The sequence below is a fragment of the Chionomys nivalis genome, chromosome X, assembly GCF_950005125.1.
Source record: "Chionomys nivalis chromosome X, mChiNiv1.1, whole genome shotgun sequence".
Taxonomy (NCBI): domain Eukaryota; kingdom Metazoa; phylum Chordata; class Mammalia; order Rodentia; family Cricetidae; genus Chionomys; species Chionomys nivalis.
The window spans coordinates 29,856,295-29,921,256 of NC_080112.1; the positions used below are offsets into that span (position 1 = coordinate 29,856,295).

At 42.7% G+C, this 64,962-nt stretch overlaps 1 protein-coding gene across 1 annotated transcript; it reads left to right on the top strand.

Moving 5' to 3' along the window:
• The first annotated feature begins 22,655 nt into the window (after window positions 1–22,655).
• Window positions 22,656–46,594, top strand: Atp6ap2 (ATPase H+ transporting accessory protein 2). The gene is made up of 9 exons (XM_057759606.1): window positions 22,656–22,812; window positions 29,817–29,947; window positions 31,357–31,488; window positions 39,903–39,998; window positions 40,527–40,664; window positions 41,836–41,889; window positions 42,845–42,994; window positions 44,761–44,880; window positions 45,512–46,594. Exons 1-9 carry the CDS (start codon window positions 22,770–22,772, stop codon window positions 45,701–45,703), a joined length of 1,056 nt encoding a protein of 351 aa, XP_057615589.1. The 5' UTR covers window positions 22,656–22,769; the 3' UTR covers window positions 45,704–46,594.
• The last annotated feature ends 18,368 nt before the right edge of the window (window positions 46,595–64,962 follow it).

Below are 64,962 nucleotides of genomic sequence, written 5' to 3' on the forward strand. Positions count from 1 at the left end.
TGATAATACACACCTTTAATCCCAACACTTTGGAGACAAAGGGAGATTGACCTCTGTAACTTCAAGGTATGGTAGCACACGCCTTTAATCCCAATGCCTGGGAGGCAAAGACAAAAGGATCTCTGAGAGTTCAAGGACAGCCTGGTCTAAAGAGTTATTCCAGGACAAAGATATACAAAAAATATAAAAGTAAACATAAACAAAATAAAGGTTAAAATAAAGCCACACAAAGATAAAAAATACAATAAAAATCTTGATACTGTATGCTATTATGCTCTGTTTAAATTGTTTAAATGCTGAGGAAGGAGCAACAGCTGCTAAAAGATATTTGTTTATAAATGCTGCTGAACTAATCCAAGATAGATATTTTCAAAATACCTTGACTTCAAAATTTGGATCTAAGGATATGATACTTTAAAAAAGAGATTCTTCTTTTGTTTTCACAGAGAATAAGACTCTATGGATTGCTTCTTTGATCCCAATATGGTATGATAGACCACGCCCTCCTAAAAAGTTGCTGTAAACAACTTCAAAAAATTACTTCACTCGACTGCTGACTGAGTTAAATCTAACACACAGGTTATCCCATAAAAGACCTAAATAACAGCGCCCCCATTCAGCAGAAAACAGTTTAGAGAAAAATAACTGCGCCCATATTCCCATATATTGTTTATAAATGTTCTTTTACATTTAAAGAGGGAGATGATATAGATGTAAATAATTTACATTGATATGAATCTTGGTTTAATAATATTAATTTAAGGTCAATTTTATTATATGTATATGTATTTCTGATATTGATTAAGGTATTGTGATTGTGTAGTTCACTTAAAAATGTAATGTATATAGGTTGTTAATGGATAATTATTAATAATAGTCAAGCTTGTAGTCACGTTAGTTAGATTTTCTAGATGTACATAGATATATTTTAGATAGACATTCTTCATATCTTTCAAAGATTATAAAATATGACATTTTAAATGTTTTAATAACTTAGGGTTTTTCATGACAATGAGACACGTCTGCTCCTGGCAGCACCAATCTACTTAAAAAAAAAAGAAGATGGGCATCAAAGAGGCACCTTATGGAGTTTGATAGCCATTTGGGCAAGAAACTGCTCTTGCCTGGACTGTTGCATAAACTGGACACAGAGAACCCACAGAGAGAGGACTATTAAACTTGCCTAAGGTGAGATGATCTTTCGGGGTTCCTGATTCATAAAAGAGTCTACAAGACATTCTGCAGGATACAGCAGATAATGACTAAATTGCCTTTAAAATTTCCTGCTTCATAAAAATGTCTGCTGGACACTATGGACCTGTAAGCCAAAGATAAATGCCCCAACAATACAGAGAAACTTTGGATGGCTGTCCAGGCAACAAGATGTCTCTGTCATTTCTAGAATTTAAAAGTTGCTTATTTCTTGTTTGCTTAGGTAATATTATATCCTTCTAAAGTCTTTGAGAGAGTTAAAAAATATATAGATAGTTATAGTTTTCCTTAGTTATGATAAAGATGAAATAGATATAAATATTATAATTTTTACTTGATAACTGTTTTGTTATATGTAATTTTGCTATGTTAAAGTTAAAGCCTTCCTTTTTCTTTTGTTTAAACAGAAAAAGGGGAAATGATGGAGGAAGGTCATTGGTTAAAAATAAAGAAACTGCTTGACCCATTTGATAGGCCAGCCTTTAGGTGGGTGGAGTAAACAGAACAAAATGCTCGGAGAAAGAGAAAGTGAGCTCAGACGCCATGCTCCCCTCTCCCGGACAGATACAGGGCAGCTCCTCTGAAAAACAGATGCCATGCTCCCCTCTCCCTGGCAGACGCGATAAAGCTCCGACCCAGGATGGATGTAAGCGCTCCTTGGGGTGCTATACACATGAATAAAAATGGGTCAAACAGTTTATTTTTAACCAATGACCTTCCTCCATCAACCAACTCTTCGTTAGCTTCTTTTCCCTGCACAACACAATAGAGAGCTATGTAGCATTTATATTATCTTAGAGATTATAAATGATGTACAGGTAATTTCAGGCTTACAAGAGGATACGTGTAGGTTCTCTGCAGACAGTACACCACTTTATATAAGGGGCTTGAACACCCACACACCTTTGGTTATTCAAGAGGGTCCTGAAAGCAAACTCCCACAAACACCAGGAGTGCTGCCACTAAGTTGTTTAGCCCGAAGTCTTTATCAGTGCACTTTCAGAGATGTGCAGTTCAGCTACCAATGATGCTGTACTGTGTAAACTGTACTGTGTAAACAGAACCCATTCAACTCTGAATGAGCAACTGCTCTTGCTCAGAAACCCCCAGAAGTTCCAAACAGAGGGCAGACTCTGCTGTCTAAGGTAAGGAACAATAAAGCAGTAGTGTACGTCCAAAATCCCAGCATTTGGGAGGCTGAGGCAGAAGAATGGAGGGTGTGTGTGTGCGTGCATGTATATATGCATGTGTATGTGTGTGTGCATGCATGTGTGCGTGTGTGTGTGCGTGTGTGTGTGTACAAGCACGTGCACTGTGAAAGCCAGAGGTCAACCTCAGGTGGCATTCCTTGGGTGCCATCTACTTTATTTTTTGAGACAGGTTATTTCATTGGCTTGGAGCTCATTGATTCACCTTAGCTGGTTCCAGTGATCCATTTGTCTACCCACTGTGGGACTTACAAGTACACAACACCACATCTGGCTCTTTCAATGGGCTCTGGGGGATCATGTTTGTGTAGCAAACAGTTTACCAACGGAAACATCTCCCCAGCCCAAGAGCATGGAAAGTTCAAAACCATCCTGAGCTACATGGTGAGAGCCGGTATAAATAAATTTAAAGATAAAGTATTCTGAAGGACCAGGAAAGAGAGAATTCACTTTCAGTTGGCTGGGGAAATGGAGGAAAAGGCGTGTTAAGTGTATGAAATAGTATCTGTAGGAGGGAAAATCACGGAAGGATTCATTTAGGAAAAATTAAGTTACATTTTGGACTTGGATATAGCTCAGCAGGAAAACATTTGCCTAGATTGTGCCAGGCCCTGGGTTGGATTCTCAGCACAGAAAAGAAAGTTAAGTCACACAAAACTGTGTATCCAATGTATGGTACAGGGAGGTGAGCTATTGCTTCAATTAAATGTCCTTTGGCTTAAAGATTCAGGCATTAAAATTACATTATATACACTGCTTAACTAATAATGTAAGTATCAGGCACTTCAAAATAAATTAGCCATATTGCAAAACCTGACCCAGTTCTTAGAAACACAGGCTGTAAAACACTGTGTAATGTAGACAAAGAAAAAAAGAGAGAGAAAAAGAGAGAAAGAGAGAGAGAGAGAGAGAGAGAGAGAGAGAGAGAGAGAGAGAGAGAAGAAAGAAAGAAAGAAAGAAAGAAATCCACATCAAATCTCTCGCCTCTGAAGATTGGATTTAAAGACATTCTTTTCTATTCAGTGGGCCTATCTCTGGTAAATTAGAATAATGCCATTCCTAGCCTTTGCCATTAAGATGAGCTTGCCATTTCTTGGGGACTATTGCTAGTTCCCTTCTTATTTGGTAGATAAATGTAGATAGAATGCAGCTAAGAGAACAAATTTCCCCACGAACAGGAAATGTGGACCTGACATCCTTCCAGATTATACTAGATGCCCTGCATTATGAAGTGGGGCATTGGATATATTTCTCAGGGTGAGAGATTATAGTTAGCTCCCTGTACTGACAATTTGAGCTTTGGACATTCCCAGGTTAAAAATTAATTTGTAATGATAGGATTTTTTTCTGTATTTGTTTGGGGGAAAACCATACCTATAACAAAGATGGCAAATCATTTTAAAACTGACCCAGAGAGCTTAAAAGGCAATTAGATCTGGAAATAGGGCTACAAATAAGAACTGGTAAAAACATCTATTACTAACTTCTGGCACTTTCATTTCCAGGTTCAGTCTTCCAGAAACTTAGTTTGACATGCACTGGAAAAGACTTGGGCTGTAGCATCAGCCAGAACTAGGTTCAAGACTAGATTTAGGCAAACTATTATAAGATGCAAAAATATTTGCAGTTATTAAAAATTTATGCATATTTTAAAAATAGATGGTGCTGCAGCATTTCATGTAAATAAATGAAAAATGTTAGAAGCATTTTAGATGTCTGTGGAAATAGGTTTGGAAAAAAACCAAATCATTAGACATTATATTGTGAACCAACTGGAGCCATTGCTGTCTGGCATACATGAACCACCGTTGAGGAAGGTAGTGTCTACTTATTCCTTACCTTGCCTCACAATTCTAATGAAAGCAGGTACCTGGCCCAATCTGTCCACACATATATAAACAAGCAGATACAGCTACAGCTATACAAGCTCTTCCTAGACTCAGAGAACCCTGAGGCAGAGGCAGCCGAGTTCTATGTGGAACAATGGGCTCAATGTTAGAACTGATAATCAAGGCAGTGGCTTCAGATGTCTAAGTGGAGCAGTGGCTACAGTGTTATAATTGGGGCAGTATCTTACAGTGTCATAATTGGGGCAGTGGCTACAGTGTTATAATTGGGGCAGTGGCTACAGTGTTATAATTGGGGCAGTGGCTACAGTGTTATAATTGGGGCAGTATCTTACAGTGTCATAATTGGGGCAGTAGCTACAGTGTTATAATTGGGGCAGTGGCTACAGTGTCATAATTGGGGCAGTGGCTACAGTGTTATAATTGGGGCAGTATCTTACAGTGTCATAATTGGGGCAGTGGCTACAGTGTTATAATTGGGGCAGTATCTTACAGTGTCATAATTGGGGCAGTAGCTACAGTGTTATAATTGGGGCAGTGGCTACAGTGTCATAATTGGGGCAGTGGCTACAGTGTTATAATTGGGGCAGTGGCTACAGTGTTATAATTGGGGCAGTGGCTACAGTGTTATAATTGAGGCAGTATCTTACAGTGTTGTACAAACAGGACACTTTTAGCCTTTTAAGTTACATCGGAAAACCAGAATGTCTAAATTCATGGCTGAACATTCGATATTTTGTTTTTTATTCGGCTTGTCCTGAAACAAAGCCTCATGAGACACACCACCCTTCTGGCAAGAGCTACCAAACCTAGAACTTAGGGTCACTTAGCACACACTACTTGCTGGTCCAGATTTGACTATGTTGTCTGTGGGAAAGTGTCTAAGAGAGTGCAGCTTGTTCCTTGTTTTACCAATAAATTGTTAGTTTGCTTGCTGGTGTTGTTGAAGATAGAGCCCAGGGCAACGCACAGCGAGGAAAGCACTCTACCGCCGAGGTGCACTCCCAGCCTCAGAAGTGCTCATTTCTAGTAGGCATTGTGCAGATTGTCAAAACATCTAATGTGGTCGGGAGACAACCTGTGGTATTAGGAGGGGCTGGGGAGATGGCTCAGTGAGGATGCTTGCTGCAGAAGTAAGAGAAGGAGTGGGTTTGGATGCTCAGCAATCATGTAACAAGCCAGATGGAGTGGCCTGTACTTACAACACCAGTGTTGGGGATACAGTGACGGGGGGATCCCTGAAGCTTGCTGGCCAGCCAGCCTAGCCAAAACCCAGAAAGTTCCAGGTTCAGTGTGAGAACCTATCTCGAAATAAAGGGGACATTTGGGATCTCAATAATTGACAGAGTGACAGAGGATATGTGGGGATCTCGATAAATCAAAACAACATGTAATTAGCTAAAAAGACCTTTCCCAAACCCTAAAGAAATTCTCAAGAAAGAAATAAAGAACAATGGAAGCACAACAAAACTCTCGGGAAGCTTACGACCGAGATCGTTCTCACCACAGGCTAACTGACTGGGACTGGAATTACAGATGCTAGCCGCTGCATCTAGCTTTTTAACTTGGGTTCCTGGGATAGAACTCAGATCATCAGAGTTGCCTAAGCAAGCGCTTTTACCCCACTGAGTCTTCTCACTAGCAGATGAAGAAGTATTTGGAGAAGCAGGAATGGGGGTTATTGCATGTCCCAGTGTTCTCCAACACACACATATACATATATATACACATATATACCCATGAAGGGTAACAAACTGGGCTGAAAAGGTGCAGGGATTTTGTTTTGTTTTGTTTTTATTTTTTATGTCGTGTGTTCCCAGCGGTTCTGAGGTTGAACCCCCATCCTGTTTTGGCAATCACTCTGCCACTGAGCCATACCCCAAGTCCTTGAGAAGGTGCCATAAACTAAATAACATTCACCATATTGCCTGTGCTTAAATCGCACTTCCCAGGGTTGTCAGGAACGTTGGCTGTTGGCTGGAAAAACTTAGGACACACAGCACCACAGGAAGCTCCCAAGACAACACTTCCAAGGGGCCAGGAAGCTTCTATGGGGCACCAAGCCTCTGGTGGGGGGGAGCTTCTTTGGAGTGTGGGGACCGGGAGCTTCCGGGTTGTGAAACTGGAAAAGCTTCTGAGGGGCTTGAAGTCCCCAAGGGCAGGAAGTTCCTGAGATTGGAGGCCACAAAGCTTTTGAGAGTCACAAAGCGTCTGAGGGGCTCAGAGTTCACGAGGTGAAGATGGTTGCTGTGCTCTGCTGTAGCACGCCTGTCCTTCGGGTAACAGAAGGGCCAAAGGGGAAATGTCTGAATGAGCTTATTAAGACATCCCCATCCTCCCCTCCACCCTCACCCTACCCAGCGGCTAGGCAGTTGTTCCTCATTCCTTCCACCAGCCAAAGCTCGTAAAAGAAGACTTCAGGAAACTTCTGAAAACTCAAGTCACTACCGTCTAAGTCTCCTCAGCGTGACATGTCAAGGAGGCACACTAAAAAGGAAGACCCATCCAAGCAAAAGTGGAAAAAGAAAAGTTATTATGTCAAGCTTTATCAACAAAAACTTGGAAATGGAAAAGAGATACTGAAAAGCAGGAAATATCATGACCCGGCCAAGGAACCGAGAGAGGGCCTAAGCAAGAATGACCAGGAAGCCGATCTGTTTGGAGCTATCTATCTGGCTGCCAAAGCCAAATAAAAATTCTTGTGGAGCAAAGAAACCAATTAAAATTAGCCCCTGAGTCCCAATTGGATGGTAAGATCCAACACAGTCAAAAGGTGAAAGGCTTAGATTTTGCTGTCCTTCAGAAGGCCCGAGAAGAAGCTGTCATCAAAGAATGAGAAGAGGAGCTAATGAAAAGAGCCCACATGGAAACTCAAAAAGATGAGATTTCTGAAAATAAGAATAAATTTAAACCATGTCTAGACCGTAACATTTACCAAGTACTTTCTGAGAACAAAACATGTAAGCTGAATGTCCTGTTCCTTCCTGGCTGTATGGTCCATGTGATAAACTTTGATGAGGATGCCAACACTGTTATTCCCATCAGTACTATCCACAGCAAGAGTGAATGTCTGACCACGAAGGTCCATACCACACTAACTCAAGAGGACACTGTCATTGGCAAGCTCATACAGATCCTGGCATACCTAAGACAGTGACCTAATCAAGAAAGATAAAGAGAAACTGGGAGAGGAGAAATCTCCAAAAGCCAACATGGACCTTCTTGAAAACGGAAAAATATCCTTCTACCACCAAGATACCTCAGCACAGGGAGCAAGAGAGATACCAGGGAGCAGGACATCCCAGGAAGACATACCGATGCTGGGCACAAGAGTGGGAACCAGACTTCCAGACGATGGAGGAAAGAGGGCACAGCTGCTCTGAGGAATCAAAAGCGGCTGGTAAGCCCCTGGTTGTTGATCTGCTGCTTCCTGGGAGCTCAAGTGCATCAATAAGAATTTGCTTTTTCGGCTGACTGGAAAGGCAAAGAATTGCCAAAGAAGCCAGAAGACACCACTTTTCCAGGGTGCTGTGCAGCTACAGGGGTCAATGGAACTGGGGATAGCAAGGAGGAGAGGAATGGGCCAGGGCAGAAAGAAGGACTCCTTATTCCATTGGGACTTAGATAAACAGAAAGAAAGCAGCAGATAGGTGGAAAACAAGGTTTTGTCCACGTCTGCATCCCACTGTGGTGTCCAGATGCCTAAAGGATGGAAAACCAGGTACTCCAAGGAAAGTAGTGACTCAAACAAGCTTTCTGCTCGGTGGAAGATTCATGCTGTCACTGGGGAAAAAAAGGTGAAAGTCACAAAACAAAGCCTAACCTCCAGTTCAAGCTGGAGAAGCTCTGCAGAAGGGTCTGCTCTCAGTTGCCTGATTTCTATAATTTCCAGCAAGGTCTCAAGGAATGTGTGTTCATGCATGCATGCATGTGTAATTTTACTATATGATCATTTTGGTTCTGCTAAAACCGGCTAGCTTGAAAATGATAACTTACAGGAAGCATGACCCAGACAATGAAATCCCATGTAATTACTTACAAAAGAATAAAATACAAGGAGCTGGAGAGATGGCTCAGAGGTTAAGAGTACTTATTGCTCTTGCAGAGAACCCAGGTTCAGGTCCCAGCAGCCACATGGTGGCCTACGACTATCTGCAACTCCAGTTCCAGGGGATCCAGCACCCACCTTCTTCTGACCTTCTTGGGCACCAGCTATGCACATCCACATACTCGTACATGCAAAATAAGAAATCTAAAATCATTTTTTACAACAGTGGGAAAATAAGATATAACTTTACACCTTGTAAAAGCTGACAGTTTTTAAAGTAACATAAACAGAGTCATATAATGTTACAAGGAGGGCCCCTTTGTTCTTCCCAGCCACCCAGCTAGCTTAGCCCCCAAAATAACCACACAGAAACTGTATTCATTAAAACACTGCTTGACCCATTAGCTCTAGTTTCTTATTGGCTAATTCTTACATCTTAATTTAACCCATTTCCATTCATCTGTGTATCGCCACGTGCCAGTGGCTTACCAGGAAAGATTCAGCATGTCTGACTCTGGCGGCTCTATGGCTGCTCTCTGCCTTCTTCCTCCTAGCATTCTGTTTAATTTTCCCTGCCTACCTATGTTCTGCCCTATCAAGGCCAAGGCAGTTTCTTTATTCATTAACCAATACAAACAACATATAAAAAGAAGGACCTCCTACACCAATAAAATGTTTTAATTTTACTAAAAGTAGAATATATATGGTTGAACAAGTATAGGAAGAAGTCTAGAGAGATATGGATCTTAATGTTACTTCTAGAGAGCATTATTCTGGGGAAGACAAGTGACCATGTTTTTATAAACACTTTAAGGTCTGGGAGTAGTCCATTAGTAGAGTACTTACTAAACAAGCATAAGGCCCTGTGTTGCATACCCAGTATTGAAAAAGAAGAAAGAGAGGGAAGCATAAAAAGGAAAGGAAAAAATAGCACTTAAGTGATGTATAAGGATTTTTACCAGTTATGTGAAGGTGAAGGCATAAGTCACAAACAATCCCACACTAGTTTGGAATTATGATTAATATAATGGCTATTTATTTAAAGGGGAAAAAACTTACAGATCACCGTCCCAGACAACAGCCCTCTGCGCAATCAAGAAGGGAGTCTAGTCGCGGGAAGTGGAGCAGGAAGTAAGAGAGCGCTAGGAGGGAAGTGGCCGCTTTTTTAAAGGGAGAGAGACCACGCCCCAATGGGCTGGTATCTCAGCAGCTATTGGCTGGTGGAGCGGAAGGACCTCCCGCAACAGTTATGTTGTTGGGTAGAAGAGTATTTGTGTTAAGTATTACATTAACTATTAAAAATCATTATCTTCTTAACTATTCACATGTGAAAATCCTCCTCCTAGTGGCAAATTGAATTTTCCCAAAGCTGCTATGTTAATGATATTGCACAAGAATGTAGTGGGATGTTTAGAGACCTATTGTTGGAAAAATAACATTACATTGGGTGTGGCTATATAAGCTATAGGAACCATTCACTCCTTATCTATATGCAATCACCGTGTGGTGATTGTATTTTCCAAAAATAGCCATGTTGATTGGAAATATAGTTCAGTGGTAGAGCACTTATCCAGGATGCATGAGGCCCTGAGTTCTATTCACAGCACTACAAAAAAGAAGAAAAAAGGTTTAGTCCTTACTTAAATGAAGTCTCAGAAGAATGCCATGAAATGTTTATAGCTATATTGTTGAGTAAAATAGTATTAACTATTATTATATTTTATATTACTATATTATATTACATAGATTATGAAAAATTTAAAGGAAATAAATTACATATTATATTATGAATCATTATCTACTCACAGTGTGCAATCCCCCTGTGGAAGATTATTTTTCCCCAGCAGTCATATTAGCTGAAATATAGATCAGTGGTAGTAATAACCTAGTATATGTGACTCTGAGTGTGACCCCCCCCCAGCACCATTTAAAAAAACATAACAGTATAAGTGGAAGTCAGCCACACTGACATGATATGGGATTTCTGTCTGTATGCTGTGAATACCATTGGTTAATAAAGAAACTGCCTTGGTCTGATAGGGTAGAACAGAGCTACGTGGGGAAAACTAAATTGAATGCTGGGAGAAAGAAGGCAGAGTCAAGAGAAGTCATGGAGCCACCACCAGAGACAGGCACACCAAAACTTTGCCGGTAAACCACAGCCACATGGCAATACACAGATTAATGGAGATGGGTTCGTTTAGGATATAAGAGTTAGCCAGAAATATGCTTAAGCTATTGGCCAAACAGTATTGCAAGTAATATAGTTTCTGCGTGGTTATTTCGGGAGTCTGGGTGGCCAGGAACACACAAGCAGCCTCCTACAACACTGATATATATGCCTGTTGTAGGTGGGTCTTCTTTCTATGTGTTGCTTTCATTGGTTAATTAATAAAGAAACTGCTTGGCCTGATAGGTCAGAACATAGGTGGGTAGAGTAGACAGAACAGAATGCTGGGAGGAAGAAGGGAAGTGAGTCAGATGCCATGCTTCTCCTACCCAAGATGGACAGTGGTTAGAATCTTTCCGGTAAGCCACCACTTTGTGGTAGTACACAGATTATTAGAAATGGGTCAATCAAGATGTGAGAGTTAGCCAATAAGAGGCTACAGATAATGGGCCCAGGTAGTGTTTAAAAGAATACAGTTTCCGTTTAAATTATTCCAGGGCTAAGCTAGCCATGCAGGAGCTGGGCGGGAATGCAGCCCGCCATTCCTTCTACAGAGGAACAGAGTTCAGTTCCCAGCATTCAGGTCAAGCTACTCAGAATTGCCTTCCACTCTAGAGGATCTGGTGCCCTTTTCTAGCCCTTGTGAATACTCACATGCATATTGCACAAGCGCAGACATGTGTGTGTGTTTGTCACATACATACATACACACACACACACACACACACACACCTCCCCAGTAAGTCCCCTCTCCTGGCACCTTGTCTAGTTTTCACTGCCACCTATGGTCTGTGCAGAGGGAATGTGAACTGAGACAAGACGTGACAAGCTCGAAGTTTCCCCTCCCCGCTTCCTAATGTCTGAGAGTAGTTATTGTAAGGTATTCCCACAAGCTGAGGTACAGGGTTCCTGATATGGCCCCCCTGAGAGGATGAGGGAGAGTGTCTGGAGATCAGAGAGTGCCCTCCATATGTTATCATGATCACAGAGGTGATGGGCAGGTGCTCATAGAGATGATGGTTTCCTGATGTTGCTGAGGATGGATTGGTAATGAACGATTCACACTCCTTAGTGAGTCCCTCAAGTGTGTCCAGCCTAACATGGAGAGGTGAGATTGTCACCTGCACATGTCATGCTCCAAAGCCACACAATGAAGTTAGAGAAAAAGAAATTATCCCCACAATCTCATTTTAGGTGAGTTTACAATTTTGTGTTGGATTGCATTCATAGTTGTCCTGGGGCATAAGGGGCTCATGGGTCACAGGGTGAACATGTCTGGCTGGCAGAGGCTTTCTCCTTTTGGCCAACAGCAGCTAGCTGTAGCTAGGATTCTGTTCTACCAAGACAAGAAGACTGGGCCTGGTGGCTCCTGCCAGTTAGCAATCAGGAAGTTGAGACAAGAGGATCGCTTACAAATTCAAGGCCAGCCTGGGCTGTTAGAGCAGGTACAGAGTGAGACCCTGTGTCAATATTTAATTAGTTAATTAACTAGAGAAGGAAAACTAGGAGCTGAAAGACATTTTCTGGAAGCTTTAAATAACTGCAAAAATTGGGGAGAAAGCAAGGAAGTTGTGAGCAGGGTGATGGGCAGAATGCAGCTAAGAGCCAATGCTAGGGGCAACGGTATTTCCACACTGCTAATCAGCAGCCCATTGTAGGAAGGCTGGCAGACAGCCAGATGCTTCTGAGAGACGACCTGAAAGGAAGGGAAATCAGGCTGCCCAAGGGGGAGAGAAACGGGAAGTCAAAGTAGTTAGGGGCTACCTAATGAGCGCCTGAAAACAACAGGTGTGCCTCTTGGGGACTCTGGTGAGCTCCTGCAGGAGCAAGCCTGGCCCCTGAGCTAGGGGGATAGCTCAGTGGTAGCACCCTTGCCTAGGATGGAGGAGGCCTTGGGTTTTATAGCTAGGTACTGTGGCACACATCTGTAATCTTGGCACTTTGGAGGTGAAGGCGAGATGATCGAGACCATTCTGCCCTGAACCTCAAATTAAGGCACCAGCCTGGGCCACTTTATAGCCTGTATCAAACAAATCAAAAACAAACAAGCAAACAGCGTGGCCTGGGAATCTCTCTGGTTTTCCTTCACTCATGTGACTTCTTTTGCACGTTCTCTCACCCCTTTGACGCCATCTTTGGAAAGCTTTCCGCAGAGGCTGAACTGATGGGGCTTCAAGGCTGGACTTCTAGCCGCTAAAACTGCATACTATAGAAACCTCTTTCTTCAGACTCAGCCTCAAGCATCTTGTTACAGGAACAAAAAGCAAGGGTACTTGACTATCAGACTATGTCTTTCCTGCTTTACAGACTTAGAAACACCCATTCATCAGCTCTGTTACCCTTTCCGATAGAACATAGATTTTAGCTTATTTTCCAAAGATTCTGCTCTGAGAGATCAGAACCAGGCTTCAGTGTGCATTGCAACTACACAATGTGGTCTGAGTGGACACACTTTCTAACCATGTGAATTTAAGTAAGCTCATCCACTATGTAATAAACACAACATCCATCTTTTTTTTTTTTTAAGAGAACTGTAGGGGCTAAGAACTGAGGTGTATGTAGCTCAGCACCAGAGTATATGTTAGTTGTGCAAAGCCCTGGGTTCAACCCACGGCAATAAAGGAAAAACTCATAGGTGTGATTTACACGTGGTAAAATGCATGAATCTTCTTTTTTTCTTCTTGTGCAGGGGATGGAATCCAGGGCTTTGAGTATGCTAGGTGAGTTTTTCCATGAGTTCCATCCTCGGCCACAATACACACAAATCTTAGGCGAACAACTGGTGCCTCTGCCGTGTGTATTCCCCACGTGACCACCATTCATATGAAAATACAGAACATCTCCAGAACCCCAGCAAGTTCCCTTGTGCCCTTTCCAGGTCTGCCTCACTTTCCCCCCAAAGCAGAGGACATTCTATTGTCATGATTGGGTGTGTGTGTGTGTGTGTGTGTGTGTGTAGAACGATTCAAAATTATGAGAATCAATATCCAGGGGCTCGATTAGATGAAACACCCATGAAACCCTGTGTGAGATTACCCTCTGCCTTAGTTGGGCTATAATCAGGAAACAAAATAGTTCAAGCAGAAAGATAGCAGGCCAAGAATTGAGTTGCTGAAGAAATCACTGCAAGGGCTGGAGGAGCAGAAGTTAAGGGACAACTGTCTCTGGCGTCAAAATCACAGGGCTTCAGCTGCAGTCCAGAGAGTAGGAAGCTGCCTTTTTGCTTCCATAAAGCCTGGGATGTGGTTGAATGAGTGACAGCTCCTAGGTGTTGTGAAACTGTGCAAGAGAGACCTAGGCGGCCACGGGGGTGGGGGGAGGGGTGGGTGAGACGGGATGGGGGTTGTTGGGAGCCAGAGGCCTCGTGGTGGGCAGGAGACAAATATGCCTACACCACGCAGGCAGAGCTTAAGTGAGTTTATTGAAAGAAGGGTAAATGGGAGGGGGGAGAAATTCAGAGAGAAAGAGGAAGAGGAAGAGGCAAGGGCCAGCCTGCCTCTTCAGAAGGGCAGTGGGAAAGACAGAGCGGAAATGGGCGGAGCTTGTCTCTGACAGACTACTAGTGATGTAGCTGTCATAGGACCCTGGGCTGGCTAGGGTACTGTCTGGGTTCATCCTGTCAGGTGACAGGGACCAGCAAAAAGCCTGAATCCTAACATGGGCTGAAGGAAAAGGGTTTGTTGTAGACACTGGGGAAGAGTACTGCCAGAGGCATCCGAAACAGCTGGGCCATGATAGGAGAGAGAGGAAGAGAAGAGAGAAAAAAAGAGAGCCAAAAGGACCAAGAGAGCACATGGAAACCAAGAGACCAAGATGGCTGGTTTATATAGGAAAGAGAAACTGGGGGAAGGGAGCTGAAGCCCATCCCCTGGGTTGGAGATGTTTAGGCTGGCGGCCAAGTGAGAAGTTCTGGGAAGACCTACAGGTACTGAGTGAGACTTGTCCCTGGTTTCTTTGGGATCTGACAATAGTGTCTTTAGCCTTTGCCTCATCCTGTTAGCCAGTACCACAACAGCAGAAGCATGGCTTCTGTCTTGCTTTTGCTTTCCAAAATATCACACACAAAAAAAAATGCATACCAACTGTTTGGAATCTCCAGTTGGGGAGGGGGCATTCCAGACCCTGCCCTCAGCACGCTAAGCAACAGCTCCCTGGAGCTGCCTTTCCAGACCAGACCTCTGAGAAAGACTGCCATCAGCTCCTCCCCCCTCCCACCCCCCATACCCGGGACCACACCTGCCTGGTGTTTAAGACACGGCCCATAGGTCTACAGCGTGTGCTTTCATGTTCTCTTTTCCTGCCTTCCTGAGAGTCACCCGGGGGTGCTCTGCTTTGCATTGCTCTGTTTATTAAATCTGGATTTATTAATTCCGTTTGATTTGGATTATTGCATCGGCAGCAGAGGAACCCAGTAACTGGGGATCCAAACCATACCTGGAAATCTCCAAATCTCCAGTGTTCCGTTGGAACCTCTAGCTCGCTCCTGCCTGATCCAGAAAGCCTCATTCCTCCCTCTCCCTCCCTCCCTCCCTCCCTCCTCCTCCTCCTCCTCCTCCTCCTCCTCCTCTCTCTCTCTCTCTCTCTCTCTCTCTCTCTCTCTCTCTCTCTCTCTCTCTCTCTCTCTCTCCAAAACCTGCCCATTCAGATCTCCAACAAAGGGACGGTACCAAAAATCTCAGTTCACATTCTTGGTGGCTACGGCAGTTCCTCCCCTGAAGTTCCCAGCTGCCTGAGTCCCCGCCTAAAGCGGCAAGCTTTTGACCTTGCTTTGGCATAAACCTAGCTTGTGGAGGACACGTCATCACCCCTTGCCTACAACCTATGTAGTCTCCCTGCTTTAGTTTGGACGTATGGCTTCTCCTACCTCAATCCCTGGGGCTGGAAAACTAACCTGGGAGTTGCTTTGCTTAAATAAGCTTGCTGTTATGCTTTTCCAATTCTGCTTGGTCTGGCTTATTGTGTCAGCAGAAAAATCTAATATTGGGGTGCAGAAAAGCTATTAAAAAGCAGTCTAGGTAGTGTAGCTTTTAACTTTTCAGACTGAGATATGAGAAGAAAACTAGGTGAGGGGGGTGGCAATGGATACCGAGTTTCTGGCACGCCTTGTAAGTGCTGATTTATGTGCGTGGCCTGTCTTAGATAAGTCAGCAGCCACATATGCATCTCCGAGACATCAAGTGGGTTTTGCACCATCCTAATTTTGCTGATGTTAGATATAAGTATTGACAGGGAGATGGCTCAGTGGAGTAAAACTCTTGCACAAAGTCCTGATTACATCCCCGGCACCCACACAAAAGCTGGGCATAACAGTGTGTACTGTGATCCCAGCACTGAGAAAACAGGGACAAGAGGTCCACCTGACAACCAGGCTAGTCAATATGACCAACTCCAGGTTAGGCAAGATTCTGGGTCAAAAAATAAGGTGAGCAACTAAAGAAGACACTGAACATAAACCTCCATACACGCTTGCATGAGTCAGCACGCGCGCACTCACACACACATACTGACAGACCTAACAAAATGAGTGAGTGAGAAGGCGGAGATTTATCAGTGGAAGCATGTTATAAAGAACCCAATCAGGCTAGTTGTGATGACACTTGCCTTTGATCCTAGCAATTGGGAGACAGAAGCAGATGAATCTCTGAGTTGGAGGCCAGTCTGGTTTACATCCTGAGTTCCAGAGCTACAGGGTCACATAGTGAATAAATAAACAACTTTCTATTGACTCACAATTTTTGCCTACATGTGATATGGTTAGAACCACTAATTTTGCCGATCTGGTAAGATGTTGTGGCATCTCCGAGTTTGAAAGAGGTTTCAAACTCACTTTTCCCTAACTAATACCAAGGTTGAGCAATCTATAATTACATTTAACTTGCCTTTGGATTTCCCCTTTTGTAAGGTGCTTCTGTAAGTCTGCGGCCCATGTTTCTAATAGCTTTGCGGACTGAGTTCTACATGTTCTCCATGCATTCTGGAAACAGCTTGTCTTTCCCATCCCCCTTTTTTTTGGGGGGGGGGTGTTGCAGGAGAATTGTTCACACTGCCCGGCTGCTGTAATAATAAAGTTATACCTTGAGGGTGGAGTCAGCAACTGACTGACTGAAATTAGCAATAGATACATTGGAGGACTAAGGAAGTTGGATAAGAGGGACAGGAAGACAGAAGGAAGGGCTTGGGAGATTTCAAGTGCTTTTGGATCAGGAAGAATACGGAGAGTAGGGACAGCTGAGCATCCCTCTGCTGTTCCTTGGCTTTATCTTTGGATTTATCCGTCTGCTGTTCCTTGCATGTGTTTCATTTTTTTTTAATTTGAAAAATTAAAGTATGTACACAATACTATAAAATAAATATTCAGAATTTCAATGGCTAACTACTTTGAGTTCTGAAAAGTCTGATTCTGTAATTACACATTAGAAGTTATGGCCATTATCAGAATACCTGTACAAATTAAGACTGACAGTGTTCCAGCATATGTCTCTAGTAAAATAAAACAGTTTTTCTGCATATTACAGCATAAAGCTATGCTTAATAAACAGAAAGGAGTAACAAAGACTCCCGGAGATAGATTACACAATGCTTTATTAACTTTAAAAATGCTAATGAGAAAGAAATGACGGCAGCAGAGAAACACTGAATAATAGAAAAACCTGCTGAATTATCAGCCTGTATACTTTAAGGATGTGTAGACCTCAGAATGGAAACCAGGATATGTATTATGTTGAGGAAGAGATTTTGCCTTTGTTTCCACAGAAGAAAAAAAACTATGGATACCATTAAAATTGATAAAGATTAAATTTGAACAGAAGAAACTTCTTGATTAGAAAAGGTGATAGTTCATCAAACAGTGTGGCCATTCAATATAAACTAACTGATAAGACTTCCAAATGCTTTTCATTTAATCAGATATAACGTGTCACAAAGGGACACTCACCAGAGTTAGGGTTGGGGCAGGGTTTTGTTTTTTTCTTTCCAGGAGAATGAAAGAATCCAGTTAAGGAATCTGAAGGTCACTGGACAATGAGATATCTGAAGAAGAATCAAAAAAAATCATCCAGAAAAAATGTCCGAAGAAAAAGTAAATTGCTGTGATGGTATAGCATAGCGATAGGATAAAATCTCACAAATCTGCCCAAATCTCTGTTTCTATTGTTCATTACAGACATATGAGGCAAAATGGTCGTTTTGTAGTCCCAATTTAATTAAAAACTAAAACTGATTTTAGAGTTGAAACATGGCTCTCTCCTTCTCTAAACCCAAGCATGCTTGTTAAAGGAAAATCAAAAATCTCTGTCTCATGTCAGAAGAGCCACCTCATATGGGACAGAAGAAAAACCAAAATTAATATTTCTATTAATATTATAGTCCTTTGGCTTTATTTTGATTCCTTAAAACTTATCTTAAGGTATAAATATCCAAAAATTTATAAGATTAATATATATGTATATATACACATATATGTATGTATAAACTTTCTATCATGATATTAATGATCATATAGAGCACTAATTTTAGAAATAGGCTTCATCTAGCTTCCTATATGAGATTTCAGGTTTGAATCTGAAGCAGGTAACTAGGAACTAAGTTTGTGTACCCCCGATATATTTAACAGAGTGTGGTCCTTTAACCTTTCTGAGATCTGCTGCATATGATATTTAAAATGTTTGAGTTTTCTGTAGTGAACCATGACCATTCCGAACAGTGACCTTTGAAGTCTCCAAAAGGATGATGGGACCCCACAACAACAATTCCACCTGGACTGTGTAATGCCAAGCTTACAAACACTATCCAAGTATCAGCTTTGGACTACAGACTGCTCAGGACAATTTCAAGGTGGTTAGTTAAGATGGTCCAGCCTCGTATACTATCCAGCCAGGACTTCAGAGAAGCCCTGCACTTTCCCATCACACCGAGACTGTATAACAGCTAGGTTTCCCAGGACTTGACCTTAATCTCAATTTTCTCAGTGTCCCCCCAAAATGCTGTCACCCCCAAACAACAGGAAGTAATTTTGAAAACACAACACCCAAATTCCCAAAAGGTGGGGAAAGTGGTTCGTGATCATTTGGTGGATTACGGATGTTTTGCATTGTTGAGGGAGATTGGTTACAATTTGAGATAAAAAGCCTGATAAATCCAAGGAACCGTGGAGGAACAATCAGCTGATACCACGTTCCATGTTTTCCAGATCCAAAAGCCAGTGAAATCTCTTTTAAAATTTTTTTGTTTCTTTTTTTTTTTTGGGGGGGGGGGGTTCTTGTAAGATACTATTTTGATCATCACTGCACATATTGTCCTGCCACATTTCCACCTCTAAATATTTCCATGCACATGACCAGTTCTTTATTAAAGATTACTAAAGAGCACTAAAGATTGAACCAGAGTGTTGCATTCAGAAAGCAGAACTGCTGGTGAGTCATTATGTGACCTTGGCGACATTTACTCTCCTCTAGGTTTTAGCACCTCCATCTATGCCACAGACAGAAGGCTTTCTAATACAGTGTTTACCTTGCTGAATTCTAATGCCTCTTTAATGCCTCTGCTGAAAAGAGGCCTTTGATGTAAAAGACTTACAAGTTTAAAACAAAAATAAAAGGAGGCCAGGTGGTGGTGGCCAGGCCTTAAGTCCCAGCACTCAGGGAGGCAGAGGCAGACATATCTCTGTGAGTTTGAGGCCAGCCTGGTCTACAGAGTGAGTTCCAGGACAGCCAGAGCCACACAGAGAAATCCTGTCTCAAAAAAAAAAGGTATTTCTCAAGACAGAGAATGAAAGAGTGAAATTGACTCGTGCCTGCTATTTTATATTCTAATCTGCTTAATAGAATTTTTGCTATTTTCCAATCAAAATAAATCAGAATGACCTACAATTCTTTTTTGTTTGTTTTGTTTTTCAAGGCATGGTTTCTCTGTAGCTTTGGAGCCTGTCTTGGAACGTAGACCAGGCTGGTCTCGAACTCACAGAGGTCCACCTTCCACCGGCCTCTGCCTTCCAAGTACTGGGATTAAAGGTGTCAGCCACCACTAGAATTCTTCTAAGAACAGAAAAGGTTGTATATTTCTTTAAGTTGAAATCCTGGAAGCTCTGTTATATTTTACCTTATTATTTTCCTAAAAAGATTCATTTAGATACATTCTTTTTTTTAAAATGATTTATTTAACTTTATGTTCATTGGTGTGAAGGTGTCAGATCTCATGGAACTGCATTTTCAGACAGTTGTGAGCTGCCATGTGGGTGCTGGGAATTGAACCCAGGCCCTCTGGAAGAGCAGTCAGTGCTCTTAACTGCTGAGCCATCTCTCCAGCCCATTTAGATACATTCTTGTAGGGCCACCTGCTCAAACCTTTTCTCCAACATGCCATGAGGCAGACAAAGAATGGAACTTTAGTTGCCACACACAGAAGTGATTTTATGTTAAATTGTGTTTTATTTTGATGTGGGATTCCCCTCAATATGCTGTGATAACCATTAATGAATAAAAAAACTGGCTTGGCCTGTTGATAGGGCAGAACTTAGGTAGGCAGGAATGGGGGAGACTAAACTGAATGCTGGGAGAAAGGGGCAGAGTTAGAGAGAAGCCACGTAGCCCTACCGGAGACCAGATGCCAGAACTTTAGCTGGTAAGCCACAGCCACGTGGTGATACACAGATTAATAGAAATGGCTTAAATTAATATGTAAGAGTTAGCCAATAAGAAGCTAGAGCTAATGGGCCAAGCAGTGATTTAAATAATATGGTTTCTGTGTGATTACTTTGGGTCTGGGCCGACTGGGAACAAGCAAGTGGCCTCTCTTTATACTATATTATTTATCTATTTATTTTGTGTTGTGTGTGTGTAGAAGACAACCTTCAGGTGTTGGTTCTAGCCTCCACCTTGTTGGGGCACGGTCTCTCTTGTTTCTGATGCTATGCTGTGTACTCCAGTCTAGCTGGCCCTGGAACTTCTGGATAAGTCTCCCATCTCTGCTTCCTGTTTTTATATAGGAGTGCTGGCATGCACACCACCACATCCAGATTGGTTCGGGCCCGAACTTAACATTTTCGGGCTTGCACAGCCAGTGCCTTCACCAGTTAAGCCATCTCCCTGGCCCTTGAAAAAAAATTGGTTTTTGGTCTTTTGGGGGCGGGTTTGAGACAAGGTTTCTCTGTGTAGCCCTGACCATCCTGGAACTCACTCTGTAGACAAGACTGCCTTGAACTCATATATTGGCCTGCCTCTGCCTCCCGAGTGCTGGGATTAAAGGCATGTGCCACCACTGTCTGGCTGAAAAATGATTTTTAAATAATTAAAAAATATTCAGGGTGGTCATGACACAGTTTACGTTGGCAAAATTAGCTGTTTTAGACATTTTGGTTCCAATATAATAATTTTACATTCCTAATAGAAAAACACCCCCTCACCCCTCAGATTTCCTTAAAGTCACATTTGCGCAAATTCTCTCTCGGACAAAAACACAAAATTGAGAGTTAAGAGTTTCCTGAGGTTAAGTGAGAAAATCCAGACCGCATTAGAAATTGACAGTGGCTTTGGTAAACATAGTGCTTTCTAGAAACTGCATTCTGAGGATTTGCGGAGTGTACTTTTGATTCCAGTTCCTAGGTTGGCTAAGCTGTACCTGGAAAACTCCTGGAAGTGCTGCAGCTCTTCTTGTTCTCCTTAAGTCAAGTCCAGGAAGAAAATCATTCTGTAACTGAGAATCAGCGAGCCTTTCCCTCTACCACATCTACTTTAGAGGTGTGCTCCACATGTGTACTGAATGAACTGGAGCTTTTTCGAGCTGAGGTATAGCTCAGTGGTAGAACACTTGCCTAGATTGTGCAAAGCTCTGGGCTTCCATCCCCAGAACTGAAAGGAAAAAAAAGAAACTAAATTTTTTAACCTAAATTTTTAGCTATGTCCTACCCATCTCGTTTGCCAAACTAAACAGTTAAAAGTTCAACTAGATGCCGGGCAGTGGTGGCGCCACCTTTAATCCCAGCACTCGGGAGGCAGAGGCAGGTGGATCTCAGTGAGTTCGAGGCCAGCCTGGTCTACAAAGCAAAGCAAGTTCCAGGACAGCCAGGGCTGTTACACAGAGTAACCCTGACTCAAAAAAACCAAAAACAAACAAACAAAAAAAAAGAGTTCAACCAAAGAAGGCGTTCTCCCTTCCATATATACTACATGAATCTTCTCACACCCTGCACTTACATATTAAAATCATATTTATCTTTCAAGGTCGTCTTCTGGGCATTGTTTTCTAACCACAGATGGTGGACAATGTCACTTCTTGCCTTACATCATAGGTAAGAGCCTATGAGGTGTGGGAAGGGATGATCCTGTCTAATTAGTATGTCTAGCCCTCATATAGCTTTCTTGAGCACCTTGTTCAGATTAGAAATCAGGGGAGGAAAGCATGAAGTAATTGATATTCTGTCGAATCACTCCTTGTAGATGGCAGTTTGGAGGCAAGGTTGTTTGACACAGCACGCCTGGTCTACGGAGAGAATTCCAGGACAGCCATGGCAACATAGAGAAACCCTGTCTCAAAAGAATCAACAACAAAAAATCGAAACGGAATACCCAGTTAGTTGACTTTCAGACAATGGATACTTATTTTAGTATATATAAAGCAAATATTCCAGATACACTAAAAAAATTATTTTTTTATGTACAACTCAAATTCCAGAGGGAGTCCTATATTTTGAGCAGCACCTTTATTAGGCGGGCTGGGCTTCCCCTAGGCGCCAGGCTTCCTGCCATCAGGTGCTCAAGGTCTGTGGACTCGGCGGAGCAAAGCCTAAGCTGGCCCAGGGCTTCCCACAGCTGTCATTCGCAGCGGGAGGAGGCACAAGACCGGGAAAGACAGACACCCGAGTTGAAGATCGTCACTCGAGGCTGGGCAAAGGGTCTGCACCTGGGGGTAGCTTCACAGTGGCTTCTTGAGACCCTGCAACCCACGGGGCCACCTGCTCTCACCGCGGGCCCTACCCTTCATCTCGTGACCGGTCATTGTGTGCCGGCGGGCGGGACCTCCCTGCTATTAAATTTCTTGACTCCTATTGGCAGAGAATTCCATCCATCACATTCGGTCCTGCCCCAATCGCTGACGTTTCCCCGGCTACGTCTCTCCCGTATAGCAGCGTATTTGGCGATTGGCCGAGACCTAGTCCTGGGGCGGCTAAAGGGGTGGGGCGTAGGACTCGCAACCTTCGGGAGCGCGTCACTCGGTGGGGCTGCGGTGCTCCCTGGAGTCCTAACGTCCCTTTTCGTGTAGCCCATCTCCGCTGCAGCCGCGGTGGCATCATGGCTGTGTTCATCGTCGCTCTCCTGTCCTTGCTGGTGACGGGTGAGCAGCCAGGGTGCACTGCGGGAGGCCGCGGAGCGCGGGGACCCTGGGCGGGCGCGACTGCGGGCGGGGGCCGCAGTGGGGGCGGCCTGGGCTAGGCTGCCCTCCTCGGGGCTCCGGTCTGTGATCTAGCCTGGGAGACGCGGCCTGGTGGTCTCCGGTGCCGGGCAAGGCCACCCGGGGGTCTCCGGAACCAGCATCAGCCTTTTGGGGGAAGGCGCGTCGCCGGATGGGACACTGTCCTCCCATCTGCGGGATCGCTCCTTCCCCGTTCGAGGCCCTTCCGAGGACCGGTTGCCTTTCTCAATACACCGTTGAACCACAGCCCACTACCAAGAAGGGAAAGCCAGCCAATGGCTTAGCGGCTGAGGCTGCTGTCATTTTTCCCCCACTTCGTTTCGCATGGTGTTATTAACAATGGATGAAACCTTGCCTCCCTCATATTTGCCTCCATCAGGATGCAAAATTGAGTCTTCGGGGTTTGTTTGTTTGTTTGTTTGTTTGTTTTATGTGATTATTTCTTCAGGCGAACGCAGACAATCTCTCACTATTGATTTCAGTTCCCAATTTGAAGGATGTAGAGACTGGGTTGTAAGTCATGCTTTTAGGGTCACATGTCAAATAAATGGTAGCTTTCTTAGTGGAGCCTAGGTTCTCTAACATAGAACAAGAAGCGTGGAAATGAGCTAACATTTGGCCTGTGGCTTGCGAATCATGTGGTAATGGCGTTTCTTTTTACAGTAATCCTTAGAAGAGCGTTTCCTCATTTGGCAGTTTTAAATCAAGCCGGCATGACACAGGTAGTGTGTAACAGAACTGGATCCAAAGGCAGATCAGTTGAGTTCCAAGTAGTGTCTATATCTCCACTCTCTATTGTATGGCACAGGGAATGCTGTGTGACAACTGGGGAGTAATGGGGCAGAGACTGGGCTTGCAGGCAGTAGGGAACAAGAAGTCAAGTGGAGGCAGGCCAGGCATGGTGACTCACACCTTTAATCCCAGAAGTCTGGAGGCAGAGGTAGGCCAGCCTGGTCTACAGAGTGAGTTCCAGGATAACCACATAGAGAAACCCTTTCTCGGAAAACAACCAGCGAAGAACATCTTGGAGGAATGGGTGTTTTGTGGCAAGGATATCTTATGCCTATGCTGTGTGAGGTGCTGAGAGGTCCTGCTTCTGGAATGGCAGTTGAAGTGAAAAAGACTAGTGATGAGTTTTGAAAACCAAAGCTTTCCCCCCGCCCCCTTGGGGGTGCCCAGTGTTCTGTCTTAATAGTTTCCAGGCCTCCAAGTGTTTGGGTCTTTTTCATTTCTGTTGTTAGCTCTGGAACGGCCTTTCTGATTTATTTATCAAGATACTTTGGGGCTTTTTGAAGTACTTGGTAAGTGCTTGTCACAAAAGCATGCAGAATGAGTGTGAACCCCAGCATTCATATACGAAGCTGGGTACAATGGTGCGTGCTTATAATCTCAGGGCTGGGGAGGTAGACTGGGTAGATCACTAGAAGTTCCTTGCTGCCTACTGGAGCCTAATGGATGAGTTTCACGTCCCAATGAGAGACCCTATCTGAAAAACAAGGTGGACAGTTCCTGAGACAAGATGGTGGAGGTTGACCTTGGATTCCACATGTGCACACACATACATACACACACACATGCACACACACACACACACACACACACACACACACACACACATATATATATATATACTTTAGGAAAATTCTTTTGTTTTAATTGAGTTTTCAAAGTTAAAAACAAAATCTTCCCATTGGCACCCTGGTTTAACTAGGCATCTGTTGAAATTGCATGTTTTAATATCATGCCTGGTATCTTTTGAGGTCCTAGCTGGCCTGGAATTCAAAGAGCTGCCTTTCTCTGCCTTCTGAGTGCCACTGTGTTCAGCTCCATAACATTCTGAGTCAGTGAGGTTTAGGGTTTTGGTTTGGTTTTTGTCTAAGATAAAATAATTGTTTCTCCGCGTGGTTTGGGCATGCTGTCCTTGCTAAAATGGTCTAGTTCACATAACAATCTGAGCTTCTGCATTGCTGGCTCTTGTCAGGTGAGTACACAGTTTTATTTTCCACAATGACTAAGTGTGATTTGGTGGAAAACATCTTTAAGAGCTCTGATTTCACTGTTTACTTCAAAACAGTGTTAGGGAACTAGAGAGAACTAGGGAACTTGGGCTCTGAGTAGTGTGTTCTAAGGCATATTTGGACAAGTTCAGGAGAAGAAGGACCAAGAGCTAACACATGGAATTTGCAGAAATGTAAAGGAGGGAGTTGATTTTGGTAACTGATGTCCTCGAGGATAAAAGCAACCTCCCCCTTTTTAAAACTGACTGATTCCAGTCACCATTTAAAGAAGCTCAGTGCACAAGACAGTGGAGTTCTCCAGGGGAGGGGCACTAACTCTCAACCCCAAAGTGGAGAGGCTTAAGGAACTTTCCCAGGGAAGGTACCTCCTGAGAAAACTGTGTGAAAGGTTGAGGTGGGGAAAATAATTTAGGTGGAACAGCATGTGCATGAGCGCTGGAGACTGAAGAGCAGAGCGTTTGGTGAGAGCTCAGAAATCAGGCTAGTGAGGTGTCCAGGGGACATTTTGGATTTCCTTGCAAGGCCCTAGGCAGCGAGCACTGGCATTTAAGCAGAGGATGAATAAACAGATCTGTATTTTGAAAATATGAAGAGAAAGCTGGATTCGAGGGTGGAGTGACAGGGTACTAGGCAGCCAGCTGGAACAAACCTGGTGAGGAGCAGACGTGGTGGTGGTGGGATTCAGGAACTAATTCTGAAGAAGAGCAGCTGAAAGCAGCGGCTGATTGCTGCGGCTCTGGGGAAGGGTTTAAGGAGGAAGTGTTTAAGCAGCTGGCTGGGAGAGACTGCACAAGTCTGCAAGAGCTAGTGAGTCAGGTTCAAAGCAATGGTAGCGTTTAAGCGCACCGTGAGACCTGGAAGGAAATGTCAATAGAATGCTGAGTGCCTCGGCCTAAGACTAGGGGAGATCTAGACTGGGAATAAAAATCTGGGAGCTGGCAGTGTTTTGGGTGTTTGCAGCCTTAAGGTATATGGGCTCAAGTCAGGGAGCATGACGCAGAATTGAGTCCTCTGATCTTTCAAATGGAGTGTGAAGCATGATTCAGTTGAATACTGGGGAATGTACTAGAATTTCCATGTATGCTTTTTTTAAAATCCTTTTATTTTAAGTAGGAATGGCCACGTTAAATCCTTTTATTTTAACTAGGAATGGTCATGTTTTAAACTTGGGTTTTTATCCTGATTACATTGGGAAGAACATTATAAATTCCCTTTATGTGTGTTTTGTAACCAATTATTGTGCACATGTGTAGCATATGTATCATAAAGACAGGGAGATGCATGGGCTATTTTCACTTCCCATTTTTCTGTTGAAAGAGCGGATCCTCAAAGCCTGCCACAGCAGCTGTAAAGGACGAGCAGGAGAGCTAGCCCAGCAGCAGTCAAGGAATTTGAAGGGCAGAGGCCTTGTCTTTATCAAGCCCAGGATGGGATTTCAAAGAGGGACTTGCCAGTGTCAGATGCATGGGGAAGTTAGGGAATTAAGGGCTGAGAATTGTGTTTTAGGGTTTGGTCCACTGTTTCAGTGGAGCGGCCAGAGACTGGGGGCCAAAGCAGGCAGCGTGAGACGAAGTAGAAAAGTAGAGGAGTGGTCTGTGTGGTCCCTAGGTTCTCCCCCTGAAGGGAAGCATGTTTGATTTAGAGATGCTTTGGTTTGGGCAAGCCACCAGTAGGGTTTGGTGGTTCTAAGTTGAGAGTGGCAGCACCCAGGACTTGCTTTCTGCTCGGGAGAGGGGAACATGGGTAGTTTCAGGTGTGACTTCATTCGCTCATCAACTCAACAGCATTTACTGAGCAGTGGGTGTCAGGCGCTTTTCTCAGCCCTAGAAACGTAGACGCACTGAAATCCCTGCGTTCCGTTAGCTTAGGTAATGCAGGGTCTTCTGGTTATGCCTATCCGTGTCGTCACTTAGCTGTTGATGTGTCTCGACCAAAAAGCTAGGTTAATAGACGGTGAGGGAATAACTTCTTAGTGGATGAATGAAAGTCTGGAAGAAAGCGGGACAGAAGATTGTGTTAGGCTCAGTGTTCTTTTATCTCTCGTGACTAGAGGTGAAGAGATGTGAGAAGAAGCAGGTGACCTGGACTCTAGACTTTCCCTGGGGACAGGTTATCTGGAGATTGACCAGCGGCATGGAAGCCTAGGAAGTTGGAGGTTAGGCAGCCTATTTCAGTTCATCACAAGGGAACATTTTCCAAAGAGCTAGAATGCTAGGACAGTGGAGCTGCCTAACTGATGGGCATGCCCCCGGCACTAGTAGCATTTGAGAAGGACAGCTTCTGCCCGACATCCTTGAGGTGTGGTGCCTGCAGCTTGCTCAAGCGCAAGTTTAGATAAGATCACCTTTCTGAGCAGTGGGCCAGTAAAGAGTGCTGTGCTGCTCCAGTTGAATCTCACCTCAAAGGTGAGGCAGTTACTTCACGCCAGCTCATGGGAGTGGAAGCCATGGGAACAAAGCTACATGCAAGGCCTGATAGATTCCTGGAAAGTGTGCAAGCTTGGAAAGTCTGGGCTTCTTACCTGTTTCCCAGCCTTTCCAGAGAAGGCTGACTGTCAAGGTGCCTGAGGTGTTCTATTTTGAATTTGCCCTGAAGGTAACAGACCTGGACGTCTGTTGGTTCCAGACACCTGTGCATTCTGATAAGTTCTTTCATTTGCTTTCTGCTCTGGCCCTGGGCTGAACTGAAACTCCTAACTGATCCTAGTGCACCCACACCCTCCTGAGGCCTTTTATTTACTGTCAGCACTGCAAAGCCAAAACACTGACTGCTCTCGCCCCACTCCCACTTCTGAAGGTGGCTCTTGAGGTCAGGGAGTAACCCCCAGGCCTTTGCAAAGCCTCTCTTTCCCAGTAGGCCTCGCCAAGGTTGCTTTTGGATTTGGAACTAATTTTTTCCCAGGAACCCAGAAGTTTCCATTGACTACTTGTCGTTCTGGGGATGTGGCTCAGCCGTGGGGTGCTTCAAGCCTTGCAGTCCATCCCCAGCACCAGGAAGTCAAAACAGATCACTCAAACACTGGTGAAGAAGCAAATAGTCCATCCTTAGGGGAGGCCTTTAAGGCAGCTCCTTTCTTCTTGTTTTTGACTTAGCTGTTGGTGCCAAACACTCTCAGTCATTAGTGACTATAGGGTACCTTTGCTCGCTTCCTGATGTGTCAACTGAAAGCGCTATTCCTGGACTTAGTTTTCTGACGACTGAAGTGTTTTATGTCCCAGCTGGTAACACGTGCACCCCCCCACACACATCCTTGACAATCGTCATTGACATCCTTATGCCTGTGATATCCTAAGATATACTAACCTATAAGGATGTGTTAGCCTGCCAGAGTATGATAGTGAAACAGGAATGTCATACGTTTACATGTTATAGAGAAGTCTGATGGCAGAATAATTCAAAGATTCCAGCTTCCCTTCCCTTTTAGTGCCAGGGCTTTGGCATTTTTGCTTTTTCAATACCAGAGAACTGTCGCTGATTTCTGTTCTTGCTGAACTGCCACGTTCCCTTCTTAAGGGCCGTCTGTAGGAGGCTATCAGCATCATTAGTAGAACCTTCTCTCACTTCTTCAAGGCTCAGTGAATATTTTGAAAGAGAGGGCAGAAAGCAGGTAAGAGCCCGAGGCTAGAGAGAAGCTCAGCGGTTAAGAGCACTTACTACTCTTGCAGAAGACCTGGGTTCAGTACCTACATGGTGCCTCACAATCACCTGAAACTCCAGTTCTAGGGAATCTGATGCCCTTTATTGGTCTGAGGGCACCAAGTGCAAACATGCATTCAGGCAAATACTCATACATGTGTAATAAACAAATACATAAAAATAATGTAAGAGCCAGCAGAAGGGCTATTGTAGAACACTGTCCACAGGTGTGACCTGATCATGGCAGTCTTGAACCCACAGTAACTGTAATTAGTTGCACAAGATTCGGCCCATCAACTTCGCGCCATTACTGTGGAGGGCTCATAAGCCTCACTGTTCCCTGAGGATTTATAGGCAGTTAGCAGTAGCTAGAGGAAGGAGTCTCATGAGGCCCCACCCATCCCTGAGGAGCTATAAGCAGTTCATGGTTGCAGGGGCGGGGGATTTTCTTGATGTAGTCATTGGTAAGGTGCTCATACACCTGTAAAGGATCCTTCACTCTGGCTCCTGTCTGCAGACCTTATTAAATTCATTGACGGGCCACTTCCCCCCAAAAGACGTGAAAATAGAAAGGAGACTAGTTACGAAGAAGGAAGGGGGGGTCACTGGGGATGGGGGAGATGAGAGGATAATGGGTAAATAGAATCAAAATTCATTATATATCTATAAAAATACCATAACGAAAGCCCTTATCCAGAGTTAATATTTGCTAATTTAAAATTTTAAAAAGGAGCCAGGCAGTGGTGGCACACTCCTTTAATCCCAGCACTCGGGAGGCAGAGGCAGGCGGATCTCTGTGAGTTCGAGACCAGCCTGATCTACAAGAGCTAGTTCCAGGACAGGCTCCAAAGCTACAGAGAAACCCTGTCTCGAAAAAACAACAACAACAAATTTTAAAAAGGAAATCCTCTTGCACATGTACCCTGTTCCAACAGAATATTTAATACTTAAATTCTTAGAGTGATACTTTGGGGGGAGATTGTTGATGGAACTCAGAGTATAGCTCCATCTGGGACTTTCACAATTGCCGTGGCATGTGGACCTGTGCCATGAAGACTTGGCATTCCATCCCTAGCATTCCGCCCCACATTTTTCCATGTTTACAATTCAGTACTTTGTCCAAACATAATTTAGCATGTTCAGCCAGTGAGGAATGGGAAAATGTATTGTTTAATAAGTGTATTATTTAATAAACTTCAAGATGGATACAATTATTTATATATATATATATATAATGATGATAATTTATTTACCAATCTGTTCTCTCCTCAGGTGCTTTAGGGAATGAATTTAGCATATTAAGATCGCCAGGGTCTGTTGTTTTTCGAAATGGAAATTGGCCCATACCAGGAGATCGAATCCCAGATGTGGCTGCACTGTCCATGGGCTTCTCTGTGAAAGAAGTATGTGTACTAAAAAAAAATGGTTGTAATTTCTTCTAAAACCTTTTCATTGATTTATTCCGATTGTCAGAGCAACAAACACATAGGTACATTTACCAGAGATTACAAAACTTTAAAGGCTCATTAGTATTTAGGGTAATCTTAGGTAAGTGATTCTAAAACCAAGTCTTCATTCATCATTATGAGAACATGTATTCATCATTGTGAGAACTTTTGTGTGTATGGATGTATCTCTCTAGTATGTTAAGCATATATATTTTCTTTGGTTTTCTAGATATATAGAGATTTATTTCCATTAGTAAGGTATTCTTCAAATCTTTTTTATTAATTTTTATTGAGCTCTACATTTTTCTCTGCTCCCCTCCCTGCCTCTCCCTTCCCCTTCAACCCTCTCCCAAGGTCCCCATGCTCCCAATTTACTCAGGAGATATTGTCTTTTTCTACTTCCTGTTAAGTATATTTTTATTTCTAGTTGACATGTAGTAGTTTACATATTACAGGTGTGCTGTTATTAATAGGCTGTGTCATTTTTTTTTTTTAGTGTAGGAAATAGATTTGCTACAAATGCTAAACTGTCTACATTTCTTATCCGAGAATAGAATGATGCAGCTGGTAGCTGTGTTTTCCTAGAATGTCACTGACCTGTGGTAGTCCCTGGCTAGCGATAGAACTGTACTAGAGGGGCCTAGATCCATTCACTCCAAGAGGCCTGAAGCTCAGAGCTTAGGAGGAGGAGATGCCACTTGCTCTGTCTTGTCATTATACTCTCTCTTGCCACTTTAAATTGGCTGCTGATATCATCAGTCACTTCTAGACTCCAAGCACTCTCAAAACCGGCAGCTCTGCTTGGCAGTTGGGCTAAGGGTATAGCCCATGCGCTCCAGTTCATTTGGACAACCAAAGTGAGCAGGATTGGTCATTTACACTGTGGGGTGAAATTTGTACCTAGTATTCCACAAGCTTAAATTTCACCACAAATGGCTGTTAAAATAAGCTTTATAAATGGTTATTGGTAAGAGGAATTTTATATATAAAGTGCTTAGTAGAGAGCATTTCGACAGTTCTTGCTGTCACTGCAGAAGGTAAGAGTGATGCTGTGCATGACGGAAAACATGATGCGGGAAGAGAGCAACAGTTCAGAGTCTGGAAAATGCAGAGCACATGGGTTTTCTCTATTTGCTTGCTTTTTTTTTTTTTTACACAAAAGTTGGGAGCGAGCATTCTGTTAAGTGTAATTTTAAGAAAGTGAAGAAGACAGGCATCCATGCTGCCCCTTAGGAGACTGTAGCTGTTGTTTGGATGTTCCAGCCAGTGTCGTCCCAGAACCCCTTGTCTGGTTTTAGATGATACTGCGGAGACAGTTTCCATACTTGAGAATTAAGCAAAATTTTGTGCTTTTCAACATTTAGGACCTGTCTTGGCCAGGGCTTGCAGTGGGTAACCTATTCCACCGGCCACGGGCTACCATTATGGTGATGGTGAAGGGAGTGGACAAACTGGCTCTCCCTGCGGGCAGTGTCATCTCCTATCCTTTGGAGAATGTGAGTATTTCTTATCTAAACCGGGTGCAGTGGAACCTTTCTCTGTCAATTGACATGAGTGCAAATGATTTCCATCTACTGGTGTAGACAGCTCCCCAAATTTGTCTTATTCTCTTAACTAATACCTCAATATTACCTATGTAGCCTTACCCTAGTATCTCCATTGAATACATGAGTGTGTATGTAATTTCAGTCTCTGTGTCCTTTGAACTGGCTCTACTATCTTGCTTGTTTTGTCATTTTAAAAGAAATGAATTGTATTCTAAACACATCTTTTCTGAATGCAACTTCTCTAAAATACAATTTCCTTTTAAATTCTATGAAAGTAGTTCTTTTTATAAAAAACAATTCCATGGTGGTTGTATGTTTTCTGGAAGTTGGCGATGATCTGTGAGGGAGAGTTCTAAGTTAAGAGGTATGCCACCTGCTACTTGTCCATTGCTATGATGGACTACCACTTACAGAAGGGAAGCTTTGGGATGAGTCCGAGATGGCAGGGTAGAGGCATGGTGACTGGAGCAAGGAGCTAAGGGCTTCTATTTTAAAGCCAAGAACAAAAGCAGAGCAAGCAAGTTTAGAGGGCGCAAGTCTAAGCCGTCCAAGGCCACCCCCAGTGATATACTGCTTCCAACAGAGTGCCAACAAGGCAGTGCCATCAACAGGAGTGACCCTGAAGTTTTATTCTCTATAGAAGGTTAGGGGCCATAAAATGCTTTCATTTGTGCTTGAAGAAGACTAGTAAAACTCTAGCTGCTTCAGAAGGGCTGGCTTGCCATTCTTGATCATGAGGCCCCAAGAGTCACCTGAAAAGAGTCAGAATTATGGGTACAGAGAGGTCCCTTCCACATTCAGATAATCTTCCCCTGGGGTGGGGGTGGGGGCACCTCTGCAACAAGGCCTCCTTTGATTGGAAATTGAAGATGAGCTGGGCATGGTGATACACGCCTTTAATCCTAGCACTCAGGAGGCAGAGGCAAGCAGATCCCTGAGTTGAGGCCAGCTTGGACTAAAGAGAGAGTTCCAGTATAACCAAGACTACACAGAGAAACCCTGTCTCAAAAAAAAGAAGGAAAGAGAGAGAGAGAGAGAGAGAGGGAGGGAGGGAGGGAGGGAAGGAGGGAGGGAGGGAGGGAGGGGGAGAGAGAGAGGGAGAGAGAGAGGGAATTGAAGGTGAGTTGAATTTGCAACTTGAAGGAAAAAAGTGACACAATAAAATAGGTGAAGTAAACAGGTCACTCCCCTGGACCTAAGGTTAACAGGTCAGTCACAAAGAAATTTGCAAATGTGTTAAGGTTGAAGATATAGAGGAGTGGTGTAGCCTAGGTCCCATCCCCAGCACTGCAAAAATGACAACAAACATGTACAGAAAAACTGTGACACTTAAAGGAAAGGAATGTTTACAATGAAACTATTATAGGACATTTTTGATGGATGGTATTGTGTTTATATTTTAATTTAATTTATATTTAAATTAATTTGTAATTTAATTTATAATGTAGATTGTGACTCTTTAACTCATTTGTTATAAATATAGTTCACTGCCAGATGTATGAATTCTTGTTCAATGATTACTGTTTTAATTTCTAATTTCATTATATAGCTGATTGGTGTGATGCTCACTTTGAGAAAATTTTTTCAGACTTTACTGTGATCCTATTTCCAAGTACATGTGGTATGCTTACAGAAACAAAACCATGCTGGAAATGTATTCATAGCTCAGTTGTGGAGTGTTTACCTAGTGTGCTTGAAGCCTAGGTCCAATTCCCAGCTGTGTGCGCGCGTGTGTGTGTGCGTGTGTGTGTGTGTGCGCGCGCGCGCACACACACACACACACACACACACACACACACACACACACGGCTGTTGACTGATCTTTCTGTCCCACCAGGTTCCACCAGTTGTTCAGTCCTAAATAAACACACAGAGGTCTACATTAATCATAAACAGATTGGCCTAGTAGCTCAGGCTTCTTATTAATTAATTCTTACATCTTAACCCATAATTCTTTTCTGTGTTAGCCATGTGGCTTGGTACCTTTTTCCGTAAGCCAGTCACATCTTGCTTGCTCTGTGTCTAGCTTCCTCTGTGTCTGGGTGACACTACAGACTGACTTTTCCTCTTCCCAGAATTTTTTTGTTCTCCTTGCCCTGCCTCTACTTCCTGCCTTGTCACTCCACCTATATTTCCTGCCTGGCTACTGGCCAATCAGCGTTTATTTAAAAATACAAATGACAGGGTACAGACCATTGTCCCACAGCATATGCCCATGAACTAGATCACAAGGCAAGCCTGAACACACAGTAAAGAACCAATGTCTGTATAATTACAGACATTGGGAAGCTGAGGCAGGAGGAGTGCTGCAAATTTAAGGTCAACCTAGGCTACATAGTGAGTTTGAGGCAAGTGTGGGTGGCATAATGAAACCCTGTCTCAAAGACACCAAAATTTCCATGTCTTTGGGTCAGTATCCCCTTTCCCTGTCCACTTCCCCCTCAGTCCTGATAACATATCATCCTGCTCTGTGAAATCATCTTCCTTAGACTGCACACATCACACATCAATGAGGTCATATTATTTGTTCAGCACCAAGGTTAGTTCAGTTAGCATAATGTTCTGACTTACCCATGTTGTCACCAAGGACAAGTCTTACTGTGTGTCACCCCACCCCCATGGCCCTTTGAGGGCTAAATGGTATTTCTATTGTGTATATATGCAACATTTCCCCTCCTCTTTCTGTTTTGGTACTGGGAAAGAACCTAGGATGGCTTGTATACTAGGCAAATACTCTACCACTGACCTTATACCCCCCAGCCCTAGGACATTGTCTTTATCCACTTTTTTAAAGACACTGTGTTTGCTTTCATATCTTCACTATTGTGACTAGTGCTGCAATGAACATGGGAGTATAGTAGATTTTAGCACACCGATTTCTACTTCCTTTAGACGTAGACCCAATGGGCTAGAGAGATGGCTCAGGGCTTAAGAGCATTTGCTGCTCCTGCAGAGGACTGGCTTCAGTTCTCCCACCACTCATATCAGGCCACTCACAACAGCTTAGAACTCCAGTTCCAGATGATTCTATACCCTCTTCTGGCTTTGTCAGTCACCTGTACACACATGTTAGTTACATGTACATACATTCAGGCCCACACACATACACACATAAATTTAAAAACATAATAATAAACCTTTAGATATATCCCTAGAAATAACATTATTGGAGTATTCTTTAGTGATATAATGCACAGAATGTTGGTGATTATAATAAACAAAAATATTGTTTGCTTTGCTTTCTGTTGATGTTATAAACACCATGACCAAAAAGCAACTTGGGGAGGAAAGGGTTTATTTCAGTTTATAGTTTATAATCCATCATGAGCCAGGGCAAGAACCTCAAGGCAAGAGCTGAAGCAGAGAGCATGGACAACACTGCTTACTGGCCTGCTTCAATGGTTTGCTCAGCTTGTTCTTTTTTATACAACCCACGCTCGCCCATCCAGGGGTGGTGTTGTAAGAGGCCACTAGTTTGTTCCTGGCTGCTCAGCCCCGAAATAATCACACAGAAACCATATTATTTGCAATACTGTTTGGCCATAGACAGAAGAACCTCCCACATAATTTCCCCTTTTCCGTTTAAATAAAAAGGAAGGCTTTAACTTTAACACAGAAAAATTACATATAACAAAACAGTTATCAAGCAAGAATTACAGTTACAATATTTATATCTACTTTATCTTTTATCATAACTAAGGAAAAACATAATTATAACTATCTATTCTTCAACTTCATCAAAGACTCCAGAAGTATATATTACCTAAATAAACAGGAATTGCCTTGTAAGCAACTTCCAAAACTCTAGAATTGACAGAGACATCTCACTGCCTGGACAGTCACCCAAAGTTCCTCTGTAACACTGGGGCATCCATCTTCAGCCTATAGGCTGATAGTATCCAGCAGACTTTTCCATGAAGCAGGAAATTTCAAAGACAGTTCCACCTATATTAGCAGTTTGTCAGTTACTTTCCTCTGTGTCCTGGCAGAATGTCTGGCAGACTCTTTCATGAAGCAGGAACCTCCAAGGATCATCTCACCTTTAGGCAAGTTCAGCAGTCATTTCTCTGTGGGTCCTGCATGTTCAGTTCATACAGCATACCATCAAGCAGTCCAAGCAAGAGCAGTTTCTTGCCCAAATGGCTAACCAATGCTATAAGAAGCCTCTTTGGTGCCCATCTTCCTCTTGAAGTAGATTGGTGCTGCCAGAAGCAAATGAGTTTCCTTGTCATGAAAAGTCCTAAATTCTTAAAACATTTTAAATGCCATATCCTGAAGGTCTCTTAAAGATTTGAAGAACTATCTAACTGAAATATATCTCTGTATATCTAGAAAACCTAACTAACATATGACTATAAGCTTGACTATCATGGATGACTATTAACCTCTATTTCTTAATGATACATTACATTTTTAAATGAGCTGCATAAACACAATACCTTAATCAAGAGCAGAAATATACACATAACAAAACTGACCTAAGTTTGTATCAATAGGCCAAGATCTATACCAATGTAAATTTATTTTTTTTAAATATTTATTTATTTATTATGTATACAATATTCTGTTTGTGCTTATGCCTGCAGGCCAGAAGAGGGCACCAGACCTCATTACAGATGGTTGTGAGCCACCATGTGGTTGCTGGGAATTGAACTCACGACCTTCGGAAGAGCAGGCAATGCTCTTAACCACTGAGCCATCTCTCCAGCCCCCAGTGCAAATTTCTATAGCAGGGTGGTACTACCCATAGTATGCTGGGCCCTCTCACATGAATCATTAATCAAGCAAGTGTCCTACAGTCTTGCCTATAGGCCAATATGATGGCACCATTGTTTTCAATTGAGATTCCCTCTTCCCAGATGATACTAGCTTGTATTAAATTGTCAGAATACTAACCAGCATAAATATAGAGTACATTTGAAATTGTATATTAGATTTTAAATGTTTTTACTACACAGTACAGAAATCTCATCATTTCTGTTGTGAACCAGAAGAGCAAGAACAGAAAAGCAGTGATTGTATAGTATAAAGCGAGGCTACAGAAAAGATTCATGTAGTCCTAAGAATGCATGGTCATTGGTTTAATGCAAATTCCACAGATTCTGATGTAATTGTTGGAATTGGGTGGAGTGACTGAAGCAGCATGGATGAGGCAGGGAGTGGGCTGTGGTTGGTGATACAGGAAAGCTGACTTCGTTTTCGGTAGTGGATGGGAAATGGATGATGCCTGAACTGGAAAAATCAAGATGAAGTAATGAAAATGTTTTATTTAGAGAAATAGTGGCAGAAACAAAAGGAGACTATTAAAGGGACGTGGAAGTGAATGCCTCAGAGGAGGGGACATGAGGGGCGAGGCAAACAGTTTTTCCATGAAAAGTCCCAAAGAACTATTTCTCTTTAAACCACACTATACAGCTCTCGAGCAGCTGCTTTTAAACAAGGAAGACATAGTTGTGGTACACTCCTAAATACTTCATGAGTTGAAGAGGAAGGAAATCACCAGGAATTTCCAAATTATTTACAACTGAATGTTGGTAAATGTTATGGTATATTTAAAAACTGCAGGATACAGTTGAAGTGGTCCAAAGGGGAGCGCACAGCTCTGAGTGCATGTACCTGTATTTAGATTTCTAAGATGGGACAGCAGTGAGTTAAAGGAAACAGAAAAGTTTTCAGAGTAAATGCAGTAAAGTGGAAAGGGAGAACAATAAAGATCAAATGGAAGATTCTTTTTTCCAGGACTATTTCTGTAATTCAGTATGTGATTTCTGTGAAGATCACCATGTATTTCATTTATGCGTAAATGTATAAAGTTTAATAGCATAGATAGAACCCCAAATTTGTTTTTTGAGACAAGGTCTTATGTAGCCCAGGTTGGCCTTGAACTCTGTTTCCAAGACACCACCAGTGTATGTGGAGGTAGGAATTGAACCCAGGGCTTTGTGTATAATTGTGTATAATGAGCATTCTATCAACTGAGCCCCATTCACGCACACTAAACATTTTGAAGCAGACTAGCCTCACTTTACATGAGAAGAAGCTATGTATGACGAACTCGCTTTATTGACTGAACTTGATCGGCTACTTGTAAGTTTCTTGGAAGAAAATGGGGAAAGAGATAGGAGGCTCAGAGAACCAAGGCCACACAATCTAAAGGCAGAACTGCCTTCAAATTTCGCCAGCTAACTGTTGTAGTTTCAAGTGATACTGATGGAGAAAGTCTCGGACAAGCATGCATAGCTGTCTAAAACAGTGTGGGAAAGCAGCCGCCAATTCCGATCACGCAGCATTTCTACTCCTGGGCTTAGCAGCCTATATAATCAGTTTTCCTTCTCAAATTGATTGATTGCTAGGAATGTATCCTTCAGTCTTCTACTTTCCTTACCCAAGTGCTATTGTCAGTGGTTCTCAACCTATGGATCTCGATCCCTTTTGGAGCTTGAATGACCCTTTCACAGGGTCACCTAAGACCACTGGAAACCACAGATGATATATAACAGTAGCAAAATTATAGTTATGAAGTAGCAACAAAATAATGTTATGGTTGGGGTCCCCACAGCGTGAGGAACTGTACTAAAGGGCCACAGCATGAGGAAGGTTGAGAAGCACTGCACTAGGTGGAATGAGGTAGGCAGACTTGTGCCATACATGTTCCCACCCAAGCCTGAGGAGGTGATCAGTGTGTTCAACAAAAGGCAGGCGCTTGCAGAGGCTGGTGACAACTTGCTTTTGCTCTTCCTCCTCTCCAGTTTCTTATGACCTCATTCTAGACATTTGTGAAGAGTTAATATGCATCTTGAGTAAGATAAAAGCAACGTGTCTGTTCATGTCATAGAATCTTGAAATTGATGCTTTGTTTGAATACTGGTATTTATCTGCAAGGTTTCTTACTTACCTTCATTTCTGCCTGTACTGCATTGATGTCCATTTGCTGCTTACAGATAGTAACCTTTAAGTAGTAAACAAAACTGCTGGAGGAAAAGTCACCAAGATATCTCCATTAAAACAAAAACACACTGACTACAGTATAACTCAGACACTTGGGAAGTGGAGGCAGGAGGTTCACAATTTTGAGGCCATATAATAAACTACATAATAAGTTTGATGCCAGTTTGAGCTACTGCTTATTAAAAAAAATACTACTCTTTGTGTGTTTGAGTGTATTGTCTGCATGTATGTCTGTGCATCGTGTGCATGCCTGGTGCTTTTGCAAAGGACCTGGGTTCAATTCCCAGCACCCACATGGCAGCCAGCTCACAATCATCTGTAAGTCCAGATTCAGTGGCCTCTTTTGGCCTCCTCCAACATCAGGCACACAAATGGTACACAGATATACACACAGGCAAAATACTCATACACATTCAATAATAAAATAAAATAAAAAATTTAAATTCAAATTAAAAAGCAGCTCTTAGGGCCAGAAAGAAGGTTCAGTGAACAAAGGCACTTTGCCTTGCAAGCCTGGCAACCTGAGTTCAATCCTTAGAACCTATGTAAAAGCAGATAGAGAGAACTGACTCCACAAAATTCTCTGGGATCTACATATATGTCATGGCATGTGTACACATACAAGCACACACACAAGTAATAATTTGTAAAGTCTTTTTATAGGACTGGAGAGGTGGCTTAATAGATAAAGGTGAAAGAGAGAGAAAGATCATAAAGTTGGGTGGGTAGCAAGGTGGATACGATCTGGGGAGGGTGAAAAAAATATGATCAAAATATTTTTTTTTTTTTGGTTTTTTGAGACAGGGTTTCTCTGTAGTTTTGGAGCCTGTCCTGGAACTTGCTCCGTAGACCAGGCTGGTCTCGAACTCACAGAGATCCGCCTGCTTCTGCCTCCCGAGTGCTGGGATTAAAGGCGTGCGCCACCACCGCCTGGCGATCAAAACATTATGTGAAAAAAAAATGACAAAAAAATTGTGGTGATCCAGTGGAGCCATGAAGAAGAATGAAAAATCATGTCTGTCAGTTGCAGGGAAAAATGAGTAGAACAGGAAGTGATTACATTAAACGAAATGAGCCAGACTCCGAAAGTGAAATATTATGTTTTCTCTCATGTAGCAAGCAGAATTCAAAAAGAAAAGAGAACCAAAAACTAGTAGAATGACTAGGGAAGACCCTGGGGAAGGAGGAGAGGGGAGAGTGAACGGTGGTAGAATGGTAGAAGATGGTCTTATGTTCAAAGCATATATGGAAACATGGCCGTCATGGTGAATTAATATGCACAGTTAATATACACCAATAGTAATGGAAAATGCTTGTTGCCCTGGAACTGCTCCCGGGGCCCCTTGCTTATACTATCCTGATGATCTTTCTACTTTGTTTCAGAAAATAATTGCAGTTGTCCTCTTGCATTTCAGGCAGTTCCTTTCAGTCTTGACAGTGTTGCGAATTCCATTCACTCCTTATTTTCTGAAGAAACTCCTGTAGTTTTGCAGTTGGCGCCCAGTGAGGAAGTAAGTAACAAAGTTTTTATTTAAGATCCTTATAAATGTTATTTAATGACAATTTTGAAGTAACTATATGAAAAAATCTATACAAAATCTGTATGCTGGAATGAATCCTTAGCAGGTGGTTGTTGCAGGGGAAGGAGCTGCTTGTTCGTAATGGCTGCCCAGCTAGCTTAGCCCCAAAATAACCACACAGAAACTGTATTAACTAAATCACTGCTTGGCCTATTAGCTCTAGTTTCTTATTGGCTAATTCTTACATCTTAATTCAAACCATTTCTATTAATCTGTGTATCACTACGTGGCAGTGGCTTACTGGGTAAAATTCCCTGCATCTGTCGCTGGAGGATCCATGGCGTCTCTCTGACTCTGTTTTCTTCCTCCCAGAATTCAGTTCTGTCTTCTCCACCTACCTAAGTTCTGTCCTATCACCAGGCCCAAAGCAGTTTCTTTATTAACCAATGAAAGCAACACAAAGACAGAAGGACTTCCTACACCAGGCAGTTAACCCAGAGTTCTGAATTCTTCTTGTAGAGAGTATATATGGTGGGGAAAGCAAACTCCGTTTTTGAAGATCTTTCAGTCACATTACGGCAACTACGTAATCGTCTGTTTCAAGAAAACTCCGTTCTCAACTCTCTTCCCCTCAATTCTCTGAGTAGGAATAATGAAGTAAGTGGTTCAGTTGTTAAGTGAACAAATGAATGGCATTATTAAATTCCCATTCCGTATGCTACTTGAAACTTTAGCAAGACTGAAAGTGGTAGAAAACGGGGCACATTTCCTACTGGAGTATATTCTTCCTTCTGTTGGCTTTTCTGAGTTGCATTTTTTTTCTTTTTTCTTTTCTTTCTTTTTTTGATTTTTTTGAGACAGGGTTTCTCTGTGTTCTGGCTGTCCCGGAACTCACTTTGTAGACCAGGCTGGCCTCGAACTCACAGAGACCTATCTGCCTCTGCTTCCCGAGTGCTGAGATTAAAGGTGTGCACCACCAGTGCTGGCCTGAGTTTCACTTTAGTAAATGCTTTTACATTCTCATACCAGTGTTGCCAGTTGATCCAGACAAGCCACAAACCGGTCTTCTTGGTAGCTGGTTGAGCTGTGCAGAACTGGTGACCTAATGCCATTATTCATAGCCATTGCTAATATGTAATCACATTTTTCAGGATGTTGCAGTAGAGAGAGACACTCCTATGTTGGTTTTTTGTTCGTTTTGTTTTTTTTTTGAGATATAGTTACTATGTAGGCCTGACTGGACTGGAACTTACTAATGTAAATGAGGCTCACCTTAAACTCACAAAGATCTGCCTGCCTCTCTTTCTTGGGCCGTGAGGTTTAAAGGGCATGTACCACCACACCTGACAGCCATCCCTACTTTTGGCTCTTGTCCTTTATAGCTATTGTAGGGAGCTAGGAACCACTGTTCTTAATTCTCTGCTTTGGAACTTGTTCAAGGCAATTAAGTAAGCTTATAGGATCTTAAGGTAGTATAGGATCCCTGCGTCCCCTGAGGGCAAACCACAGTAGTGTGGATGCTCGGATGTGGTTCTATCAGAAGTAAAACTTAGATCTGGTTAGTGGTGGTCACTGTACTAGGGGGTGGCTATCACCTGTTTGTTAGGAAATGTTTATATGCATTTTTTCCTGGTGCTGGGCCATTCTCTACCACCAAGCTGCCTCAAGTTTCAGTTAGGGTAAATCTACCAAGGGGAGGAAAATTTAAATATAGTAAATATAAGTTTACTTGATCAGTATTCCTAGTATGTTGTAACTTTACTTGCTAAATGGCAGTACAGCTCTCTAATGTGTATTTCAAGTAATGCCCACTTTTTGGTCTCTGAAGGCTGACCTGCTCTTCCTTTCTGAACTGCAAGTGCTACATGATATTTCAAGCTTGGTAAGTTGGCTGCTCGAGCTTTCAAGTTCTGTCTGTTTTGGTTCCTAGAAAATTCTGAGATGAAAATGAGGCCAGTTGAAAACTTTAAGCATGCCCCAGATTTATGATTCCATGACAACTGAGGAAATGGTGGCAGTGGGAATGCTGAATGCCGTCTCATGTTAGTGGCCATTTCTTTTCCATGTCTGCCTTCTGGAGAGGCCATAACTCCTCAAAGAACGTAGTCCTGGGGATAAAACTATCCCTCTGTGGTTGCAGCTTGGCCATCTATTTCTTGTCAGACACTGAGACTTAATTCCTGTATCTATAGCTGTGGATCAAAAATAAGAACAACAGTTTGGACAATTAATAGCGTTAACCGAGTCAAAAGGAAAACAATTGATCTGCAAGTTATCTTTTGGTGAATGATTTTTAAAAATCATCCTCAAGACTGAAATAGATCTTCTTAGCTATCTGCTAGCTTCTGAAGTTGATTCCCAAACCTGTTTTTATCAGGGCTTGATTCAAGGAGTTTGAAAGCCTAGTGCGGGAGATGGGTGAGATCTGGGAGAACGTGCAGGAGGAGAGCGGGTTGGTGAATTCTAGCATTCTAGCAGCGCAAGCGGCGATCGTCTCATGCCTTGTCTCACAGCCAAGCTTTGTTTGTTTATTTGTTTGGTTTTGGTTTTTGGTTTTTCTGTCCTGGAACTCACTCTGTAGACCAGGGTGGCCTTAACTCAGAGATCTTCCTGCCTCTGCCTCCCGAGCGCTGGGATCATATCTAAGCTTTTAAAATTAAGCAATGAGATTTGTATCGGATTTATCAGAAACCCATTTAAGGAAGTTCCCTTTGCTGCCATTTTTAACTGTTTTTGTGCTGCAGTGCACTGGGGTGGTTCTAGGGCGGTCACATTTAATTCTCATGCAAAACTTCATTTGGTTTATTTCGCATCTGACTTCTGTTATCTGTTCTAAGTTGTCTCGTCATAAGCATCTAGCCAAGGATCATTCTCCTGACTTGTATTCATTGGAGCTGGCAGGATTAGATGAACTTGGGAAGCGCTATGGGGAAGACTCTGAACAATTCAAGGATGCTTCTAGAATTCTTGTGGATGCTCTCCAAAAGGTAAATACCAATGCTGGTAAGATTATTAATGTTAAGAAGCCATCAGAAGCTAATGCAAGAGAATGTGCTTCTCTCAGCCCATAGATTCTGGTTTTCTACAGAAAAACAATATAAGAGAGGTTAGACTCTTTATGGAAAAATCTTTTGTGGAATGCTGTCGATTGAAGTCTTTTCCCTCTGTGCAGGGGCGGAACTCTGGGTCTCACACATGCTAATCAAGCAAGCGGTCTAGCACTGAGCCACACCCCCAGCCCAGTTGAAGTTTTTCTTGATTTGCTTTAAAGGTTCTCTATTTATGTCTAAGATAGTGTAGGAGTAGGATTGGGAACATAGGTCAGGGTTAGAGTTCAATTCCCAACCACCTTCCTAACAAAAGAAGGGTGTAGGTCAGAGGTGTGTATCGGGAGAAGATGGTACATGGCCAGAATCCCAGCACTTGGAGGTGAAGGCAGGGGAGTCACAAGTTGGAACCCTCCCTGGGCTACATGTTTAAGACCCTGTCTCAAAAGATCAAAATCAAACAATCCTCAGTAAAAACAAAACAAAATAAAAAACAAAAGCATGTGTCTTTCCTATGGGAATCTCTTTCCAATGCTAGCAATGGCAGCATTGTGTGTTTGTGGATCCTGACAATATCTATAATTAAAGCATACCATTTTAAGCACTCTTACATCTTCCTCAGTGGTGTTAAGTATATTCATGTGCTGTGCATATCCATCCCCACTGCCCATCTCTAGGATGGTTTCATCACTACCCATCCGAATCCTCACTCAGCACTGTGAGCTAATGAAGTTGCATACTAGCACAGTCGCCTTCACACCGTTCATCTGTAAAATGGTAGTTTATTAATAAATGGAAATTATATCTCTTTATTGAGGCTTCATCTATACATTTCTGTAAGGTCCATGATTAACAAAAGACCACTTGAACAGATTTCTTGACTTTCCCTTTCTGATTTCATTCCCAAATTTATATGCCATCAAGTTCAATCTCCAATTTTATTTTATTTATTTATTTATTTATTTATTTATTGGTTTTTTTGAGACAGGGTTTTTCATGTAGCTTTGGAGCCTGCCCTGGAACTCACTGTGTAGACCAGGCTGGCCTTGAACTCATGGAGATCCACCTGCCTCTGCCTCCCAAGTGCTGGGAGTAAAGGTGTTCGCCACCACCACCCGTCTATTTGAATGTATCTTAAGGCTTAACTCTTTACTGAATATTTTAACATAAGCAAACCAGTAAGGGTTTACTATTTTAGATACTGTGCATTAAAACTTATACATATTTGTATTGATATGTATTAATATTACATGCTATATAATTACTTATAAAGCTACAAATAATTTTTAACAAATACATATTTGACCAGCCACAAAATGATCAGTATGTGAGATACTCTAAATGTTAACTAGCTAGTCTATCCATTCTACAATGTCTATATATTTTGAGATTTATATCCATAATTCTTGTCATCAGCCCCTAATCAATATAGTATAACAACTATGCACGTAGCATTTCAATAATGTTAAGTGGTATATATCTTCTAGAGATGATTTAGGGTATACAGGATGCTGCACAGAGGTTCTATGCAACTACTATGCACTTTCATATAAGAGTATATAGCTTATAATCTGTAGAAGTTCTAGAACCAGTCCCCTGTGGATACCAAGGAACAGTTTTATGAAATTTTTCTTAACCAAAAATACAGATGTAAACAAAATGTATGTATTTTGCTATTGATCATAACGTTAATCACTGACTTTCAGTTTGCAGATGACATGTACAGTCTCTATGGTGGGAACGCAGTGGTAGAGTTAGTGACTGTCAAATCATTTGACACATCCCTTGTGAGGAAGTCAAGGACCATCCTTGAGGCAAAACAAGAAGTAAGTATCCTGGAACTCACTATTATAGACCAGGTTGGCCTTGAACTCATAGAGCTCCTCCTGCTTCTATCTCTTAAGTACTGGGATTGAAGGAACAGTCTACCATGCCCAGCCTATTTAGTCTTAAATAGGGCTTCAGTATTGTACACAGGTTTGAATGCTGTACAAATGGAACCATACTGCGTGCATGTTTTGATGCTCTTTGCTCGGTGTCATTTTAAGGGATCACTGGAGCTGAGTCATTTGACTGCTCTATGCCCTATTGTCTGAACATGCCACAGTTGTGTGTTCTGCTGAGGATATTCTTGTACACATCTCTTGGTACAAACAGAGACGTTTTTGTCAGGGGCTAGGCTTCCTGGATCACAGGATCTGCACACCTTCAGTTGTCTTGGCTACCGCTGAATCTTCTCCTGAGGTTGGACTTTCCTTCTTTTAGCAGCAGCACCAGTGTCTTCTAGGAAGCGACCCATTCCTGCCTCCCCCAAGGGTAGATAGGTAGCTTTTACTCCACTTAGGAATCCCTAAGTGTCTCTTAGAGAGCAAATCGTAGACATTAAATCATTAAATCAGAATAATTTTTATAATCCTAAAGTTCTTTCTTCTTTATTTTTTCCTTTTTTCATTTTAGATCACCCCAACTCCCTATAACCTTGCATATAAGTATAATTTGGAGTATTCCGTGGTTTTCAACTTGGTACTGTGGATTATGATCGGCTTGGCCTTGGCTGTGATCATCACCTCTTACAACATTTGGAATATGGATCCTGGATATGATAGCATCATTTACAGGATGACAAACCAGAAGATTCGGATGGATTGAGTTTTCCTTATGCCACACTTAGACAACAGGTTTTGGGAATTGGCTGTTCTGTTAAAGTATATCTTTTAGTATGGTTTAAAGTAGATGGTATACCTTAAATTTATTTTAAAGAAAACATAGATTTTGTTCTCTATTTTGTGTGTGCCTGTTGTTTCCTTAGAGTGGTTTATAGTGTTAACACAAATGAATTGTGATGTAGATTCCATAGATGTTCAAATATTGTTGCTATAGCCATGGAATAACGTAATTTCATTCCATTTAATACATTAGGAATATGCACTGAAGGAAATGTAAACCACTTAGAGTTTCCATGTGTTTCCATGTTGGAGAATGCACTGGGTTTCCTAGAAGCTTTCAAATGCTTGAGTTCCTTGCACAGGGCAGATAAATCCTAGTTCAGCTGTTATTCACTATGAACTATTTGTAAATGTCTTAATCTGATGTAAATATCTCCGAGACAGGAGGGAAGGTTTTAACTAAGCGTAGCCCAAAAATACTGGATGTGCTTCTACAATAGCTTAGTTTTGGAAATGTGTGTGTGATTGGCAGGCTAGCTGTTTTTAATCTCTTCTGCAAGTTTGGTGATCTGTGTGGTTTAGTAGAGATATTAAAAATATTAAAAATACTGTGTTAATTTCAGAAGAGAATGGCTTTATGGAGTGTAGATGCTTGTATTTAGATAGACAAAAACATCTGTGGGGAATATCTTGAAGCATGAATATAAAATATTTTTATTTCCATAACTTTTCCCCCTGTGAAGTTCCTCTGATTTGTGTGTGGTGCAGCTTTGTTGTATAGAATATTACGTGAAGTGGATGATTGCTACTGTTCATGTGGAAATGGACCAATATCTATATAGAGTGACAAATAAACTTAATGATTCAAAATCTGTGTATTCGCAATTCTAAATTTATATTGTAAAAACCTAATTAAACAGGCTGTTATTTCACCAGAACTGGCTGTTTATTATACGAAGGGTTCATACTGCTTATTCTCATTGCCTCCCGAGACTCTGTACCAATATAAGGAAGGTATTTTAATTCCATTCTCATTATTGAACTTGTGTAGCATACATGATAAATTCATACTTGACTATGTAGGAAAGCGTTAAATTTTCCTGTAGCATTTTAAAAGATGAACAAGCAGTTGGTTAGAAAAGAAAGGGCTTCCTAAGGTGAGGAATTATGGTTACAATTTTGTTTCCTAAAACACATATATTTGAACATTTAATTTCGTGTTTGTATTGTGTAGCACCCCCTCCCAGAAGCCCATTCTGCAGCTCGTTTCTAGACAACACTGAGCATGGCAGCTCTGAAAAGGGACAGGATTTAAACAGTTTTCTATCGCTTACTGCCTGGTGCTTTTGACAGGTATATGTTAAACTTCCATTCAGTGGAGTTTCTTTTTGCCTTTCATCGAAGTTAAGTGAGAGTGAAGTTGATAGCTTCATGGAGAAAAAGTCAACACTGTTCTAAAAGCGCACACATGTCTACATGCTTACCCCTCGCCGGGTCTGTGGAAGCACGCACGTGTTCTACACGCTTACCCCTCGCCGGGTCTGTGGAAGCACGCACGTGTTCTACACGCTTACCCCTCGCCGGGTCTGTGGAAGCACGCACGTGTTCTACACGCTTACCCCTCGCCGGGTCTGTGGGGGTGAGAGTCATTCAGTTCCCATCTGACTCTCAGGTTACCTGACAGGACCTGTGGACAGAAGCAGGAATCTCTCATACAGCAAGGCTCTCAGGATCCATTTTTCTTTCACAAGTGTCTGTCATAAACTTTGCCACAGAAGTTAGACTGTTATGATTAAATACGAAGTAAACCAATGTCTTTGGAATTTAAAACTGATGAGACTGAGTTCCAGGGGAAGAAAAATGAGCTACACGACAGCACTAATCCTTATAGGGTAAATGGCACCAGCATCCTCCTATCTACATTAGGCAGAAAGCAATTAATTAAAATAAATGTTCTGCCAAGATTATTATACCTGTTGCTGATGATTTGCTTTGAAATTAAGTCTAATTTGTTCGGGAACATAAATCACAGTGGAGACTGAGAGGCACGGCAGGCAGACTCATGGTGGACTACTGGCTCAATTCTCACTGAGCCCAGCTTTATAAAATATTTGAGGTTCTACACGTAAATATCACTGACCTAACCCCAAGGAATAACACAGAAGCCGTTTTTATTTTCTGCAGCTCTATCTTTTCCTCTCACACCCAGACCCCAATTCGTTGGGAGTCAGAAACTGTTTTTCTGAGACATGGTCTCATTATATAATTTATGCTGGATTGCGCGAGCCAGGCCACCCTCCTACCTTAGCCTCCTGAATGCTGGGATTACAGGCAAGTGGCACCACCATGACCAGCTCAGGAGCCTTTTTACTTTGAGACAGGGTCTCAAGTAGTTCAGGTTGGCTTCAAACGGTGTGTGTGTGTGTGTGTGTGTGTGTGTGTGTGTGTGTGTGTGTGTGTGTGTGTGTGTGTATATATATATATATATATAAGAGGCTGACCTTGACCCTCCTGATCCTCCCGCCCCACCCTCCTGAGTGCTGGGATTTTATGGGAATGTGCTCCCGCACTCATACCCAGCTGCACAAACTGACTTTTTGCCCAACAATTCTTTGTTCTTTGTTTTCTTGCAGTTCTGGGGATTGAACCTAGGGCCCCACACATGCTAGGCAAGTACTTTAGCAATTGAGCTTTTATCTGCAGTCTATAAACTTTCTAACAATTTCATGGGCTACACATATTGGTGGTGGTAGAGGCTTTGTTATCAGAAGCCAGGGCTCTAGCAGGAAACAGTTTATCATGTATTAGCACAGTCTCTGGGTTTTCCACCCTCAAAGACAGAGCCCCGATACAGTAGAGTTTTTTGTTTTTATAATTTTGGCTTCTTTGTCTTCCGTGTGTAGGGTAACTTACATTCTGAGTAAAGTACTGGGCAGTGAGGCTCAAAGGGGCCGGCATGGTGAGGAAGCAGGAGGAAGGGAGTTCCAGGAGAGATGTGGTAAGGTTGGTGTGGCCTCAAGACATTGAGTAGCCTGTGCAGCTGGTTTCTGGTTTCCCCTCTTGCCCACACCTGTTACCCCAATGCTCAGGAAGCTATGGCAGGAAGATTACCCAAATTTGAATCCAGCAGGGTTACAAAGCAGGTGTCTGTCAAAAACCAAGAAATAAAACAAAACCCTAGCAATTTCTTTCCACTGTCAAATGGCTATGCCCTGGCAGCAGGCCTTCTAATCTTAGATTTTGGCAAATTTTTTTGTTGTTTTGTTTTGTTTGGGGTTTAAACCCCCCCCCCCCCGAGCCTTTCCATGACAGAATGCTTAAACACATGACAGTTTCTTTTGAGAACCGTAGTGAGCGAAGGCTGTTAGAGCAATACCATGATGAAATACAGTGCAGTCACCCAGGTAGATGGAATTTGTGGCTTCACTTACTAGCTGGCCAATTTGGAGCAAATCTCTGAGTCTTAGAATCCATTTTTAATCTATGTAATGCAGGTGGCTAGACCCCAGCTTTGTGGGAACTGGCAATAGGTGGGAGGCACAGTGTAAGTATATGGGTGCTTCATAAATACAAATCCTAGCCGCGCTGCCTTCCAGGAACTCTGACTCCCCACTGTGCCCTGTGCCCATTGATGGTGTCTCACTTGTGAGCAAAGGCACGGACTTCCACTTCAGCTTTGTTGGTTGTCCTAATGTCCTCCTCCTAGGTTGGGGTCCAGTCCAGGAGCACACGTCCTATTCAGTTGTCATGTCTACTTGGTCATCTTTAATCTGGGACACAGTTATTTCATAGAATGCCTTCCAATTTGGGTTTGATGTTTGCTCATGATTAAATTGAAGATACGGGGCGAGAGAAATGGTAAAGGCATTGCTGCCAAGCCTGACCACCTGAGTGCATGCAACTGTGTGAACTACACTAGATGTAACCTATTCCTGGTACTTGAGGTTTCACTTGGCAAAAGGTGTCTAGTTGGGACATTGTTTCCCCCGTGTGGTAGTTTGAATGTAATTGGCCCCATAATCCCATATTCTCAGAGAGTGGCACTGCTAGGAGGTGTGGCTTTGTTGGAGTGGGTGTGGCCTTGTTGGAGGACTTGTGTCACTGTGGGGGCGGGCTTTGACATTTCATATACTCAGGATACCACCCAGTGAACCTGTCGACATAGTGGAATAGTTTGCACTCCCCCCACCAGCAGTGGAGGAGTGTTTCCCTTGCTCCACATTCTCACCAGCATGAGTGGTCATTTGTTTTAATTGATCTTAGCCATTTTGATGAGTGTAAGATGAAATCTCAAAGTAGTTTTGATTTGCATTTCCCTGATGACTAAGGATGCTGAATATTTCTTTAAGTGTTTCTCAGACATTTGAATTTCTTTAGAAAACTTTCTGCTTAATTCTGTACCCCATTTTTTAATTAGGTTATTCTTTTTTAATGTCCAGGGTCTGTTTTGTTCTTTATATGCTTTAGATACTAATCCTCTATGGAATGTATAATTAGTAAAGATCTTTTCCCATTCTGTAGGCTGCCTGTCGCTTTGTTTGAATGATGGTGACCTTTGCCATACAGACGCTTTTCAGTTTCACAACGTCCCATCTATTGATTGTTGGTCTTAGTGCCTGTGCTATTGGTATTCTAGTCAGGAAGTTGTCTCTTGTGCCATTGAGTTCAAAGCTATTCCCCATTTTGACTTTTATCAGGTTCCATGTATCTGGTTTTATGTTATTTATCCACTTGTGGTGTGAGAGGTCCTTCTGTCTATGTGTTGCTTTCATTGGTTAATGAATAAAGAAACTGCCTTGGCCTGTTGATAGGGCAGAACTTAGGTAGACAGGGAAACTAAATGGCATGCTGGGAGAAAGGAGGCAGAGTTAGGAGAGACACCATGGAGCTGCCAGAGACAGACACTGGAATTTTACCTGATAAACCATTGCCACGTAGTGATACACAGATGAATAGAAATGGGTTAAATTAAATTTTAAGAATTAGCCAATAAGAAGTTAGAGCTAATGGGTCAAGCAGTGTTTTAATTACAGTTTCTGTGTGATTATTTCAGTTCTGGGCAGCCAGGACAAACAAGCGTCTCCTTCCTCCAACACACTTGGACTTGAGTTTTGTGCAAGGGATAGATATGGATCAATTTGGATTCTTCTACTTGCTGGCATCCAGTTTGACCAGCACCAATTGTCAAAGATGCTTTTTCCCAGTTTGTATTTTTGACTTCTCTGAATAAACTGAATTTTCAAGTTAGCCACAGGCACATCTTGGGGAGAAAGTCTGGGATTTTAAGCAAGCAAATGTGCTATCAATTTGGAATGAACCTTACCTGACAAAATGAGGAAGTAGGAAGGCACCAGCACACCTCTACTCCTGAGGAGAGAAGGTGTCTTCTAGACTAGGGACCTTCTCAGAATGGACTGGCACAGCCAGATAAGTACCAAAAAATGGAGTTAGTGTTGAAGTTGTCTGTAGACATACTTCCCCAAATACCCCTGATCTTCTCTAACCTGGGAAGCTAAGCAGGCTTAGGTCCAGTTAGTACTCAGATGAGAGAAGTTTGTTTGAGACAGGGTCTCATAATGTAGCCCATGCTGGTCTGAAACTTGCTATATAGCTCAGGCTGTCTTCAAACTGTTTGGTCTCCTGTGTCAACCTCCTAACTGCCAGGATTGCAGGTATGTGCCACACCACTTGTGGTAAGAAAGTTTTACAACAATGTGATATTCTATGATTGCCAAGTACAGCAACAGGCTTGTTGAACAAGTTTGGTTGTAAAGCTTGCATAGTGAGTCACACATAGAATGATCTATAACTAGTTCATGCCCAGTGAAGCAATGTCATAAAGACAAATGTGTTAAAGGCAGTTGGTCAACTATTACTACAATTAAGTAAAATCCAGAATTTATATTTAACTCTTAACTTTTGTTTTGTTTTGTTTTGAGACAGGGTCTCTGTATATAGCCCCGGCTGTCATGAAGCTCACTTTTTCAGGCTGGCCTTGAACTCAACAGAGATACTTCTTTCTGCCTCTGCCTCTGGGATTAAAGGCATATACCACCATGCCCTTTGAGACAGGGTCTCTCATTATAGTCCAGGCTGTACTGAAACTCACCTTATATGCCCAGCTAGTATCATACCTTTCTGCTATCACCTCCTAAATGCTAGGATTACAGGTGGGTGCTACCACACCATGCTTAACTCCTACATCGTGTGTGTGTGTGTGTGTGTGTGTGTGTGTGTGTGTGTGTGTGTGTGAAAGAGAGAGACAACATGCATGCACGTGTTCATGCACTTAGGAATATGTGTTTTACTGGGGAAGAGCTACATTCCAATTTTTTTTTAACTCCAACTTCAACATTATAAATTATATATTTGAAGACATGGGGAAGGGCTGGCGAGATGGCTCAGAGGTTAAGAACACTGGCTGTTCTTCCAGAGGACCTGACTTCAATTCCCAGCAACCACACGGTGGCTCACAACCATCTATGAGACTTGGTGCCCTCTTCTGGTGGGCAGGCATACATGCATACAGAACATTGTATACATAATAAATTAATAATTAAAAAAACCCCGAAATGTTGAAAATTAAAAAAAAAAAAGACATGGGGAAGAAATTGTACCTTTGATGAGTGTTTCAAATGAATATATTGATCATAATGAACTACATTAAAATATCCATTTTTCATTGCTATTAGCATATCTCTTAAAATTAGTTACAGCCAAGCATGGTGGTACATACCTGTAATCCCAGCATTTAGGAGACTGAGGCAGGAGTATTGCTGTGAGTTTGAGGTCAGCCTGGGATATAGTGTGGATACTAGGTCAACCAGGGATACATAGCAAGACTGACTGAAAGTAAATAAGTCATTAAGACAAAACACAGAATATTTAGGCTACATATCACCCCCTGCATGTAAAATTGTTAACAAATCCAACCCTTTAGGTTGAGAATCAACAACCTTCATTGGCCCTGTAGAAAGTTGATTGGTGTACACTAGCTTTGTTCAAAGTGAGCATACAGTTGTGTGTCTGGGATGGAAAAGTTATGAATAGTGTGTGTGTGTGTGCATGTATAAGTGTGAGTATGTGTGTGTACGTGTGTGTGAGGTCCAGAGGTCAACCCTAGGTGTCTTTCCTCTGGTATCATCCATCTTGGTTTTCTGAAATAGGGTTTCTCGTTGGCAAAGAGCTTGTGAGAAGCTAGACTATCTGATCAGCAAGCCCCAGAGATCTGCCTGTCTCTCTTCCCACATCTGACTTCATGTGAATTCTGAGGTTCAAACTCAGACCTTCATGCTATCTCCCCAGCCACCCCAATTAACTTTTGATAACTTATATTCCCTTTCAAAACTACAAGTTTTTATGTTTCTTTTCATTATATTTATTTAAAATGCAATGCTGTCTCTTTAAGTATGAGTAAATAATTGGGCTAGGCGCTGGTGGTGCATGACTTTATTCCCAGCTCTTGGGAGGCAGAAGCAGAATGATGACTGCAAGTTCAAAGCCAGGCTTGTCTACATAGTGTGTTCCAGGTTAGCCGGAGCTACACAGTGATCCTGCCACAAAGCAGACAAACCCCAAACAAACAAAAACAACGAAGAATTATCTGAGTATTGTCTTCATAAAAGTCAACCATCAAGCAGAAAACTAACAAAAATCCAATCTAAATTAAATACTCTTAAATTTTTGATATTAAAAAAATCCAAAAGGCTAGAGAGCTGGCTCAGCAGCTAGTGTTGCTTGCTACTCGCTACTCTTTCAGAGGGTTTGCTTTTCAGCACCCACATCATGTAGCTTACAATTGCAACTTCATCTCAGGTCTCTAAAGGACACACGTGTGTGCACACACATACATCATGAACCGTACATGCACATAAAAATAAATTGTGGGTCTAGAGATGGCCCAGCAGTTAAAAATGTTTGCTGCCCTTCAAAAAGACCTGAATTCAGTTCTTGCAGTCATATTGGGTGGTTCTGGCTGCTCTTCCAGATGACCCAGGTTCACCTCTGGACACATCCATAGCGGCTCATAATGCTCTATAAAACCAGTCCCAGTACCTCTGCTGGCCTGCTCTGCCCTTTAATTTTTTTTAAAAATGAAATTACCAAGCTAAGAATAGAAATGAACAACAACAAAGAAAGGAAGGGTCAGATGGGAAGAAATGCATGAGATTTGAACTCAGGAAAGAGCCGAGCAAACGGCCACCTCAGAAATAAGTAAATTACCAGCCATTCACAGAAGAGGGACTAATGAAATTGAAGGAAGAATGTTGAATAGAGTGGGAAATAGACAGGAAACTAGAAGCAGAAAAGTAAAAAGGGTAAGAGGAAAATGCAGTGGAAGCGGGAACTGCGCACAATCACCAACCTGTGTATAGTTGAAGTCCCTGAGGAGAAATAGTCATTTCCAAAGACTGATTCAAGAAAACTTTCTAGAAATAAGAGAATTACAACTTAAACGGACCTTTCAGGGACTTGGCGAACTGACCTTTATCAATTAATTGCAAGACATATTTTGATAAAAATGTACACTTCTTCATTTTATTATGCTTCTTCGCTTTATTATTATGGGAGGGGCAACTTTAGGGAGTAGCTTCTCTGCTTCCACCCCATGAGGTCCGGGGATCTAACTCAAGTTGTCAGGCTTGCATGGCAAGTTCATTTACGTCCCAAAATTTAGCCTTTAAGGACAAACTTCTGGCAAGGGGCAAGAGGGTGTGGCTTTGTGGCAGATGATCTCTTTTAGCATGGGGGAGGCCAGTTTCATCCCTAGCACATACACACAAATCCAGACAGAAGGTCACGTTATAGATTGGAAGAGTAGAAAAAGGCCAAGTCAAGAATTCTTGAACTAGCCTGGCTGTCGTGTACATAATAAAACAATTCCAACTGAAATTTCTTTTTGAGATGTATTTATTTTTATTTTCTATATATGAGTGTTTCTATGTACCATATGCAGTGCCCACAGAGGCCAGAAGAGGGCGTGGGATTTGCCCCTTGAAACTGAAGTTACAGGTACTTGGGAGCTGCCATGTGGATGCTAGGAATTAAATGGGTCCCTCTGCAAGAGCAGCAAGTGATCTAAACCACTGAGCCACCTCTCCAGCTCCATCCAAAACAGTCTTAAAATGTAAAGACACAAGATGGCACTGGGAATAGGGCTCAGAGTACTCCCTCAGTATATTCAAGACCCCGGGTTTGACTCACAAGACTGCAAATAAATACATAAATTGTAATCCTTCTGCATAGGAAAAAAAACTCTCTAAAAATCAGGATTCTACATCCCCACGCCATTTCTTTGAAGAACTGCTTGCATGCATTATTAAGACAAAGAAGCATGCTAGAAACTCAAGCAGCCATTTCTGTATCACAGGTTTAAAGAAGAATTCTTGAACAGAACAGCTGCCTTTGAATTAAGGTTTTATCCTTCTTCAGAATGAATTTATCTTGGTGAATTCAATCACAGTGACCCTATACCCAAATAAAGGCTACACTGGAGTAACCTCAACATACCTTTTTGAGGTACATGAAACCCACAAATGCATGAATATATGTCCATTTTCTCCAGGATGTTTTTATGTGGAAGACTCTAAAACTTTGGGCTATAAAAACAGTTGAATGCTGTAAACAGAAGTTAAAGGGCCATTCTTTTATTAGTTAATGTGTTAAAGAAACCCCAGAGGGGGCACCAAAATGTGTTAATATCACATTAAGGAATTTTTAAAAGCAACTTCCCCTTGATGTGCTTAAACCAAGAGTGAGCCCAATTTTGGATTTTCTACCTCTCCCTGTGTCAGTTGTCTGTAGTTGGTGGTTACTGGCCTGTCTATAGTCTGTCTGTTCTGTGTGTCTGATCTGTCTGGCCCAGTTGCCTGTCTGATATGTCTGTGTGTTGTGCCTTTGTGTTGTTGAGCTTGCGTGTATCTTTAACAAAGGGTTTTGTTCTGTATTTAATGAAAAACACAGAATCCATGGTCTGGGAAAGGGATGAGAGCTTCTGTACAGAAATCTTTAACAGTTTCACAATGGAAGGCATCACTTTACTGACCCCACCTAACCCAGAATAACAGGCAAAACCACACAGATGTAACAACCTATATCCATATGTTGCTTCCAAAATTTACTGTGGATATTTGTTTTGTTGAAGATTGCTTTCAGCAGACGAGTACAACATACAAGCACATGCAGAGCTAGTATTCTGGGTCAGGGGCATGGAAGAATACATAAGATGAAAGCTATGTGCTCAGCTTAAGCTATCAAAGCTGATTGCATGGGAAGTCCAAGACATAGTCAGGTTGCTCGGTCACATTGTTCTTAGGTTACACGTAAACAGACTGAAAACAGAGCAGGAGAGCAGGTTAAGGGCACAGTCCTAAAAGATCTTGAGGCATATTATTCCTTTTAAAAAATATTTATTTATTTATTTATTTATTTATTTATTTATTTATTTATTATGTATACAATATTCTGTCTACATGTATGCCTGCAGACCAGAAGAGGGCACCAGACCTCATTGCAGATGGCTGTGAGCCACCATGTGGTTGCTGGGAATTGAACTCAGGACCTTTGGAAGAGCAGACTATACTCTTAACCGCTGAGCCATCTCTTCCAACCCCTTGGGGCATATTATTAACTTAGCTGCCAGGTCTGGAGCTAAGTGTCTGAAGGCAAGAGGTTTACCAGAAAATACATCACCACACATTCTAGTGAGAGGCTGGAAGGCAGTATGAATACTTTAACAGCAACTGGGTTAGAGGCCGTTCCTGTGATATTTTGGCAAATAACGTGGCTGCCTTCTGCCCTTAAATTAAGAACTTCCCTGAAGCTAATGGACTAATTTCTTTGGTGGAGGAAATTTCAAGACACCATAACATTGAACCTGTGGTGTGGTTGTTATTGATAGCACTTATGTTGGTCTACAATGAAAAAGAACAAATGGGGCAGAAAGAAATACAAAATTGAAAAGTTTTCTGCACCCCGAGAAGCCTCTTCACCGACACAGCAATCCAAATCAGTCCAAATCAAACCGAATTAGAAGGAGCCCAGAGAAGAGATAGGGGAGACTGAAAAACCATGTGTCTGTTTTCTGGGGGGCAGTTTAAATACCCTGTGGGAGTGGTCTTGAGCATCTCTGGGGGAGAAACCATATTTGGTGGGCTTTCTGAGATGAGGCAGGGTTTGGGGGGCAGAGGGGGGGGAAGGGGATTGAGGTGGTACTTTCGCCAGAACATCCCAGACTCTTTGGGTATTATGCCAGGGGCTGGGGTGGAGCTTCCACCAGAACAGAAATGTGTAACTTGGAGAGAAAAAGAACACTAGGAAGCTTCATGTTAGAACCAGAGCAAGTGCTGGAAGAGAAGCTCTAAATAGCAAGGAGATGAGCACAGTTAAAGGAAGGCCTCCAGCTCTGCACTGGAAAGGGGAGTAGGTGCCCCATCTAGCCAAGCTTCCAACTCATAAAAAGCAACAGAATAAAAAGGGGATGCTAATGTGATTCAAGGAGGTCAATGTCCATTCTAAGCTGGCAGTCAAACTTGGTGCTAACTTCAGAGTCACGAAGAATGCAAGGGTGAAGGGGTCATGTATTCTCCCTCCCTGGTTTCAGAGGGTCACTGAGGCCATGGGTAGGGCAGGCCCTGAGAGACCATTGCATGAAGCTGTGAAAGTGAAATCTGGGCTGTAGTGGAGACCCCAAGATGCTAGCGATGCTGGAGCTGAGAGAGAGCTGCCAAGGAGAGCTACAGAGAGAAAATGTGTTGTGGGGGGGTGTCTGCTTATTCGTTCCCAGCCTCCCTGATGCAAAATAACCACACAGAAACTATATTATCTAAATCACTGTTTGGCCAATCACCTAAGTGTATTGCTAGCTAACTCTTATATCTTTGGTTAACTCATTTCTATTAATCTGTATATTGCCATGTGGCCATGGCTTACCAGCAAGGTTCAAGCATGTCTGTCTGCAGTGGTGGCTCCATGGCTTCTCCTGACTCCACCTACTCTCTCTATATATCCTTTCCAGCCTGGCTATATTCTCTTAAGCCACTGGCCAAAAGCAGCTTCTTTATTCATTAACCAATACAAGCAACACATATACAGAAGTACTCCCACATCAGAAATGGAACCAGTCCAATAGAGAGCTAGATGCTGTAGGCAGCAAAACTGGAGGGATGAAGCCATCTAAGCCCTTTGCTACTTGACATGGGGCTACAGCATTTGCTGTTTATAGGATTTGGTGTTTGTCCTGCAGGGTTCCAATCTTACTTTGGTCCAATACTTCCTCATGATGCCCTCCCCCAATTCCTCTCTTTTGGAATGGTAATGTATATTCCCCACCATTTATGTTGGAAATATATAATTTGCTTCAGTTAAGAGATTGCCATGAGATCCATAAGAGACTTTGGACCTTCAAAAAGTATTGAGACTGTGAAAGAGGATGGGGACTTTGGAAGTTGCATTTTGCATCATTGTGTAGCAAGCCTATGTGGGCCAAGGAATGGACTGTTGTGGTTTGGATAAGAAAGATACTTCATAGGCTCAGGTATTTGCATACTTGGTCCTTAGCTGGTGGCACTGTTTGGGGAGTTTTCAATGCTTTGGGTGGACTTTGAGATTACATGGCCTTGACCCACTCCTGGTTTACTCTCTCTCTCTCTGTGCTTCATGCTTTCAGTTGAGGATGTGATTTCTTGGTTTCTTGCTCTGGCTGCCAAGTCTGACTGCTACCATGCCTCCCCCATGATGAACTCTTATCCATTTGGAACTGCAAGCCAAAATAAACTTCTTATTTATTTATTTTTGGTTTTGGTTTTTTGAGACAGAGTTTCTCTGTGTAACAGTCCTAGCTGTCCTAGAACTCACTCTGTAGACCAGGCTGGCCTTGAACTCACAGAGATCCGCCTGCCTCTGCTGGGATTAAAGGCGTGTGTCACTTTTCCTTCTATAAGTCACTTTTGGTTACTATGTTTTATCATAACATCAGAAAAGAAATTAATACAGAGTTTGAGGCCAGTTTGAGCTATATACGACTCTGTCTCTGTGATGGTTAAATGACAATGGACCCCATAGGTTTAATTTCTAGTTGATAAACTGTTTGACAGGGTTAGGAAGTGTGAGGTAGGTGTATCCTTGTTGGAGGCAATGTGTCACTAGGAGTGGGTTCTGAGGCTTCAAAAGTCATGGCAGATCCAGTCTCTCTCTCTCTCTGGGACAATTACCTATATTCTGTCAATTATGTTTTAAATAAATGCTGATTGGCCAGTAGCCAGGCAGGAAATATAGGCAGGACAACCAGACAGGAAGTAGAGGCTGGTCAATGAGAACAGGAGAATTCTGGGAAGAGGGAAGCTCCCTCTGCAGTCCTGTCCAGACACAGATGAAGCAGGATGTGACTACGCCACTGAAAAAGGTACGGAATCATGTGACTAATAGAGATAAGAATAATGGGCTAATGTAAGTTATAAGAGTTAAAAAGAAGCCTGAGCTAATGGGCCAATCAGTTTATGATTAATGTAGACCTCTGTGTAATTTCTTTGGGACTTAATGAGTGTGGGAACCGGGCAAAACAGAAACCTCAGACAATGCTCTCTCTTTCTCTCTCTCTCTCTCTCTCTCTCTCTCTCTCTCTCTCTCTCTCTCTCTCTCTCTCGCCTGCTGCCTCTGGGTTGGGGCTTAATGCTCTTAGCTACTGCTCCAGCACTATGCCCGTCTACTCCCCACCATGTGGATAATGGACTAAACCTCTGAAACTATAAGCAAGACTCCCAATTAAATGTTTCCTTTTATAAGAGTTGCCTTGGATATGATGTCTCTTCATAGAAATAGAACAGTAACTGAGACAGAAGTTGACACCAGGGACCAGGGTATTGCTGTGACAGGCCTGATCATGTTGTTTGTTGGAGGAATATGGTAGACTTTGGGATTAAGGACCAGAAAGGCAGTTGAACATTTTAAGTGGGGCTTAATGGGCCATCCTAGTAGGAACAAGGAAGACAGAGTAGGAAGCCCGTGAGGGTGATGTGGAATATGGGAGCTCAGCTCAAGAAGTTTCAGAGAAGGAAAATATTAAGTCATCTATAGACCATGCAAAGTCTGCCTGAGGCTAAATTGAAGAGTTTTGGACTAATGGCATTGGCAGAGGAGATTTTAAGACAGCCTAGTATTGACTCTGGCACATTGTTAGTAATAGTAACTTTTATGCAGATCTTTAATGAAAAGGAGAAGTTGGGGCAAAAAGAAATACAAAATGTATATATACATACAGAAAAAGAACACCAGGAAATGTAATGTTGGAGTCAAGTTTGTGCTCAAGGATTTTGAAAAAAAAAAAAAGGCCTGATTCTAACTGGAATAAAGGAACTGATGCTTTCAGGACAAGATCCTGCCTAACATGTAGTGCTCTGGGCACACAGGATACTTGCACAATAGTTTGGATGAGACCACACAACATGAATGTAATGTCGAGGAAACATCAGACAAAACCAACCAAAGAACACTCTGTGAAGCGACTGTGTTCCTGAAAAACAAAGCAAGGCCCAGTAACTCTTCTAGATTCAGGGGGCTATTAAACACTCTGCCCGCCACATGATCAGATTGTATACTGAAGAAAAACATGCCATAAAGGATATTGCTGGGACTCACAATGCTAAGGACTGCATCCATATTAAGCTTCTAAAACCAGATGATGATCATAGCAAACATGATCTTTGTCTAAGAAAACAGACACTGAAGTATTAAGAAGTAAAGCAGAAACATGTTTGCTACTTCTACTCAAAGGCTCAGAGAGAATAAAATAGATGTGAAATACATACACATATGTGTATATGCACACATTGATAAAATCATCTATAGTTACATGTGTACACATACATACATCATGAAAAGAATGAAACAAATTGCTTAAATGAGTTGTCATGGTTTGTTCTAGACTGACTTGGGTACGCTAGAAATGATATTTCTCAGAGTCTTCATCCTATACAGAGATTACTGTGAAAGATCTGTAATACTAGGAAAAAGTAGTGCTAACAAACTTGGGAGCACATGCTGTGCCCCAGGAAGCCAAGTTTGACCGACCATATTTAATAAGCCAATTACAGTTACAGTCTGTACCCTAAGAAGCCAGGTCTAGCCACCTATCCTTGAAAAGCCAATCAAAACAGAAAACTAATGGGAAAAAACGCAAAAGGGAAATTTATTCAATGTGGCTATGTTGTGAAGAGAACCAAGAGATCTGCTGGCCTGCTCAAGTCCAGTTTGGGGGTCTCAAAGTAAGAATAAAAATTAAATAGAGCCAGGCAGTAGTGGTGCTCACCTTTAATTCCAGCACTTGGAAGGCAGAGGCAGGTGGATCTCTATGAGTTCAAGGCCAGCCTGGTCTACAGAGTGAGTTCCAGGACTGGCTCCATAGCTATGAGAAATCCTATCTTGAAAAAACCAAAAATAAAAAAAAAAGTTAACTGGGAGGTGGTAGCACACGCTTTTAATCCCAGCACTCAGGAGGCAAAAACAGGCAGATCTCTGTGAGTTTGAGGCAACCCTGGTCTGGTCTACAGAGCAAGTTCCTGGACAGGTTCCAAAGCTACACAATAAACACATACACACACACACACACACACAATCAAAAACAGAGAGCCAGGATTTTTTTCCTTTGGTTTTTCAAGACAGCTCCTAAGGAATTTTGCTCTGGAGGACCAACAAGTCCTAGTTTCGACATTTTGAATGCCCAGAAAGAGTCAGAAAGCTCTGTGCTCTTTTATTTCCTTTTGAGATAAGGTATAACTGTATAGCTGGCTTCAAACATACAATCCTCCTGTCTTAGACTCCTGAGTATATCAGTGGGTCCTCTGGAGCAAAAGTCCAGATTTCCCTGGGTCTTCTGGTAGGAGCTGTGATCAACTGTGCTGACAATACAAGAGCCAAAAATTTGTATGTTGTCTCAGTGAAGGGAATCAACGGACGACTGAACAGACTTCCTGCTGCTGGTGTGGGCGACACGGTGATGGCCATAGTTAAGAAAGGCAAATGAGAGCCGGGCGGTAGTGGTGCACGCCTTTAATCCCAGCACTTGGGAGGCAGAGGCAGGCGGATCTCTGTGAGTTCGAGACCAGCCTGGTCTACAGAGCTAGTTCCAGGACAGGCTCCAAAGCCACAGAGAAACCCTGTCTCGAAAAACCAAAAAAAAAAAAAAAAAAAAAAAAGAAAGGCAAATGAGAACTAAGAAAAAGGTTCCTCCATCTTGTCTCTGCTGCAGCCATCTTAGGTCTGACCCAGAGATGACCCCCCTCACTTAGACTACCGTATGAAGAGTCCCTCAAAAATCGCCCAACCCTGTTCCAGAAACTTAAGATCAAGATGTTCCAGCTAACTGCTGCTTTTTGCATCTGTTAAACTGCTTGCTTGCCCAACTTTCCCTGGCAGCCGCCAACCAGGATGTGGTTTTTGCCTTTAAAGCTACCTGCAGAAAGCAGTTGGGGCTGCTCTGGGAGAACTGCTTCTTGCTGGCTAGTTTAATAAAGACTTTCAGATCTGGATGCTGATCTTGCTGAGTGGTCCTTGGTCTTTTGCCCTACAACAGTGTTGGGATTATAGGTTTTGGACTTCCTTTCCCTTTCTCTCCCCGCACCTGGTGTGTGTGTGTGTGTGTGTATGTGTGTGTGTATTTGTGTAGATAGGGGCACACATACATGTATGCATGTGGAGGGCAGAGGACAACTTTGGATGTTATTCTTGAGGGGGCATCTACCTTTTTTTATTGAGTTGGGGTCTCTCACTGGCCTGGAGGTCTTCAAGTAGAAAAAACCTAGGGATCTGCCCATCTCCCCCCACCCAGCAATGGAATTACAAATATGTGACACCATGCTTGGTTTTTAAAAAATACTTCATTTTTAATGATGTATATGCTATATGCATACATGTCCATGTGCACCTGAGTGCAGATTCCCATAGAGGCTACCCTGGAGCTGGAGTTATAAGACAATTGTGAGCTGTCTGATGTGGGTGCCAGGAGTTGAATACCAGTCCTCTTCAAGAGGACTTCTTCCTTCCTTCCTTCCTTCCTTCCTTCCTTCCTTCCTTCCTTCCTTCCTTCCTTCCTTCCTTTTTCCCTCTCCTTCCTTCTTCCCTCCCTCCCTCCCTCCCTTCCTTCTCTTTTGAGACAATGATTCTCTACATAGCCCTGGCTGTCCTGGGACTCACTCTGTTAAACAGGCTGGTCTTAAACTCATAGAGTTCCTCCCGCCTCTGGCTCCTCAGTACTGGGATTAGGGGTGTGTACCACCACACCAGCTGGAGAACATGCTCTTAAACGCTGAGGGTGTACTTGGCAGTGCACACTTGGCTTTTGATGTGGGTACTGGAGCTCTTGCTCAGGTCCCTATGCTTCCAAGGCAAGTACTCTATTAACTGGGCTATTTTCCCAGCCCAGTTAATTAAATATTCTATGAACTCATAGAATATTTGTTTGTTTTTGTATCCCAATCAATGTTTCTCTCCTCTCCTCTCCTCTCAGTCCCTCCCCCCATCTACTCCTCCTCCTGTTTTTCTTCAGATACAGGCAGGCCTCCTATGGATATCAGCCAGCCATGGTATATCAAGTTGCAGTAGGACTAGGCACCTCCTCTTCTATTATGGCTGGACAAGGCAATCTGGTAGAAGGGTCCCAAAAGCAGGTGACAGAGTCAGAGACAGCCCCTGCTTCCCCTGTTAGGAGTCCCACAAGAAGACCAAGTCCCATCACTGTAACATATGTGCAGAGGGCCTAGGTCAGTCCCATGCAGGCTCCCTGGTTGTCCGTTCAGGTTCTGTAAGCTCCTATGAGCCCTAGATAGTTGGTTCTATGGATTTTCTTGTGGTGCCCTTGACCCCCATGGCTGCTACAATTCTTCCACCCGCCTCTTCCACAGGATTCCCCAAGCTCCACCTAATGTTTGGCTGTGGGTCTCTGCATCTGCTCCCATCAGTTCCTGGATGAAGCCTCTCTGATGATAGTTGGGCTAGGCACCAATCTATAGTATAGAAGAATATCATTAGGAGCCATTTCATTGATTTTTTTTTTAAATTTGCCAGTTGTGTTGGGTTCTTTCCTCGGTCCTGGCTCTCAGGGGTGACCCCCCTCATGCTGTGGGTCTCAAGCTGGGCCAGTCATTGGTTGTCACCCACAATATCTGTGCCATCTTTACCCCAGTACATTCTGTAGGCAGAACAAACTGTAGGTCAAAGGTTCCCTCCACTGGAAGCCTTGCCTGGTTACAGGAAATGGCCAGTTCAGGCTCCACATCCCGCTTTGCTAGAGGTCTTACCTAGGGTCACCCTCATAGATTCCTGGGAGTTTCCATTGCCCAAGATGCCCTCCAGGTACCAGCTGTCTCTCCTACTCTCTCCCTCCATCTTTCCCCACCTGATCCCTCCTGTTCCCATTACATAGTGTATTTTTTAAATAAAGAGTTTTAGGGCTGAGCGTTTGTTTGCCTAGCAAGTGCAAGCCTTTGGTTCCATCCCCAGTACCCATGACAACTTTTTTAAAGTCAAAATTCTGTTCGTATGTATCTTCCTGAGATGTAAAATAGTTGGTCATCTCACAGGGGAAAGTTAAGCTTTTATTTCTGATGCAAAGAGTAGGTGTTAGGAGTGAGCACTACCACCTCTACAACAGTGAATATACCACCCCAAAATGTGCCACTCAGCCATAGGGATTCTTTTCTAAAGGCACCCAGCACACAGCAGATTCATTTCTTCAGAAAAACAGACCAACTTCCTCATATAAACATGCCCTCTGCATAGCAAGAGAAACAATTTTCAGTGGAGAGAATTCTGGGCACACAGATCTCCCACTGACTGACTTTCTACAATTGCCTCTCTTTGTCCAACCTAATACAAAAGACCATCAGTCCTGCCACCTCCTCGGTTATGTAAATCTCTTACAAGTTCGTACGCTTTTCTCCTGTTACTCTCTTGTGTCAACTTAAGTCTTAGGTCCAGCTGGGAGCCTATTTGGTAAGCAATAAACATGTCCCTCCCCTGCAATAGGACCCTCCAAAGTGGGCCCTGAGCAGAAAGGAAGTGAAGGAAAAGTGCAGCATCTGCTGGGCTCACAGTTGACCCGACGGCCAGGGGGCTGTGGGCCTGTGCAAAAGGCAAAGGCAATATATACAAGATATTGAGAGGAGGCAGTGGTTCCACAGAGGCGGAGCACAACTGATCTTTTGCCATTTATACTGAGGGACCCCGGCTAGGAGACCATACAAGGAGGCA

Coding starts and splice junctions, on each gene's coding strand:
- Atp6ap2 (XM_057759606.1), top strand. CDS start 22,770: ATGGCTGTGTTCATCGTCGCTCTCCTGTCCTTGCTGGTGACGG. Junction 41,890..42,844: donor TACATGATATTTCAAGCTTG/GTAAGTTGGCTG, acceptor ATCTGTTCTAAG/TTGTCTCGTCATAAGCATCT. Junction 42,995..44,760: donor TTGTGGATGCTCTCCAAAAG/GTAAATACCAAT, acceptor ACTGACTTTCAG/TTTGCAGATGACATGTACAG.